Raw genomic sequence first — 72089 nt, 5'->3', positions numbered from 1 at the left:
TTTGGAATGAACTGACGAGGCCGGAACCGACAACTTTAAAAAAGGGTGCAAGACCGTCCGTGTTAGAGGCATTACAAATTCAATGCACTAATTCACCAAAATGCAGGTTTGTATTTAACAATGAATGTATTTCACTAGAAGTTCTAGCCACCCACAATTTGAAGGTTTCGTGAGCAGATGTGAGAGCTACCTCCTTTCGAAACAATAATGATTTGAGTCTGTTTAGCTTGTTGAAATCTGCCTTCAAAGTTGGACTGGAAGGCCACAACAACCTATCTATAATCCCATGCGTAGGGGGGAACAGGACGTTGTTGCAACAAGTAACGAGCTGGGAAACAGACGAGATGTAAAGGACTCCAGCTTGCATTCAGCAGCAGTCTTGATCACTAAGCATTAAATAACTCCTATTTGAAAGGACCGTAATAAGTGTAAGAATTGCGGGAACTGGTATTCCTTTTAAATCTGGCACTGAAGCATTAAATGCGCCGTGGATCTTAACATGTTTGCAAATGAGTGAATGTCAGACAGAAGAGTCACATTCCTCTCCAGTAAGGAAAACTTATTGGCACATTCACAATGACAGGAGAAGGGAAGTGACCATAACTCATGAATGAAGCTGCCTCCGAGGGGTTCATATCTACCAACAGGAAAATGCTTCATTGAAGCTGTAAACTGAAATGTCGAAATAGGTAAAGCGATAACGTGGGTCCTGGGCTCACTGTGCCACTGGAATCAAGCTATCCTGGCTGAAGAGGGGTGAAACCCCGAAACCGGTCCTAGGATGCTTGTTTCCGGACCAGGGAGGACCTGGCTTGGCAGTTCGTGCTGGACTGTTCCCATGAGGCACAGGGTCAAGACTGATTTGCATATGGCCAGGTCTAAACTGGGGTGGCATGGTGAGCAAAAGAATGATGGATTTAACCCAGATCTCTTGACTGGGGTGAATGTTTTGATTTGTTCTGCATTCCGTCCATCAATTGTGTGTCTTTTGCTTTCTTGCCCTAAGTGCGCCAGGTATGCCCAGACGTGGGTCCTTAGCTCACTGTGCCACTGGAATCAAGCTATCCTGGCTGATGAGAGGTGAAACCTTGAAACCGGTCCTAGGATGCTTGCTTCCGGTTCAGGGAGGACCTGGCTTGGCAGTTCGGGCTGGACTTTTCCCAGGAGGCACAGGGTCAAGACTGATTTGCATATGGCCAAGTCAAAACTGGAGTGGCATGGTGAGCAAAAGAATGATGGATTTAACCCAGATCTCTTGACTGGGGGTGAATGTTTTGATTTGTTCTGTCCATCAATTGTGTGTCTAACGCTGTGTATTAAACCATACAGTTGAAGGAGTTTCAGCTATAGAGAATGGAAGAATCTCTAAATGTAGCACTGTGTAGGTGGCATCTTTCATTGCCATTAGTTGTTGTTTGCATGTTATATGAAAGGGCAAGAATAAATTACTGCAATTCAAATAGCACCATGGTATGCACCCATTTTTAAGGGCTTAAAGCGTCCTGCTAAACTGCTTAATAGATCTAAGCTGACTTTGCCCATGATACAATGTTTACATTTCACGTTGCATATTATCAATAACACAATGCTATTTAAAGTATAAATACAAGAAGACAGCGTGTCAATACTATTATCAACAACAGCAAGCACTTTATCTAAATTATCTTGGTCAATTTGTCCTAAACGTGCAGCAGCTTCCATTTGCGACAATTTCCAAATTTCATTATAAATAGCATAAGCAAATCTTTTGGAACATGGAGATTTGGGACCTAAAACAAAATTTGACAAATCCATGTCTTCGAACAGGAGAGAAAGATGTTGTTTCACTGCCGACAGTGTGGAATGTTCTGACCAATGTTGACACAATTTTCCTAATGAATATGCGGTAACAATACCAGAATGCTGTGAGTAAGAATATCGTGAATCGGGTCGTCTTGATTTGAACCCAGGTGTGGAATTGAGAAAACAAGCATGACAACCATAAGTGTCTACTGGCCACAGTAACCACCTGTTAGGACCTGAAAGTGTAGAATTAACTGTACCATTCTGCACCATGCTATTGAGTTGTTTTTGGTATAGTTTGTCAAACTTTGCCAATTATCAAAGCGGGCAACAGAGGGAATTGTTGGGGCATTAATTTCTTTAATGTTTGCCAATCCGACACATGTAGTCTGCTGGACGGTGTCATTCAAGAAGATCCTTTGTTTGGGAATTAAGCAGTCTTGAAATAGGGTTTCCGTTCCCTGAACCTGCCAAGGTCTGATTCCCCAAATTGATTACAAATCAATTGTATCTTTCCAGTAAATGCAGCCTTGAAAGGCTTACTGATTAACAGACAAAGTTGTATATATTAGCTTGGTCTGTGTAAGCATATATTTTTTTGATGGGGTACAGACTAATTTGAAATATTATGACATGGGGTGTAAAGTTTCATATCCTGTGAACATGATGTGTTTTAGAACTCCCTTGTGGGGAGTCGGACAATAATCCCATTGTGTATAATCAAAAGGTGTACGTCGACTACTGACTCTATGTAGAAAATTATGTCCATAATGGTGATAACAGAACATAGCAGCATAGTTAGCAGAATTGAGCTATTGGTCCTCCGATTCAAAAACAGTATAGCATTCCAGCTCTGAAAGCATAGACTATACAGTTTCAACAACCCAATCATCTGATTGTAACCCAGGTACTATTGCATCACCCATAGAAACTATCAATACATATGGTATCTGCAGGATCTCCATGGGGCAGAATATATCGAAAGGAACTTTACCCCAAAAAATACCATCAGTCACTGGCACAGCTTTTCAGTTTATGCGAAAAGGAATGAGGGGCCAAAATCCTATTGACCAGTCCCATAGCAGAACGTTCTGGAAGGTAGTGGCCACTGATCAACAGGAAAATACTGTTGCTAATCCAATTCTTGTGGACAAGAAAACGAATGAAAGTATGACCCAAACATATATCCAAGGCAGGACTAGATATGTGTGTTTCAGTCATGAAATAAAAACACAAATCCGTGCTGGAGGTAGATGCAAAGCAGAAAAACTGTCTGAAGAAAACTCATCTTGATCCATGTAATACCCGGAGGTACTTAATTGAAAAACTGAAGGTCAGGGTTCAATAGCAGGACTGGGAAAGTCCAACAGAGGTGGATCCACCAATTGTGGATCAGTATAAATGACTTCAGCTGCAGAAGACTCAGTGGTAGAGATTGCACTCATTTCAGTCATGTTGTCGGTTGAGGACTCAGCCTAACCTCCCCCACCCCCGCAGCCAGGGAGTAACAGCATCGGTGGAGCTAACAGGCTGCAAAAGAATGTCTTGTTGGGTAGCATGCACACCCAGTGGCTAACTGTCTAGAATTGGCCACATGGTGTAGTTTGACATGTTCGATGGAGACAAGACTTTTGTCTATAGAACCAGGAAGGGGTGGCAAAATTACAGGTATTGCACCTTGGATACGAAAGACCGGCACTGGAGCATGGTAGGATGGACCAAGCTCCTTTTTATTCGCCACCTTCTCTCAAACAAGACCTCCAATTTTTTTAATCCAGTGGGAAAGTTCAGTCTTTACGTCTGCACTTGGAGTGAGAGACGTATGCAAGTGTTTGCTTCATTGAGTGTTACTGAACTTTTGTAGGTCCTGCAAGACAGCACAATGGTCATCTACGTCAAAGGTTGCAGCAGCCCACATAATGTCTGGACCATCAAGGTCTGGAACATACATCTTGATGCCAAAAAGTACTTTGTACGGGGTCCGCCCACTCATAGATCTTTTAGGGAGGTTTGTGAGAGCTCGTTGAACCCTGTAGAGGTTGGTGACCCAACTATGCCAGTATCTAATACTCCAGCAGTTAAGGACTGCTTTAAGTCATGGTTCATTCTTTCCACAACACAATTGCCCTCGGGCCTATATGGAGAAGAATAATGCATCTGTACACCCTGGGGTGTCATTGAATCCTAAAATGCTTTGGGGCGTGAAAGCCAGACCCTGGTCCGAGTGGAACACACAGTAAGCATATGTCCCGAAAAAGATATGCAAGTCTTTAAAAATTGTTTGAGAGTCTGCCCAGCGCTGTGGCCATACCCATTAATTGCTTATACAGTTCCAGCATCTGTTGGCATCCAAGTTTATTCAAAACCGTGTGCGCCGAATCCCACTGAGCAGCGTTGTGCAGCCTGAAGATTTGTCTTCATCAACACTGCTCGCCAGGATTCGACGCACACGGTTTTTAATGGATTTGGATGCCAACAGAGGTTGGAACTGTATAAGCAATTAATGACTACATGGGTGTGAACATAAGAGTATAAAAGTATTCTTGAGAAAAAAGATACTATAATTAGTCCTCTAAACAAGGTGCGAAAATGATTCACTAACTGACTGGTCATCAAACTAATACCAGTCAACACAGGTGCCATTACATCACAAGCCCTGAAGAAGTCTCATATTTTAGACAAAAAATGTTGGCTACATTGGAAGAAAAGCTTTTATAAAAAGAAAAAGAGAAGATGTGAATTAAAAGAACCTCTTAAAGAAAAAATGGATGGAGACTGTGCACTATGTTTAAGTAAATAATGTGTATCTGACACTTATTACCCACAGTAGATGGTGTGTGCTGATCATTCTTATATAACAATATGTATTACATGAGTTTGTGGCAACCTATTTTTGAAGTCTGCTATTTTAACCCAAAGCACTTTATGCTTGAGTGTGCTACCCTTTGAATCTCTGAATCCAATTTGTTGCCAATAATGTAGATTATCATTAAAGAACTGTGCACAGTAATACGAATCACACACAATACAAATCACATGCAATAAGAGTGGGGAATTCAGGATCCGTACATTCAAGTGCAGGAAGCAAAGCCTTCAGTTCAGCTAACTGCACAGTACAGTCTCCTAAAGACTGCGTGCAAGGTGTTTGAGGTTGGAGTTTGCCATCCAACATAACACCAAAAACGATGCTGCATACCGCCCAGTATTGCTGCTTAGACCCTATAGCAGGTTGAACTGAATATTAAGTGTAAATAGCATATTTATACTGCTCAAGAGGCAGAACAGTAGAGGGTAAAGGGTAAGCATGCTCATACTGTAGAAATTCTTGTGTCTGCAAAAAAGGGTAAAAGACAAAGTCCAAATCAACAGCTCTTAAGGATGTCGCCCATTGTATCCATCTAGGATGGAGTGCTTTAGTGTTCGGAATGTTAGCTTTGGTGACAGCCTCTAAGGCTGGCATGGGAGTAATGCCAATAATGCATTTACCTTGAGCAAGTGGCTGTTCTTTAAGGATAGCCATCTACATGGCTGTCAGTATTTTTTCATTTGAAGCAAAACGCATTTCCGCACTAGAATATGAATGGGCACAGTTTCACCTTCATTAAAGGTGATGTATGTAAATCTAATTGCACCAGGTAAATACGGATGAGGTTTGTGGTATTGACATGAGTATGCAAGTGGTTTGTTTCAAGTAAGTCAGATTGTAAAGATCTGAGGGTATGCGTGGGTTCTGATGTCCAACATGCAGGGGAAAAAGGAGGGTGTATCAATTCATAAAGTGGTTCAATGCTTATGCATAGTCAGGGATGTAAGCCCTGACAAAATTCAGAAATCCCAGCAGAGACTGCAATTGTTTCAACATGTTTTCAACAGCATCAAGGCAAACTCTATCAACATGTCCCTGATACTCCAAGGCCTGGGAATCAACCTGGCAGTGTTTGATGAACAAAAATACTATGCTCAATAAAAGAGAAGGCAAGTCCAAGTTTTAAAATGCACTATGTTAACTATCAATGACGCCAGACTTAACTTAACAAAGCATATGTAACATCAATTAACATTGTCTCCCTGTTAGGCTACATGCCTCACACTACATATCCATAGTAAATAATAATCAACTGATACAATTTTGCTACCCACAGCACATCCCACATCAAGTTAGTAAGTGAGTGTAGAACTGGAGAAAACCTTCATGGTCACAAAACATATAGGTGCCGATCACGATCCTGTAAAAACCGGGTACGAACCGTCGGACGGAGCATATTCTCCGTCCGACGCGTACCCGGTCGTCAAAATTTACAAACATGGAATTACGATTCGCACGGGAACACCATTTCCGTACGAATCGTAAAAAACCCCGACCGAACAAAATAAACCTACAAATGCGATCCGGGAAAGCGCCGACCTGACGTCGGGACGCTCGCAGCCTGCCATTCACGAACCAGGAATTACGATTCGCACCGACGTCATCCCGCACGGTGAATATTTTCCGGCTGCCAAAAACTGCCGGGAAATCAGGACGACGCGAACAAGGACTACCAGTACGCGACGGACAGACAGGACGACGCAAACAAGGAGGACCAGTACGCGACGGACAGACAGAACGACGCGAACAAGGAGTACCAGTACGCGACGGACAGACAGGACGACGCGAACAAGGAGGACCAGTACGCGAAGGACAGACAGGACGACGCGAACAAGGAGGACCCGTACGTGACGGACAGACATGGACCCGAACCTACGTGTCATCCCGTCCCTCATAGCAGTCGACCTCCTCTACAGGTTCGGACGCAGACGCCGCAGAAGGTCAGAACAACTAAGGGAGGGGGGTAAGTGGGGTGGGGTGGGGGTGGCAGGACCAGGGCAGGCCACAAACCCCCCACCAAAGTCACACAGCACACATGCCCTGGACATACCTGACTCCCATGCCCTGGTCACTACGAGGGGTGGGGGCGTGTCCAGCTAAGCCAGCGACCGCCACAACGGAAGTCCGTCACGACGCGAACCGGCAACACAACCAGACAGGTACGTCCCGTACCCACGCCTGAAGAGCGTGGGTACGAGTCGTACCACGCCCACACCCACGTCACCCCAACAATGGCGGGACGGCTCGTACCCACGTGGCAAAGGCCTGGGTACGGGCCGCACAAGCATCACATAGCGTGGGGACGGATATGTACGGACCCTACCCCCACCCCGTATGCATGGAGCGTACCCCCACCCCAACAGTGTAAGTACGACACGTACCCACACCCGCGTACGTATGGAGCGTACCCCCACCCCAACAGTGTAAGTACGACCCGTACCCCCACCCGCGTACGTATGGAGCGTACCCCCACCCCAACAGTGTAAGTACGACACGTACCCACACCCGCGTACGTATGGAGCGTACCCCCACCCCAACAGTGTAAGTACGACACGTACCCCCACCCGCGTACGTATAGAGCGTACCCCCACCCCAACAGTGTAAGTACGACACGTACCCCCACCCCCGTACATATGGAGCGTACCCCCACCCCAACAGTGTAAGTACGACCCGTACCCCCACCCGCGTACGTATGGAGCGTACCCCCACCCCAACAGTGTAAGTACGACACGTACCCCCACCCGCGTACGTATGGAGCGTACCCCCACCCCAACAGTGTAAGTAAGACACGTACCCTCACCTCGAATGCATGGAGCGTACCCCCACCCCAACAGTGTAAGTACGACCCGTACCCTCACCTCGAATGCATGGAGCGTACCCCCACCCCAACAGTGTAAGTACGACACGTACCCCCACCCGCGTACGTATGGAGCGTACCCCCACCCCAACAGTGTAAGTAAGACACGTACCCTCACCTCGAATGCATGGAGCGTACCCCCACCCCAACAGTGTAAGTACGACCCGTACCCTCACCTCGAATGCATGGAGCGTACCCCCACCCCAACAGTGTAAGTACGACACGTACCCCCACCCGCGTACGTATGGAGCGTACCCCCACCCCAACAGTGTAAGTAAGACACGTACCCTCACCTCGAATGCATGGAGCGTACCCCCACCCCAACAGTGTAAGTACGACCCGTACCCTCACCTCGAATGCATGGAGCGTACCCCCACCCCAACAGTGTAAGTACGACACGTACCCTCACCTCGAATGCATGGAGCGTACCCCCATCCCAACAGTGTAAGTACGACACGTACCCCCACCTCGAATGCATGGAGCGTACCCCCACCACAACAGTGTAAGTACGACACATACCCCCACCTCGAATGCATGGAGCGTACCCACATCCGTGCATGTCATGAGCGTACATATTGTGAAATTGGAGAGGTGGGTGCAGAGTCCTCCCAGCAGTGCCCAGAGACAGGAGGGGTGGGTGCCTAACACTCCCAGCAGTGCCCAGAGACAGGAGGGGTGGGGGCCTATCACTCCCAGCAGTGCCCAGACACAGGAGGGGTGGGTGCAGAGTCCTCCCAGCAGTGCCCAGTCACAAGAGTGGTGTGTGCAGAGTCCTCCCAGCAGTGCCCAGAGACAGGAGGGGTGTGTGCAGAGTCCTCCCAGCAGTGCCCAGAGACAGGAGGGGTGGGTGCAGAGTCCTCCCAGCAGTGCCCTGAGACAGGAGGGGTGGGTGCAGCGTCCTCCCAGCAGTGCCCTGAGACAGGAGGGGTGGGTGCAGAGTCCTCCCAGCAGTGCCCAGAGACAGGAGGGGTGTGTGCAGAGTCCTCCCAGCAGTGCCCAGAGGCAGGAGGGGTGGGTGCAGCGTCCTCCCAGCAGTGCCCTGAGACAGGAGGGATGGGTGCCTATCACTCCCAGCAGTGCCCAGTCACACGAGGGGTGGGTGCAGAGTCCTCCCAGCAGTGCCCAGTCACAAGAGTGGTGTGTGCAGAGTCCTCCCAGCAGTGCCCAGAGACAGGAGGGGTGTGTGCAGAGTCCTCCCAGCAGTGCCCAGAGACAGGAGGGGTGGGTGCAGAGTCCTCCCAGCTGTGCCCTGAGACAGGAGGGGTGGGTGCAGAATCCTCCCAGCAGTGCCCAGTCACAAGAGTGGTGTGTGCAGAGTCCTCCCAGCAGTGCCCAGAGACAGGAGGGGTGTGTGCAGAGTCCTCCCAGCAGTGCCCAGAGGCAGGAGGGGTGGGTGCAGCGTCCTCCCAGCAGTGCCCTGAGACAGGAGGGGTGGGTGCCTATCACTCCCAGCAGTGCCCAGTCACACGAGGGGTGGGTGCAGAGTCCTCCCAGCAGTGCCCAGTCACAAGAGTGGTGTGTACAGAGTCCTCCCAGCTGTGCCCAGAGACAGGAGGGGTGTGTGCAGAGTCCTCCCAGCAGTGCCCAGAGGCAGGAGGGGTGTGTGCAGAGTCCTCCAAGCACTGCCCAGAGACAGGAGGGGTGGGTGCAGAGTCCTCCCAGCAGTGCCCAGAGACAGGAGGGGTGGGTGCCCATCACTCCCAGCAGTGCCCATGGAACGCAAAGGGGGGAGTAGTCACAGATACCATGCCCACAAATGTCAGTCAGGTGCACAAAGACCCTGCAGTACATGTACCACATGTGTGCGAGGCTGGGAGTATACGCATGCATAGCGCAGAAAAGGAAACATGTACACATGAAGTCATGTCAATAGGCCACATACACAAGCACATTGACTACCAAGGATGCCACGAATGATGCAGGTGAAGACATCGCTCAGCATGCATGTGCAAAGGTGAAGGACTACGTCACACACCCAGCTAATGGACACACAGCTCTGTGCTAAAGTCAGGGGACACCCTGCAGGGAAGAAGTCAGGGTACACAGAGGAAGGAATACACCTTGGGACAATTGCAACATGCAGCAACTGCTTACATGAATGGAGAAAGGTAGCTAACACCGTGTGATGGCACACAGATCCCAGGGTCCCCCCTATGAGCAGCACACTACTACATTTCCCACACACCCAACACATGACCAACACCCACAACCATGTAGCAGCCCCACCAACAGCAATGCCAGCAATGCAGGAGTGTTCCAAGGGCAAAAAACAAATAGCTTTATTCAGCATGAGCAAAAAACGAGTATGACGTAAGTCCAATATTAACAAAGGCCATAGGGCAGTCCAGGAGTCCCAGCTGGATGGGGGACACAGTGGGATGCGTGTCCCCTAGCTTGCCTGCACAGTTACAATCCGTTGTCTTCCACAGGGGTGAGGGCATCATGTGGGGGGGAAGAAACAGGCACCGCAGGGACAGGAGGGTGAAGGGTAGGCGTCGTGGGTGCAGGGATGGAAGACTCCACCACAGGGGGTGGGGCAGGGCCAAAGGTGGAGGCCAGGATCTCACTGCACACCTTAGCAAGGTCCTCCAGGGACTCCCCTGCACCCGAAGGAACCACAGGCCCCAAGGAGGGGGGGGGGTCAGAGGGATGGGTCGCAGCGCCACTGGGGGAGGGTGTGGACAGGGGGGGGACTCAACCACCCTGACCGAGGACTTCCTTGACCGCTTGCGTGGTGGCGCCACTGTGGGGCTCAGGGACAGAGCGGCCATGAAGGAGTCTTTGGGGGAGATGTGGCCAGGAGAGCTGAGGGGAGGGGATTTGGAGGGAGGGGATTGGGTGGAATGCGGACTCCCACTCTGGCTGCGTGTCACACGTTTGTCCCCCGACCCAGTGGGTGTGCCTACTTCACCCTGTGTGTGCGTGTCAGGAGGTGTGCGGCGGACCTTCCCTGCTGGTGTGGTGCCTGTGTCTGTTGTGGTGGGTGCATGCTTACGTCTGGGTGTATGTGGGACAGGCATGGGAGTGGGAATTGTGGAAGGAGCAGGGGTAGGGGGTGGGACGTAGCGCTGCAGGAGACCCACTGCTGCAGTCAGTGTGGAGTCTATGGACCTCAGCAAGTTGCGTTGGTCAGCCTGCGATGAATAAATGCCCTCCAAGTATGCCTCCATGTTGTTGAGGACCTGGCTGTGGCCATGGAGGACATTAAGGATCGCAGTCTGACCAATCTGCAACTGCCGCTGGATGTCCACAGACTCAGCATTGGCGGCAGCAGTGGAGACAGGGGCAGGGGGTGCGGTGCCTGGCAGGAAGGAGACATGTGGTGACCGGGCACGTTGGGAAGGGACACGAGCACGTGGGAGGCGGCTGATGCCAATGGAGGGGGCGGTGCCAGATGTAGGGCTGCTGTCAGATGGTGGTGCAGCCACCGCCCACTCGGAGAGATCATCCTCGGACCCGTCAGCTTCATACTCTGTTGTGCCAGTCGACAGGTCCCCGGGTTCACTCTCCTCCGCCTCAGTCCCACTCGAAGTGCCAGCCCCGATGTCACCGCTGGCACTGGTGCTCGGTCCCTCCGCGCCGTCTGTGTCCATGTCTCCCTCCGTGTCCCCCGACGATGCTGTGGGCAGGGTGAAGAGACAGAAATTAATCATACACCTGTATACATATGTCACATGAGTCAAATCTACGTAGGTTACAGTGCATAGCCTGAAACAAAGGATGAGTTACAACTACAAAACAAGGTACATACGTAGGCCCTGCAAGACACAGTTGTGTGACACACCATGCCATGGAAAAACTATGGAGAGCATGACACAATAGCAAATGAGATGACATGGTATTCTGACTGAGGAGCAAGGCCCTGGGGACAATACAGCACTGCATCTGCACCACACAGCGTGGCAGGAAATTGGGATGAGCAGGGACCAAATCCAGGAACTAGAGGCACATGCAGCATAGGTAATACTGAGAACATGCCCACCCTGACTGGCACGCTGCACCTTGAGTGTATGTCCAGACAAACATCACACACTGGCCAGTCCGAGCAAGGAGATGACAGGTCTTGACATGTAGGCCATGGCCGCCCCACCCACCCCCTACATGAGACAAATCTGTGGAGACACAGGAAGCACTTACATCTCTTAGTCTGGGTGAAATACACATGGGATGCAACAATTCAAGATTGCACACCAAATACCCAAGGTGCGCCTGTCCTAATAATAATCTACAAATGGGCATCATCAGATGATTGCAACAAGACACACAGGCAATGGCCACCGTGAGTATGTACTTTGAAAATCAGGTCAGGCTGGACAGTGGACACTTGTAATACATCTCACGTCAAGAAACATGGTGCCAGGGGACAATGGCACAGAGCACAACCTATGCTGTAGACACAGAGATTGTCGACATTCTCGGATTACACACATGATACCTAGGAAAATATGCCCCTGGGGACAGTAGTGGCCACACAACTCCATGCTCCTGAATGGGAATGACTGCAACACACGCTAACATCCCTGCACTATGCCTAACGCACACTCATGCACATCATGTCACAGGCCACCACATGGGACATGCCTGCTGGAAGGCCTGGCACTCGAGAGATTAACTCCCATGTCTGGACTCAGCATTAGTGCCAACTGACATGGAACCCACAAGTCCAGAACTGGACAGGGCACAGGCAAGGTCAGAAAACCTGTTACACACCACCCCCACACATGATGCTGCAGGCATTGTACACTTGGAGAAGGTGTCAGGCTACATAACCTTGTGATGGAGTGACTACACACAGACCAGGGAACACATTGCAAGGAGGGGAAGGGAGGCAGGAGAGCACTGCAATACTGTGGGGAACAGGATCTGCACAGCACCATAAACCCTGGAAGTGTATCCATGGAACAGTGCCCTTACAAATGCTGGTGAAACACAACAAACACACTGAAAAGATGATAAAGACGTGTACAAGTCCTCCAGTAGTTTAATCAGGATACACCAAATTGGACCACGGTTATACAGCAACACAGCATCCCAGCAGTGGCACAGCTCCCCAACTGCCAAAGCTCCCCAAGTTCCAGAACCTCCCCCGCAGCTCATCCCTGGACACCTGGAATGTACACATGCATTCCAGACCCCAGAGGAGAAAGCAAGATAGGACAAGAAAAGGGAGGACAAAAGAGACATGGTAGCCCACAACACATCCCCTACCCTTAAAAATAAAGGATGAAAACTTATATGAGAAATAAAATGCAAGGAACAGAACATGTGGGAACAACATTATTCCTTAGCAACAAAAGGAATGAGAAATGGCAACAACAAAATAAACATTTCAAGATATACAATAAACTTATTGCCACACAGCCACATTCAAATGATAAAGAATACATTTCAAGACATAAGATAATCTTTATGCCAATTCGGCCTACATCTTAACCTCCTACAAGTGCCGGAACCAGAAGCACCTGTAGCAGCATTACCATAGATCTCCTTAGAACCCGATCCACATGCCTGGTCAAATTCAGGAGCATCAACACCAGGCTCCCACTTAACCAACCTTGACATGCTCCATACATCACCAGAGTCCAACACAACCACATTCCTCCTGACCTCCCTGATGACAAAAGGACCCATAAACCTAGGACGCCCCTTCTTCAGCAAACCAGGATTCCTGATCAAAACTTCGTCCCCAACACACCAGCGTCTAAGGGATGTGGAATTCCTTTGATCAAATCTGCGCTTATATTCACTTTGATAGACCCTTCTTTTCACATCTACCTGCTCATCCTTCCTCAAATCATTCACATCCAGCTTCAACCAAGCAGGACTCAGCTTGTCATGAGCCTTTCTCCCTCTCAATGAACGATTTTTCTCGCATTTCAGGCAGAACTGAGATCAGTATTCTTCAGTTTCTTGTGGGTTCGGTGGGGAAACCAGTGGTCCAGACACCTGTCCCCACACAGGTACAACTCGTCGCCAGTGAAAAGATGATAAAGACGTGTACAAGTCCTCCAGTAGTTTAATCAGGATACAACAAATTGGACCACGGTTATACAGCAACACAGCATCCCAGCAGTGGCACAGCTCCCCAACTGCCAAAGCTCCCCAAGTTCCAGAACCTCCCCCGCAGCTCATCCCTGGACACCTGGAATGTACACATGCATTCCAGACCCCAGAGGAGAAAGCAAGATAGGACAAGAAAAGGGAGGACAAAAGAGACATGGTAGCCCACAACACACACACATGTACCTACCCCCTTCCGGCTGCTGCATGTCCTGTAGACGCCTGTCCAAGTCAGGAAAGACCACCGCCAGCACACGTTTCTGGATGTGGGAGAGACGGCGGCGCCCGCGGTTCTTGTGGCTCTCAGGTGAGTCCCCCAGCAGGACCCGTGCGATCCTCCGCGTCCAGCACCAGATATCCTGCCAGCGTTTCCTCACCTGGGACAGGTGCCGCCTCCGACCATCCGCACTCCTCACGGCGCTGACGGCGTCCAGCCATATCTGCTCCTTGACAGACGCCTCTACCTGTGAGGATGAACCAGTGACACTACATCAATACACCTTGCACATGTCACGGGGACACAGATTAGAACACATTTGCTGTTTACAACAAGGCATAGTGTGCATCCAACGCATTGCAACTTTGTCATAGGGACATGATCCTGTGGGGGAAGGCCAAAAGCAGTACGTGCCATTGAAAGGACACAGGTGGAATGAGGGCAACTACACAATCAATGAGCCAGGCTCACACTGTGCATCACACCCACCCCTCCTGTCTCAGGGCACTGCTGGGAGTGATAGGCCCCCACCCCTCCTGTCTCAGGGCACTGCTGGTAGTGATAGGCCCCCACCCCTCCTGTCTCAGGGCACTGCTGGGAGGACTCTGCCCCCACCCCTCCTGTCTCAGGGCACTGCTGGGAGGACTCTGCACCCACCCCTCCTGTCTCAGGGCACTGCTGGGAGTGATAGACCCCCACCCCTCCTGTGACTGGGCACTGCTGGGAGTGATAGGCACCCACCCCTCCTGTCTCAGGGCACTGCTGGGAGTGATAGGCCCCACCCTCCTGTCTCAGGGCACTGCTGGGAGGACTCTGCCCCCACCCCTCCTGTCTCAGGGCACTGCTGGGAGGACTCTGCCCCCACCCCTCCTGTCTCAGGGCACTGCTGGGAGTGATAGGCCCCCACCCCTCCTGTCTCAGGGCACTGCTGGGAGGACTCTGCACCCACCCCTCCTGTCTCAGGGCACTGCTGGGAGTGATAGGCCCCCACCCCTCCTGTCTCAGGGCACTGCTGGGAGGACTCTGCCCCCACCCCTCCTGTCTCAGGGCACTGCTGGGAGGACTCTGCACCCACCCCTCCTGTCTCAGGGCACTGCTGGGAGTGATAGGCCCCCACCTCTCCTGTCTCAGGGCACTGCTGGGAGGACTCTGCCCCCACCCCTCCTGTCTCAGGGCACTGCTGGGAGGACTCTGCACCCACCCCTCCTGTCTCAGGGCACTGCTGGGAGTGATAGGCCCCCACCCCTCCTGTCTCAGGGCACTGCTGGGAGGACTCTGCACCCACCCCTCCTGTCTCAGGGCACTGCTGGGAGACATCAGGCATTCCCCCCCCTGGGACCCCCCCTACAGTACATAGCATGTGTGTCACACCTGGACACAATGGCAGAAGTCACAGTCACAAAAAAGGGACACAGTCTGTGGCAGTGGACACTGCACTCACCTGATAACCTGGTCGCCCATACAGCATGGGGTACCGTGGGAGGATCACTTCCACCAAAGCCATGTTCTCCTCCAGTGTGAATGGCTGTGACCTCTCCACAGCCCTTGACATGGTTCCAGGGAATCAGTAGCAGCAGCTGGGTCGTGGAATACAGAGATGTGCAGGCAAGTGCTCCCTCATGGGACCTGGCTGCCTTATATCTGCCTTGCTGGCCCATCTCATGCACAGGAGTACAGAGTGATTGGTCACTCACATTTGCATCCTATGTTTCCTCCAATCCCTTCAAACCTAGCAGTCTGTGGGTTCTCTATCGGTTTCATTCTCCTGCATGATGTCAGCTCCACAAACACATTGCAACAAAGTAGATTAATTCCAACTGACTTCTGCTGTGCACCTTCCAGAACAAATTCAAAATTTGAACTTGGTCTCCATGACAACCAGCATGCATGTAGGCCTTAATACTTGTCCCTCATGTGTCCCCTATGTAATTTGGAGCTTCACACACAGGTACGGTGCGTTCCGGGCCCTAGGGCACCCCAAATGCATTGCAACGGCCCGTACACGCGTGCCTACGTTCACTATCACTATGGGTGTCCTCGCGTATGCGTACTCGTAGTGGTACGGGCCGTACACACGCCTGTACGCTCCCTATCACTATGGGTGTCCTCGCGTATGTGTACTCGTAGTGGTACGGGCCGTACACACGCCTGTACGCTCCCTATCACTATGGGTGTCCTCGCGTATGCGTACACATAGTGATAGTGAGCGTACAGGCGTGTGTACGGCCCGTACCACTACGAGTACGCATACGCGAGGACACCCATAGTGATAGGGAGCGTACAGGCGTGTGTACGGCCCGTACCACTACGAGTACGCATACGCGAGGACACCCATAGTGATAGGGAGCGTACAGGCGTGTGTACGGCCCGTACCACTACGAGTACGCATACGCGAGGACACCCATAGTGATAGGGAGCGTACAGGCGTGCGTATGGCCCTACCACTATGGGTGTTCTTGCGTATGCGTACTCGTAGTGGTACGGTCGTACAAATGCCTGTACGCTCGCCATCACGATGGGTACACATACGGCAGCACTCCCATAGTGATATGGGAACGTACACAGGCCCTCTTAGCAGCAGTACGGCGGTTTTCACACATCACAGTAGTGACAGGCGGCACACAGGTAGGAATAGGGCAGACATACTTGTCCATGGATGGACATACTTGTCCATGGATGGACATACTTGTCCATGAATGGACATACTTGTCCATGAATGGACATCAAGGCATCGTCTGTGCATTACTACATGTGTGGGGCACAGGTGTGACAGGCTGTGATGTGGAACATTACTCCTGAGTCGAGAAGGCACCAGATGTATTATGAGATGTGTACAGATGTACTGTGTGACGGTGCAATGTGTGCCAGGCATGCCCTTGACTTCTTTGACATGTGTGCATGTCGTACTGCACACTTGGGGTGAGCGTCACTGGCATGGCACGGACACCAACACACGGAGGTGTCCCCTGATGCCCGGTACAGGGGTTACCACACCTGACTTGTCACTACCCACGGTGCACAATGTGACTATGTCATGTATGTGTGGGGGCTTCCCATCAGGTTGATGTTGGAGCACCCTCAAAAGCTGCAGCTGTTGCAGCAACCAACATGAGTCTGTGTGTAGATTGACATTGCACACTGTTCCGCACACCATGCCACATGTGGTATCGGATGTGAGGTGCACATGTATGCATGGGACACGGAGTAGCGTGACAAGGACATGTCTGCATCCTCACAATGAATGTGTGGTGAGTCATGACATGTGCACCTTCATGGCAAGGTGTGTGGGCTGTCCTAGTGTAATGTCATGTGACCTGTGGCTCTAGTGTTCCGCTACCAGTCTCTGCAATCGGCATCCTACTTCTGCTGATGTGTGGGCGTATGTCACTCCTGTCTTGCGTCTGGCTGTTCACTTGCACTGGGACACAGCTATTCCCATGGCATGGCATGGGGAGGTTCTCAATCTCCGTGTGTAGCTGGGTCTTGGTAGGAGTGTCACCTGGCAGCCATACGTGTCCTGGGCATGTAGCACATACCTGACTCCCTATGTAGCATATGTGTATTGACAGATTAACATGTGCTCAGTACATATGAATTGTTGTCGTAGTGCACTCACTCTTCCTTGTCACTTCCTAATTACTGCAGAGCGCCGCCTCTTGCCCGACCAATTCCGGACTTGGCTGCCATGCGGGAGAATGACAGCATCCGGTGCTACCGCTTCCCCCAACCGTTGATTCTGGAGTTGACGGCGAGACTGGCACCACACCTGCAACCGCAGCACAGGTATCCTACGGCACTGACACCCCAGCTGAAGGTAATGGCTGCCCTACATTTTCCTGCCACGGGTACCTTTCAATATACCATAGCTCATGTTGGTGGCATGTCCAAGAGCATGTTCTGCCGTGTGCTGCATGATTTCTTAGAGGCCATGTTGATTCACCAGGATGACTTCATCAAGTTCCCAACACCTGAACAGTTGACTGCGGTCAAGCGTGGATTCTATGCCCTGGGAGGGATGCCCCATGTCATTGGGTCCATAGATGGGACACATGTAGCTTTGGTACCACCACACGCACGGGAGGTAGCGTACCGCAATCGGAAGCACTACCACTCCATCAATGCCCTTGTGGTGTGTCAGTCCAACATGGTGATTTCACATGTCTGTGCTCGTTTTCCAGGATCAGCACACGATGCCTACATCATGAGGCGTAGCAGGATGCCTGAAATGATGATGCAGCTGCGCAACGAAAGAGCATGTGTTGTTGGTGGGTACAGTCTGTCTGTCCTGTATTTTGCATAGCCTACCAGCACGACCGCTTCACCACTTCTAACGATGTCCATGTGCTTCCCATGTAGGGGACGCTGGCTATCCCAACATGCCATGGCTGCTCACACCTCTCCGCAACCCCATCACGCCGGCCCAGCTCCGCTACAACACCGCCCATGGCCGGACAAGGCGAGTGATAGAGAGGACGTTTGGCCTGCTGAAGAGCCGATTTCGGTGCCTCCACAAGACCGGCGGCGCGCTCCCATATGCCCCTGCGAAGGTCTGCAAAATCTTCATGGTCTGCTGCATGCTGCACAACATGGCAGTTGAGAAAGCTGTGCCACTCATCCTGGATCAACATGACGAGGACCATCCACCCGTGGAGGACGAAGGGCTTGGCAATGGGGCTAGTGATGTGGAGGATGTGGAGCCGCAAGAGGACATCCGGACTCGGCTCATACGCGACTTCTTTGCTTAGTGGTGAGTACCAGTGTCTGAGTGTGCACGCATTGGTCCCTGTGTGGCATGTGTTGTGATGTGTGTCTCCACCTGCATGTATGGCACGTGAGTCAGAGGTGTGTGTGGGTGTGTCACTGGAGTGATGGTGGCAGTGATGGTTGTATTTCCCCAGTCATAATTGTGACCTAGCATGTTGTCATCCTTACATGTGTCGAGTAAATGCACATGCAAGTGGCTGTGCTTTTTGTGGCTGACTTCTTGTGTGTCTCTCTTCCCCAGGTACTTGCGCATGCCGTCTGCTGGTTGCATTGTTGTGGCACTGCTATTCCTCATGGACACGTCATCGTGGGCTGACTCAGCGTTACAGGCACGGACACGTTTGGAAGTCTCCATAGGGTAAGGGATGCATCAGGGGTGTATTGGGTGTGGCAGTTGTTCACGATGTATGCACACTGCCCCTGTCGATGTTTGGTTCCTCTGCAGCCATGTAGCATCACCATGGGACACGACATGCAGCTGTGTACACCTGAATAGATGGTCTGCCTGGTTGACAGTCATCAGTGATGGGATAGTGGATTGTGATGATGGCATCAATGTGTGTGACACTGCCCTCGGACACATACGGTTAGCATTGGCTTGACATGGTGTGGGACTTCCACATCAGCGGATCAATGGTGTATGGCAGTCTCTCCGTGAGCAGCTGTGGGTGTTTAGCTGTTAGCCGACAATTGTGTGCCAGTTCCATGGCTAACACGCATTTGTGCTGCAGAAGGGGGGTGCCAGTGTTGGACCCACATGTTACTCCACAAGATGTGTTCATGTGTACTTCAAGTTGCCTCTGCAATCCCGAAAACATGACTAATAAAGGTGTCCCTATGCCTCCAAGGTGCCTCTTCTCAGTCAATGCTGGTGTGTTGCCACGGTGCATCCAGCATGTCTGGCATGGATTTCCCTGATAGTGGCTATGTGTCGATGTGTCGAGTAGCAAGATGCAAGCTGTGTGTGTGGGCTGAGACTGTGTATTGGGCATGATGTCCATGACTGTGTGGGTATTGTGACATGTGCCATCCCCATGCATCCAACGTTGGCCAGGCCCCCATTCTCTGCATCCACCGGACTCAGGCTTGCAGGACATGGTTCTGCCACCTGTCTACACATACCTGGGTGTCCCCCAGGACACTCCACATGATCCCTGACCTCTGCGCATGACTGTTGCTGTACTCAATGTGTCTGTCAGCACGGTTGTGCGGCCACCCCCTCAGCTGGTTGGGCCCATCACGGGTGTGTATGGTGCTCCATGTCTGTCTTGCCTAATACACTGTGACCTGTGTGTCCTGTGCCAGACTCAGGCCCCAGGGTGTGGATGGTTGAAGTCAAAAGAGAACTCAGGCATGTTTAGACTTTACAACACACATGTAAGGTAATAATGCAACCAGCAGGCATCTTCTCTTCATAGTGTGATTTTTTATTTTTGGGTGGGGGGGGGATAAAGTGAGGGGCTTTCCGGGAGTTTGAAATCCAAAGTTCAGTAGGGGAGTTGGTGTCCTTGCCATTGGAAATCCTCATAGTCCATGCCACAGTCTTTGTCAACATTGGTCAGACAGTGACCAGCAGGGCCATGTGGCAGAGAATGTCTCTTGATGCTGTGATGCTGTTGCTCCAGTGGGCCAGGTGCCAGGCCAGGTGTCCTGGGAGATGGTGATGTAGCGCCGACCCTCACGGTCCTTTCCGTGGACGACCCGGCCTCCTGCGGGGACCCTCAGCAGCAGGCCGTGACGATGTTTGGGATGCTCCGTCGGATGTCTCCTCCTCCTCCTGATCCCTCCCTGTGGGTTGTGATGTTCTACGCCGTCTGGCACAGGGAGGGTTGCCCATGTTGTCGGCCATCCGACGGAGTGTATCGTGAATCCCCTGGAACACCGTCACTTGCTCAGCCTGTCTGTCCTCCATCCTCCGTTGGTGTTGCAGTAGACAGGCATGTTGCTGGGCCTGCTGGGTCTTGATCCCCTCGAGGATGGACACAACCTGGGCCATGCCCGTGGTGTCCTGCCGGTATGTGTCCATGATGTTACGGACATGGGCAAATACCGGTTCCCCAGCCAACTGGTCAGGCTCGCGCCTCCGCCGTCCTCCACTCCCACCACCCCTGCCCACTTGCACCTGGCCTGCCCTTGTGGGCACATCGGGTCTCCGGGACCCCTGAGGGGTGGCATGGGCGTTGTCGCCTGCCTCCTCCTGGGTGCCCGGGACACCGTGTCCCTCTTGGCCAGCCTGGCTGCATTGTGGTGGTGGGGCAGGGCTCCTGGGTGTCTCCTGGGATGTGGCAGGAGTGGGGGTGGTGGTTGGCACAGTTGTACCTGACGCAGGTGCTGCAGGTGGTTGGACACCAGAGGGGCCAGGTCGGTCGGGGTCGTCCACAGAGTGGTGAGAGTCGTCGCTGCCGGTGGGATCGGGCTCCCGCAGATCCGGGTCCTGTGAGTCTTCCCCCCCAGTGTTGGGGGGTGAACCACGACGTTGACCTGTGTGTGAGAGAGACAATGTTAATTTTGGTCCATGCAACATCCATGTTTCATCAGTTTCAAAGTTGGCACTTTTCCTCTTGGAATTAGGATCTGTCTTGCATTCCACTCACAGTGCACTTGTGCATGGGTGTGTCCCTTGGGCACCACTTTGGCCCCTTTAACTATGTGTGGCACAGTCTTACTTGCTGCGTCAAGTGTGACTGCAGTCAGCAGTGGAGTGGGCAGGTGTGGCGAGCCATGCATTGGCGCCTTCCGTGTAGCACTGTACATGTGCACATGGAGTGGATCCACACACTTATATAATGCAGGTAGCTGTCGTTGTGCTCGTGAACAGGTTGTGACATGGCCCTGTGTTTTGCCATGGTGAAGAGGGGGGGTTCTGGCACTGGCCACCCTTGGCTACATGCACGCAGTCTACCTGCTGACGAGCAGACATTCCCACACACCACACGGCTGATTTGCTCTCCCTGTGTCTCCCTCCCTCTCTGTCCCCCTCTCCCTCCCGCCGTGTGTCAGCCTCCTCCCTCTGTCCGTGTCCCTGTGTCTGCCTCCCTCTCTGTCCCCCTCTCCCTCCCTCTCTGTCCCCCTCTCCCTCCCTCTCTGTCCCCCTCTCCCTCCCTCTGTGTGTCAGCCTCCTCCCTCTGTCCGTCTTCCTGTGTCTCCCTCCCTCTCTGTCCCCCTCTCCCTCCCTCTGTGTGTCAGCCTCCTCCCTCTGTCCGTGTCCCTGTGTCTCCCTCCCTCTCTGTCCCCCTCTCCCTCCCTCCGTGTGTCAGCCTCCTCCCTCTGTCCGTGTCCCTGTGTCTCCCTCCCTCTCTGTCCCCCTCTCCCTCCCTCTCTGTTCCCCTCTCCCTCCCTCTCTGTCCCCCTCTCCCTCCCTCCGTGTGTCAGCCTCCTCCCTCTGTCCGTCTTCCTGTGTCTCCCTCCCTCTCTGTCCCCCTCTCCCTCCCTCTCTGTCCCCCTCTCCCTCCCTCTCTGTCCCCCTCTCCCTCCCTCTGTGTGTCAGCCTCCTCCCTCTGTCCGTCTTCCTGTGTCTCCCTCCCTCTCTGTCCCCCTCTCCCTCCCTCTGTGTGTCAGCCTCCTCCCTCTGTCCGTGTCCCTGTGTCTCCCTCCCTCTCTGTCCCCCTCTCCCTCCCTCCGTGTGTCAGCCTCCTCCCTCTGTCCGTGTCCCTGTGTCTCCCTCCCTCTCTGTCCCCCTCTCCCTCCCTCTCTGTCCCCCTCTCCCTCCCTCTGTGTGTCAGCCTCCTCCCTCTGTCCGTCTTCGTGTGTCTCCCTCCCTCTCTGTCCCCCTCTCCCTCCCTCCGTGTGTCAGACTCCTCCCTCTGTCCGTGTCCCTGTGTCTCCCTCCCTCTCTGTCCCCCTCTCCCTCCCTCTGTGTGTCAGCCTCCTCCCTCTGTCCGTGTCCCTGTGTCTCCCTCTCTCTCTGTCCCCCTCTCCCTCCCTCCGTGTGTCAGCCTCCTCCCTCTGTCCGTGTCCCTGTGTCTCCCTCCCTCTCTGTTCCCCTCTCCCTCCCTCTCTGTCCCCCTCTCCCTCCCTCTGTGTGTCAGCCTCCTCCCTCTGTCCGTCTTCCTGTGTCTCCCTCCCTCTCTGTCCCCCTCTCCCTCCCTCCGTGTGTCAGCCTCCTCCCTCTGTCCGTGTCCCTGTGTCTCCCTCCCTCTCTGTCCCCCTCTCCCTCCCTCCGTGTGTCAGCCTCCTCCCTCTGTCCGTGTCCCTGTGTCTCCCTCCCTCTCTGTCTCCCTCTCCCTCCCTCCGTGTGTCAGCCTCCTCCCTCTGTCCGTGTCCCTGTGTCTCCCACCCTCTCTGTCCCCCTCTCCCTCCCTCTGTGTCCCCCTCTCCCTCCCTCTGTGTGTCACCCTCTGTCACCTCAGGCCAGCTTCCTGGGCACACACTGTTAGCAGATCTTTGAATGGCCCTTGGCTTGTTGATGTGAGTTTGTTTCTGATCTCCAGGCACCCATTGGGTGTAGTGTCTGTCTCTGCGCTGCTGCTGTGGTGGTGTGTGCTGCCACTCTTTCACAATGTTGGCTGTTCATTAGCTGCTGTCATGTGCAAAACAGTGCCTTCACCCCCATGTGTTGATGCAAGGCGTCCGCCATTTGCTGGCGGGTCTTTCCTGTGTGGGGACACAGTGTTTGTATGGCTGTGACCTAGGCCATATGGGCAGAGGGCATTGTTGTCTGCTTCTGAGTTGCACTATGTGAATTTTGGGGCCCACCCTCCCGCCATCCGGGTTACCTTGTCATGTGTTGGTGTCTTCTGTGGCCTGTGACTTGACATTGTACAGCTGGGTGCATGGGGCATGGTGGCGGCAGTGGCATGTGCGTGTTCATGGAGTGTGGTTGAGTCATGCGATAGCTTGGGGTGGTTGCGTGCCTGTTAGTGATTTTGGTTGTGGATGACGTTCCCCCCATGTGAGGTGTGTTGTTTGTGTACTCACCCGGGTCTCGGAGTCCTCCTAATCCTTCGACTGACTCCACCGGCTGTATGGCCATCACCCTCTCCTCCCAGGGCTGGTAGTGTACGGGTCTGCGGGAGGGCCCTCCTCCAGTGGCGTTGGCCTGGTTGTGTTCCTCCAGCATCTTGGCTCGGACCCTCCTCCGCAGATCGTACCACCTGGCTTGGCATTCCTGCCTGGTCCTTCTGGTGTCCGCAACAGCATTCACAGCATCGACGATGGTCTGCCACATGGCTGTTTTTGCTGCAATGCTGGTCTGTCTGACCAATGTTCCAAAGAGCTGTGGCTCGACTCTGAGGATTTCATCAACAAGGACCTCCAACTCTCGGTTACTGAACTTTGGATTCTTGTTAGTGGGCATGGTGAGGGGTGTGGGTGTGGATGGTGGGGGGGGTGTGTGGATGGTTGTGGGTGTGTGGGTGTGGTTGTGCAGGTGTGTGTGTGAATGTGATGAGGGGGTGTTTGTGAAGGTGGTTGTGTGAAGGTGTGCAAGTGTAACGTGTGGTGAAGCTTGTAGTATGGTTCTGTGGTGTCTGGCAGCAGTGAGTCTGTTGCAAAGGCTCATGGTTTGTGTGTGTGGGCCCTTTTTATTGGTCCATTGGTGGGTGTGGCTGTGTTTGAAGTTTGGGTGGGTGTGTTATAAGGAGTGGTGGTGTTTTGGGCCTTTGTTTTTGGCAGTTGCAGGTCAGTGAATGTGTGTTTTTAGTGTTTCTTGGCCATGTTTAGTGGCTTTGTGGCATTTGAATAGTGTATTCTTGTGTTGTTTTGTTTTGTCCTGGTTGTGTACGTGCGTTTTGAGCGTGTGTACGGTGTGTACATGGGCCATTTGGTTGTACGGTGCTGTCTTTGTGTGTGGCTTGGTACGACTCGTACATGCGGTTGTGATGTTGGGGCCTGGGGTGCTCTCCGTACTTAGGAGGTTGTGTTGGGGGTGCGACTGGAACGTACTGGGGTGTACATAGACGGTGGTACGACACGTACAGGGGTGGGGGTAGGACTGGAACGTACTGGGGTGTACATTGACGGTGGTACGACACGTACAGGGGTGGGGGTACGACTCGAACGTACTGGGGTGTACATAGACGGTGGTACGACACGTACAGGGGTGGGGGTACGACTCGTACGTACTGGGGTGTGCATACATGGGGGTCGGACACGTACAGGGGTGGGGGTACGACTCGAACGTACTGGGGTGTACATAGACGGTGGTACGACACGTACAGGGGTGGGGGTACGACTCGAACGTACTGGGGTGTACATACATGGGGGTCGGACACGTACAGGGGTGGGGGTACGAATCGAACGTACTGGGGTGTACATAGACGGTGGTACGACACGTACAGGGGTGGGGGTAGGACTCGAACGTACTGGGGTGTACATTGACGGTGGTACGACACGTACAGGGGTGGGGGTGCGACTCGAACGTACTGGGGTGTACATAGACGGTGGTACGACACGTAAAGGGGTGGGGGTACGACTCGAACGTACTGGGGTGTACATAGACGGTGGTACGACACGTACAGGGGTGGGGGTACGACTCGAACGTACTGGGGTGTACATTGACGGTGGTACGACACGTACAGGGGTGGGGGTACGACTCATACGTACTGGGGTGTACATACATGGGGGTCGGACACGTACAGGGGTGGGGGTACGACTCGAACGTACTGGGGTGTACATAGATGGTGGTACGACACGTACAGGGGTGGGGGTACGACTCGAACGTACTGGGGTGTACATACATGGGGGTCGGACACGTACAGGGGTGGGGGTACGAATCGAACGTACTGGGGTGTACATAGACGGTGGTACGACACGTACAGGGGTGGGGGTACGACTCGAACGTACTGGGGTGTACATACATGGGGTCGGACACGTACAGGGGTGGGGGTACGAATCAAACGTACTGGGGTGTACATAGACGGTGGTACGACACGTACAGGGGTGGGGGTAGGACTCGAACGTACTGGGGTGTACATTGACGGTGGTACGACACGTACAGGGGTGGGGGTGCGACTGGAACGTACTGGGGTGTACATTGACGGTGGTACGACACGTACAGGGGTGGGGGTACGACTCGAACGTACTGGGGTGTACATAGACGGTGGTACGACACGTACAGGGGTGGGGGTATGACTCGAACGTACTGGGGTGTACATTGACGGTGGTACGACACGTACAGGGGTGGGGGTACGACTCGAACGTACTGGGGTGTACATAGACGGTGGTACGACACGTACAGGGGTGGGGGTACGACTCGAACGTACTGGGGTGTACATTGACAGTGGTACGACACGTACAGGGGTGGGGGTACGACTCAAATGTACTGGGGTGTACATAGACGGTGGTACGACACGTACAGGGGTGGGGGTACGACTCGGACGTACAGGGGTGTGCATACACGGGTGGGGGTGTACATACACGGGGGTACGTCTCGGACGTACGGGGGCGGGGGGGAGTGTTGGGCGCGTATGCGGGCACATGTCTCCATGGTTGCTATGGGAGTTCGGTGCGGACGGTGTTTTTTCCATACGGTTGTAACATCGGACGCACGGGATGGATCGTGATTCCTCGCTCGGACTTCACCTTTCACATTTGTACGGTACATCGTCCGAGGACGTGTCGGACACATTTTCCGACCCGAAGACGTGTGGGAAATCATTCCCGATGCGGTTCGTATGGACTTTTTACCATGCGAATCGTGATTGCCAGTTCGTACGGCACTTGTACGATTCGTACGGTAAAAAGACCGGATACGAGTCGCACGGGGAATTTTTTTACCGGATCGTAATTGGCACCATAATGCTGACACTCCTAATGTAATGCTAACTAACCTAAGGTGTTTCAAATGTTTAACAAAATTAAAGAATACTATTAATAACCAAAATGTAAGGGGCTTATTTACAAGCCCCTTGTGCCGCTGTTGCGTCACGTTGCATGACGCACCGTTGGGGAAATCATGCTGCGTGATATTTACAAGCACACGTAAACCCACCCTGAGTGGCATTACGTGCGCTTGTAAATATCGCCCCTTTTCATGAAACACTTTGGGTGTTAGGGGCGTGACATGGGTGTTGCTGTGGGTGCTCCCACGCAACACCCACGTCCACTGATGCATTTCCAGATTTACGAGCAATCGTAAACCTGAAACTGCGTCAGAATGCTACACCACCCCAGGGGTGGCGTAGCGAGGCGTATCGAAGAGAGATTTTTTATTTCTCCCCGTTTTTTCCTCTTTCAATGCGTGCTGCATCCTACAGCACGCAATGGAAGAGGAAATCATCTCAATTTATTGTTTTTGTGCAGGAAGGTACATGGTACAAGTAATGTAATGTAAACTAGATTTGTATAGCGCACTATCACCCAACGGGTATCCTGGCCGGTGCATGGCAGTAGTTTGTGCGCCAGCGCAGGGAAGCGCACAAAGATGCGACATAGTGTTGTAATAATGTTGCATCCCTGTGCTTTGAAACTAATGCAGCGCAGCCCAGCGCAGTAAAATGACTTGCGACACCGCGCGCTGGTTAGTTTCTCGTAAATAGGGCCCTGAGTGTTTTCCACAAATCATACAACTGTTCTGAGCCTAACCTTCATCCTACTTTACCCATTTACCACACACCCCACAATCTTATAATGCAACCATGTACCCCAAGTAAATATTTGCACTCCCATACATGATATGTTATGCCTTTAAATCTGCCACATAACATGATGGGCTAGACGCACACCTACATGCCAGGCATTGCACTCATATCCTCAAACTAGGTATAGGCATACATAATGTATGGAATGGAGTATATGCGAACCCCATAATATAAAGGTATTTCAACATTTAATCACAAAATTAATGAAGTTAAATGTAACCACTCATAGAAGGCCCTCGTAACAACATTACCACTTCCTCTAACACATATGATAAAAGGTAGGAACTGCATCTCCCACATAGGAAATTATAACACCTGAGAATGGATAAGAATAGTTAATCTAAGCAATATATTTTATTACGCAAGTATGAACAGGAAACATGAATCTTCATCTAATGGGTATAACATGTTTTTGTTTTTAAAATAAAAAATAAACAATCAAAGTAAAGTGCAGGTTTAGGTAATAAAAATGGTGTCATAGCACACTCTTACATTTCTATGTAGTAATCTTGCACCAACACCACTGTAGTCTCCTCTTCATGGGGCACTATATCAGGCAGGATCAAATGGATGTGCAACCACCAAATGATTGGACTGGAGTGGGAGTTCTCTGAATTTGTTTAGGTCTGGCCAGTTGGTTCCGTGGAGGGATGTGAATGGTGAGGTTTTGGGGTATGGGAATGTTTACGGGTAAGGGGTAGTTTTAGGACAGGTGAATGATAGAGGAAGGTGGAGGGATTGTGTCTATAGGAGAAATTGGGTTTGGATGTGGAACAGGGTCAGAGCTTTGAATAGGAGCAGATGGTGGAATGAGGTCAGGACTTTGGGGGAAGAGTGTGAAATGGAATCAGGGGTTGCAATGTGGTCAGATGGAGGAATAGAGGCAGATGTGCCAGAAGCACTGTGTCAGCTGAGGAACTAGGGGCATATTATCAAGCACGGCGTTAAAATTATCGCCGCATTAGCGGCAGGAAACTGCGGCTAAAGCGACGATAATGGGCTTGACAATATGCCGCAGAGAATTCCAATAGAAGCACATGTTGACACCAGAACATGGGCTTCTGTGGGAATTCTCAAGGCCATATTATCAAGCCCATTATTGCCGCTTTAGCGGGAGTTTTCTGCCACCAAAGCGGCGATAATTTTAACGCCGTGTCTTGATAATATGCCCCTAGGTGTGAGAGAACCAGCCGGTAAAGTAAGACATGGCAGAGTGCATGTCATCCAGAATGGCGATCACTTGTGTAAGTTGCTGACTGACAATCTGGATGGCATGAATTAGAACCGCCATTGCCTTTTTTGACACAATGTGCTGATGTTATGGGTGCTGAGGAAGAGGTGCCTGGGGAAAAGGAGACTCCATCCCATTTGTTGACTGGATGCTGGCTTGTACCCGTGGGATAGGGGTTAGAGTTCAGCTGGTGGTGGCTTCCACAGGAACAGATGTTAAAGGCTGTGTTGGTTCAGATGCTACCACAAGAGGCTGGGCTGAGTTGGAGGCCCTAGATTGTGCTGGTCTTGTGGCCTCCTAGCCAGCCCCATCTCCCTCAATGTTGCTGGGTCCCTCAGTGTTGGTGGCTCAACCTTTCGACTCTCAGTGGCTCTCCTGCAAACCCCTAAATCTGGCCTGTGTCGAGGGGCATAGCTTCAGGAGAGCGTTTGGGGTGTTACACCATGTAAATAAAATGTCTTCTCTAATAGATAGTTGGGTACGGGTGCTTAAAGTTGGGTCTGGTGGATATTCAGCCTGTCTTATTACATGCACATTTTATTATATAGCATTTGTAATATGGTGGATGGAATACTCGTTACTTTTGTGACAAACTACCCATCTGCAAAACTCCAAAACATGCACTGTATCTGTTAAAGAACAAATTTTAAGTAAAGTTACATTTACGTATATCCACAGTTGTAATCCAACATCAAACACTATGTTATAGTTAGTTGCAGGGAACACTCTGGGCCTCATATAGAGGGTATTTAGACAAAATATTGAGTTGTTAATATCGACTGACATAATTATCGAGTTGTAAATATCGTGACACAGAAATATCAACAGCAAAAATATCGTGGACTAGAATATCGACTGTAAGGTAAGTATTATCGATTTCCAAAATATAGAAGGTATTAATATCGTTTGCAAAAAAATAGCTGTTTAAAATATATTGATTTTTTAAATAGTGTTTTGTATTTTAGTATATATTTTAAATGTATGTGATGTATTTTTTTGTATAAGTATTGGTTATGTTTTTTGATATATGTGTTACATTTTTAGTAGTTATTAATTTTATTTTCATTATATTTCCCATTTTTTAGTTCCGAAGCGGGCTGTGGGTTTATAGGGGAATAAGGTGGAAATTTATATAATTATAACAAATGAATGATTCTTTTTTATTTATTAATATTTATTTAACTGCTATGTTATAGTGTTCATTGTGCTTTTAATTTTGGGGGGGTAAATTGTATTTGTGGGTTGTGAGGTTTAGAGGTTAAAAGGTGGGAAGTCATGTATTTTTTTATTAATTATTAATTAATTGTTAATTAAAAATAATTAATTGATTGAGAATGAATGTGTCATTTTTATAGGTGTAGCTTGTGGAGTTTATACGGGTAAAGGGTGGGAATAATGTATTTTTAATTAATTAATCATTAATTGATAATTAACAATAATGTATTGATAATTACATTTGTTAATTGTTCAATAAAAACAATTTGCATGTGGGTTTTGGGTTTACAGGGCTAAAAGGTGGGAAGTAATTGTTTTAAAATTAATTAATAATTAGTTGGTTATTAATATTAACTAATTAATTGATAGTTCAAATGTAAATTGTGCAATTTATTTTAGGTGTGATTTGTGGGGTTTATAGGGGCAAAGGGTGGGAAGTCATTTATTTTTAATTAATTAATAATTAGTTGATAATTATTATTTAATTAATTAATTGATAATTCATTATGGTAATTGTTTAATTACCTTTTTTGTGTATGGGTTTTGGGTTCATGGGGGAAAGGAGGGTGAGTAAATTAATTTTATTCACTTTATAATCAGTTGTTAAATTCTATGTGTAATTAATATTTTTAAAGTTTTATTTTAGGTGCTGGTTGTGAGATTATAGAGGTAAAGGGTGAGAAGTTAATTAATTGCTATGAGTTTTAATTTGTTTTTTATTAATAATATTAGTTAAATTGATAATTAATTATGTTAATTGTGCAAATAGATTTGTTTTTAGATTGCAGATGTGGGTTGTGAATTTTGTGGTATTACAGGGTATGAAGTAAATACACTAAATTTATGGAATAATTAATGTTTTTGTTAATAAATCATTTGTAAATAAACATATTTATTTGTATAAAAATTATTATTTTATTTTATTTCATATAATATTTGCATGCATGTATGTATTCAATCATGTCTCCTACCAAGCTGGCCACTGAAGGGCTCTGTTTGCCTAGCCACATAATAGCCACCTGTCTTTTAGCCAATAGCAGTGCCAACGGCAGAAACTAACAATGCATTTCACCCCATTTGGGACAGCACAGGATTCCCAGGAGGCACTGCTTGGGCTTGGGGTCCTATGTCAACCCTGTTGTCTGCTGTAACCGTGCCACCACCTCTAGCCAATAGATATGCACCTCCCCACACTGCCACACTATATGTAAGAACCTAAACCCTCCTACACCCACAGCGGGGCATGTAGTCAAACATTCCACAAATATCTTATTGAGTTCAATGGGTGTAAGATATGTGTGGTGCAAAAAGTTAAAATGTGATGGGTTACACCTGGCATTACCCGAAACCGCTTTAACTAATGCACAAGTCTGTTTCCATTCCCTGTCCGTGAGTAGCGCCCCCAGCTCCTCCCCTATGCCTTTCTGCTTGCTAACTGTTCTGTGTCTGTCTGACCTAATAGCCCTGCACAATGAGGAGATTATGTGTGACAGGCACCGCACCACTTATTTAGCAACGTCTGCAAAGTCTCAGAGCCTGACGGCACCTGTGGAAACTCTCTCCATATTTCTCTTGCCGTTTGTGTAATTTTAGCATTTTGTTAGTATTGGCATGGCCCAGAGAGAAGGTACGTGATGAATCCCTTCCCCAGCTACAAATCTCCAAGACTTCTGCAGTCCTCCTCTTGCCATCGGGTGATAGATATGATGATCCCATGTCCTTGAAGGTTTTCAACACCCAGACATTAAAAAATACCTAGAAAAGGGTGGTCATCTCAGAACTCTTGTTATAATCCACTCCCAGGCCTGGGCTGTGTGGTGCACTAGGTAAGGAAACTCATCCCCCAGTCTAGCCCTCATATCAACAAACTCCACCAGGGGTACGCCCCAAAGCATCCCTTTCAGCAATCTCTTTTCACTATTTTCAGAGTCCGCCAGCCATTTTGCCCCCATATTGAATATGGACAGCGTAATTATACACTCCATATATGGTAATACAAACCCGGTCCAATTTTAATGTGTCCAGAGCCACCCATGGCCGCATACCTGCCCAGACCAACCGTACTAGCAGACTGTTTAAACACTTAGGGGCTGATCCCTTTCGGAAAGCATTCCGACTGAATCTGTTCCGGAATGCTTTCCGGACGACTTGGATCGGGGAAGTCCGACCAAGCGATTTGGATGCATCTGGATAGGGAGACAGCCATTACAACGCGGTTTTTACCATGCGCAGCTTTTACATCGCATGCGTTACAACGCATGCGATGTTACAACGCAATGCCATTACAACGCAAGTCTTTACATCGACTTGCGCTAGATGGCGTGCTAACATTACAAATAGTGTAGTTTACTATCCCAACACCTTCCCTACTGTTACGTGGACTGTAGTTGGAATAGTAAATTACACTTTTCTAATGTTAGCACGCCATCTAGTGCAAGTCGATGTAAAGACTTGCGTTGTAATGGCATAGCGTTGTAACATCGCATGCGTTGTAACGCATGCGATGTAACTGCACGTGTTGTAATGACACGCGTTGTAATGTCATACATCCATCTGGATACGATTTGGTCAGACTCCCAGTGACTTCAATGGGAGCCTGTGTTCTGAATGAAGATAAAGCCTCCCATTGAAGAGAGGGTTGGCTGTGTAAAATCGTGCACCCTGTGGCGGGCAAAATCTCCAAATTGAATGTATTATGTTCTGATGAAAACATGGTGAAAGACACATATTATCCATACTATTTATGTATCTGAATAATAAATCTAAGATTTGGTATTCAAAGAACCTGCATTTGAAGAATTATTTTTGGATGCCTTCTCCATTACAAATACTTTGTTGTTTAGACTTCTGATGATAGTGGGCAGCTATTATCTTTGGATACACTCTTACACTGGACAAATTATTCCTATTGCTTGCCCAGCTTAATTGATTATTCTAATCATGTTTGTTTCTACTACAGTAAAAAAAAGAATAAAAACAAAATCTTAAAATTCAATGATATGTTATTTCCAAAACCAGAACTGAAACACTGTAGTCCTAGTGACTGTTCAAATTCTACAATCACAAATTATTTCTTTTATATTGCATCAGATCAAGAGAAACAGCACGTGTTATGTGAATCTGAAAAGAATGGCTAGAGCTTAATGAGTAACTTGATAGATGTTGTCTATACATATTGGATATGTGATTTTTTTTTCCAAATGTTAAATCACATCTGTTTGACTGTGTTCCATATATGAGTTGTGTTAATGAGAATATGGGAGATTATGCATACCTAGAGAATGTAGTTAGGTGTGAGAGACATCATTTGCCACACTTGTGTGAATAGGTTGTCATTAATGTAGAGATTTGCATTAAGGATTAGGAGTGTGAGAGTGCGGAGAAGTTGTATTAGGTATTTTGTGATAAGTAGTGTTGATACTTACCACACTACACTCCGCCTGAAATTTTCATGATGCCTTGAGTGTAGAGTATTCACAACACCTTCTCCTCCCAGGGAATGAGGTTGAGGACCCCCAGAGAGCCACCACCTGCGCCTCTTGGTGTGCCCTGGAAGTGAGGGCACGTACCCTTCCCTTCACCATTCTGGTGCCGATCACGATCCGGTAAAAAATTCCCCCGTGCGACTCGTATCGGGTCTTTTTACCGTACGAATCGTACAAGTGCCGTACGAACTGGCAATCACGATTCGCATGGTAAAAAGTCCATACGAACCGCACTGGGAATCATTCCCCACACGTCCTCGGGTCGGAAAATGTGTCCGACACGTCCTCGGACGATTTACCTTACAAACGTGAAAATCCAAGTCCGACCGAGGAATCACGATCCATCCCGTGCGTCCGAGCGTACAACCGTATGGAAAAAACACCGTCCGCACCGAACACCTATAGCAACCATGGAGACATGTGCCCGCATACGCGCCCAACACTCCCCCCAGCCCCCGTACGTCCGACACGTACCCCCCGTGTATGTATACCCCCACCCGTCTAGGTACACCCCAGTACGTTCGAGTCGTACCCCCACCCCAGTACGTGTCGTACCACCGTCAATGTACACCCCCCACCCCTGGACGTGTCGTACCCCCCGTGTACCCACACACCAGTACGTTCCAGTCGAACCCCCACCCCTGGACGTGTCGTACCACCGTGAACCTACACCCCAGTACGTTCCAGTCGTACCCCCACCCCAGTACGTGTCGTCCCACCGTCAATGTACACCCCCCCACCCCAGTACGTGTCGTACCACCGTCAATGTACACCCCCCACCCCTGGACGTGTCGTACCCCCCGTGTACCCACACCCCAGTACGTTCCAGTCGTACCCCCACCCCTGGACGTGTCGTACCACCGTGAACCTACACCCCAGTACGTTCCAGTCGTACCCCCACCCCAGTACGTGTCGTCCCACCGTCAATGTACACCCCCCCACCCCAGTACGTGTCGTACCACCGTCAATGTACACCCCCCACCCCTGGACGTGTCGTACCCCCCGTGTACCCACACCCCAGTACGTTCCAGTCGTACCCCCACCCCTGGACGTGTCGTACCACCGTGAACCTACACCCCAGTACGTTCCAGTCGTACCCCCACCCCAGTACGTGTCGTACCACCGTCAATGTACACCCCCCCACCCCAGTACGTGTCGTACCACCGTCAATGTACACCCCCCACCCCTGGACGTGTCGTACCCCCCGTGTACCCACACCCCAGTACGTTCCAGTCGTACCCCCACCCCTGGACGTGTCGTACCACCGTGAACCTACACCCCAGTACGTTCCAGTCGTACCCCCACCCCAGTACGTGTCGTACCACCGTCAATGTACACCCCCCCACCCCAGTACGTGTCGTACCACCGTCAATGTACACCCCCCACCCCTGGACGTGTCGTACCCCCCGTGTACCCACACCCCAGTACGTTCCAGTCGTACCCCCACCCCTGGACGTGTCGTACCACCGTGAACCTACACCCCAGTACGTTCCAGTCGTACCCCCACCCCAGTACGTGTCGTACCACCGTCAATGTACACCCCCCCACCCCAGTACGTGTCGTACCACCGTCAATGTACACCCCCCCACCCCAGTACGTGTCGTACCACCGTCAATGTACACCCCCCCACCCCAGTACGTGTCGTACCACCGTCAATGTACACCCCCCACCCCTGGACGTGTCGTACCACCGTGAACCTACACCCCAGTACGTTCCAGTCGTACCCCCACCCCAGTACGTGTCGTACCACCGTCAATGTACACCCCCCCACCCCAGTACGTGTCGTACCACCGTCAATGTACACCCCCCACCCCTGGACGTGTCGTACCCCCCGTGTACCCACACCCCAGTACGTTCCAGTCGTACCCCCACCCCTGGACGTGTCGTACCACCGTGAACCTACACCCCAGTACGTTCCAGTCGTACCCCCACCCCAGTACGTGTCGTACCACCGTCAATGTACACCCCCCCACCCCAGTACGTGTCGTACCACCGTCAATGTACACCCCCCACCCCTGGACGTGTCGTACCCCCCGTGTACCCACACCCCAGTACGTTCCAGTCGTACCCCCACCCCAGTACGTTCCTGGCGCACCCCCAACACAACCTCCTAAGTACGGAGCGCACCCCATGCCCCAACATCACAACCGCATGTACGAGTCTTACAAAGCCACACACAAGGACAAAATCGTACAACCAAATGGCCCATGTACACACCGTACACACGCTCAAAACGCACGTACACAACCAGGACAAAATAAAACAACACAAGAATACACCATTCGAAAGGCACACAGCCACTAAACATGGCCAACAACCACTTAAATAACACAATCACTGACCTGCAACTGCCAAAAACAAACAGAGGCCCAATACACCACCACTCCTTATAACACACCCACCCAAAATTCAAAAACTGCCACACCCACCCATGGACCAATAAAAAGGGCCCACACACACAAACCATGAGCCTTTGCAACAGACTCACTGCTGCCAGACACCACAGAACCAGACTACAAGCTACACCACACCTTACACTTGCACACCTTCACACGACCACCCTCACAAACACCCTCTCATCACATTCACACACACACACAACCATCCACACCCCCCCCCAACATCCACACCCCCCCTCACACCCACACCATCCCCACCCACACCCCTCACCATGCCCACTACCAAGAATCCAAAGTTCAGTCACCGAGAGTTGGAGGTCCTTGTTGATCAAATCCTCAGAGTCGAGCCACAGATCTTTGGAACATTGGTCAGAAGCACCAGCCAGGCAGCCAAAACAGCCATGTGGCAGACCATCGTCGATGCTGTGAATGCTGTTGCGGACACCAGGAGGACCAAGCAGGATTGCCAGAACAGGTGGTACGATCTGCGGAGGAGGGTCAGAGCCAAGAGGCAGGAGGAACACGACCAGGCCAACGCCACCGGAGGAGGGCCCTCCCGCAGAGCCGTACAGTACCATCCCTGGGAGGAGAGGGTGATGGCCATTCTGCCGGTGGAGGCAGTTGAAAGGAGTAGAAGGACTCCGAGACCCGGGTGAGTACACAAACAACGCACCTCACATGGGGGGAACTGCAACCACAACCAAAATTAATAACAGGCACGCAACCACCACAAGCCATCGCATTACTCAACCACACTCCATGAGCAGGCACATGCCACTGCTGCCACCATGCCCCATGCACCCAGCTGGACAATGTCAAGTCACAGGCCACAGAAGACAACAACACATGACACGGTAACCCGGATGGCGGGAGGCTGGGCACCAAGAATCACATAGTGCGACTCCAAAGCAGACAACAATGCCCTCTGCCCATATGGCCTAGGTCACAGCCAGACAAACACTGTGTCCCAACACAGGAATGACTTGCCAGCAAATGGCGGACGCCTTGCATCAACACATGGGGGTGAAGGCACTGTTTTGCACATGACAGCAGCCAATGAACAGCCAACAGTGTGAAAGAGTGGCAGCACACACCACCACAGCAGCAGCGCACAGACACACAGCAGACAAAATGGGTGCCCGGAGATCAGAAACAAACTCACATCAACAGGCCAAGGGCCACGCAAAGATCTGCTAACAGTGTGTGCCCAGGAAGCTGGGCCAAGGTGACAGAGGGTGACACACGGAGGGAGGGAGAGGGGGACACAGAGGGAGGGAGAGGGGGACAGAGAGGGAGGGAGAGGGGGACAGAGAGAGAGGGAGACACAGGAAGATGGACACAGGGAGGAGGCTGACACACAGAGGGAGGGAGAGGGGGACAGAGAGGGAGGGAGAGGGGGACAGAGAAGGAGGGAGACACAGGGAGAGCAAATCAGTCCTTTGGTGTGTGGGAATGTCTGCTCGTCAGCAGGTGGACTGCGTGCATGTAGACAAGGGTGGCCAGTGCCAGAACCCCCCCTCTTCATCATGGCAAAACGCAGGGCCATGTTACAACCTGTACACGAGCACAAGGACAGCCACCTGCATCATATGAGTGTGTGGATCCACTCCATGTGCACATGTACAGTGCTACAAGGAAGGCGCAAATGCATAGCTCGGCACACATGCACACTCCACTGCTGACTGCAGTCACACTTGACGCAGCAAGTAAGACTGTGCCACACATAGTTAAAGGGGCCAAATTGGTGCCCAAGGGACACACACATGCACAAGTGCACTGTGAGTGGAATGCAAGACAGATCCTAATTCCAAGAGGAAATGTGCCAACTTTCTAACGGATGAAACATGGATGTTGCATGGATCAAAATTAACATTGTCTCTCTCACACACAGGTCAACGTCGTGCTGCACCCCCCAACACTGGGGGGGAACACTCACAGGACCCGGATCTGCAGGAGACCGATCCCACCGGCAGCGACCACTCTCACCACTCTGCGGACGACCCCGACCGACCTGGCCCCTCTGGTGTCCAACCACCTGCAGCACCTGCGTCAGGTACAACCGTGCCAACCACCACCCCCACTCCTGCCACATCCCAGGAGACACCCAGGATCCCTGCCCCAACACCACAATGCAGCCAGGCTCGCCAGGAGGGACACGGTGTCCCGGGCACCCAGGAGGAGGCAGGCGACAACGCCAATGCCACCCCTCAGGGGTCCCGGAGACCCGATGTGCCCACAAGTGCAGGCCAGACGCAAGTGGGCAGGGGTGGTGGGAGTGGAGGACGGCGGAGGCGCAAGCCTGACCAGTTGGCTGGGGATCCGGTATTTTCCCATGTCCGTAACATCCTGGACTCATACCGGCAGGACACCACGGGCATGGCCCAGGTTGTGTCCGTCCTCGAGGGGATCAAGGTCCAGCAGGCCCAGCAACATGCGGAGCTAATAGCCTGTCTACAGCTACACCAACGGAGGATGGAGGACAGACAGGCTCAGCAAGTGACGGCGTCCCAGGGGATTCACGCTGAACTCCGTCGGATGGCCGACACCATGGCCGACCCTCCCTGTGCCAGAAGGCGGAGAACATCACCACCCACAGGGAGGGATCATGAGGAGGAGGAGGAAACATCCGACGGAGCATCCCAGACGTCGTCACGGCCTGCTGCTGAGGTTCCCCGCAGGAAGCCGGGTCGTCCGCGGAAAGGACCGTGAGGGTGGCTGCTACATCACCATCTCCCAGGACACCTGGCCTGGCACCTGGCCCACTGGAGCAACAGCATCACAGCATCAAGAGACATTCTCTGCCACATGGCCCTGCTGGTCACTGGCTGACCAATGTTGACAAAGACTGTGGCATGGACTCTGAGGATTTCCAATGGCAAGGACACCAACTCCCCTACTGAACTTTGGATTCCCTAATCCCGGAAAGGCCCTCACTTGGCCCCCCCCCCCCCAATAATAAATCACACTATTAAGAGTAGATGCCTGCTGGTAGCATTATTACCTAACATGTGTCTTGTACAGTCTAAACATGCCTGAGTCATCTGTTCACTTCAACCATCCACACCCTGGGGCCTGAGTCTGGCACAGGACACATGGGTCACAGTTTTCTAGGCAAGACAGACATGGAGCACCATACACACCCGTGATGGTCAGAACCAGCTGAGGGGGTGGCCGAACAACCGTGCTGACAGACACATTGAGTACAGCAACAGTCATGCGCAGAGGTCAGGGATCCTGGCCCGTGTCCTGGGGGGCACCCAGGTACGTGTAGACAGGTGGCAGAACCATGTCCTGCAAGCCTGAGTCCGGTGGATGCAGAGAATGGGGTCATGGACAACGTTGGATGCATGGGGATGGCACATGTCACAATACCCACACAGTCATGGACATCATGCCCATTACACAGTCTCAGCACACACACACAGCTTGCATCTTGCCACTCGACACATTGACACATAGCCACAATCAGGGAATACCATGCCAGACATGCAGGATGCACCGTGCCAACACACCAGCATTGACTGAGAAGAGGCACCTTGGAGGCATAGGGACACCTTTAATAGTCATGTGTTTGGGATTGCAGAGGCAACTTGAAGTACACATGAACACATCATGTGGAGTAACATGTGGCTCCAACACTGGCACCCCCCTTCTGCAGCACAAATGCGTGATAGCCATGGAACTGGCACACAAGTGTCGGATAACAGCTAAATACCCACAGCTGCTCACGGAGAGACTGCCATACACCATACATCCGCTGATGTGGAAGTCCCACGCCATGTCAAGACAATGTTAACCGTATGTGTCCGAGGGCAGTGTCACACACATTGATGCCTTCATCACAATCCACTATCCCATCACTGATGACTGACAACCAGGCAGCCCATCTATTCAGGTGTACCCAGCTGCATGTCGTGTCCCATGGGGATGCCACATGTCTGCAGAGGACCCAAACCCCGACCGGGGCAGTGTGCACACATCGTGAACAACTGCCACACCCAATACACCCCAGATGCATCCCTTACCCCATGGAGACTTCCAAACGTGTCCGTGCCTGTAACGCTGAGTCAGCCCACGATGCCATGTCCATGATGAATAGCAGTGCCACAACAATGCAACCAGAAGACGGCATGCGCAGGTACCTGGGGAAGAGAGACACACAAGAAGTCAGCCACAAAAAGCACAGCCACTTGCATGTGCATTTACTCGACACATGTATGTATGACAACATGCTAGGTCACAATTATGCCTGGGGAAATACTACCATCACTGCCACCATCACTCCAGTGACACACCCACACACACCTCTGACCCACGTGCCATACATGCAGGTGGAGACACACATCACAACGCATGCCACACGGGGATCAATGCGTGCACACTCAGACCCTGGTACTCACCACTAAGCAAAGAAGTCGCGTATGAGCCGAGTCCGGATGTCCTCTTGCGGCTCCACATCCTCCACATCACTAGCCCCATTGCCAAGCCCTTCGTCCTCCACGGGTGGATGGTCCTCGTCATCTTGATCCAGGATGAGGGGCACAGCTCTTTCAACTGCCATGTTGTGCAGCATGCAGCAGACCATGAAGATCTTGCAGACCTTCGCCGGGGCATATGGGAGTGCGCCTCCGGTCTTGTGGAGGCACCTGAATCGGCTCTTCAGCATGCCAAACGTCCTCTCTATCACTCGCCTTGTCCGGCCATGGGCAGTGTTGTAGCGGAGCTGGGCCGGCGTGATGGGGTTGCGGAGAGGTGTCAGCAGCCAAGGCATGTTGGGATAGCCAGCGTCCCCTAAATGGAAAGCACATGGATATCGTTAGAACTGGCGAAGCGGTAGTGCTGCTCGGCCAAACAGAATACAGGACAGACAGACTGTACCCACCAACAACACATGCCCGTTCGTTGCGCAGCTGCATCATCATATCAGGCATCCCGCTACGCCTCATGATGTAGGCATCGTGTGCTGATCCTGGAAAACGAGCACAGACATGTGAAATCACCATGTTGGAGAGACACACCACAAGGGCATTGATGGAGTGGTAGTGCTTCCGATTGCGGTACGCCACCTCCCGTGCGTGTGGTGGTACCAAACCTACATGTGTCCCATCTATGGACCCAATGACATGGGGCATCCCTCCCAGGGCATAGAAACCACGCTTGACCTCAGTCATCTGTTCAGGGGTTGGGAACTTGATGAAGTCATCCAGGTGAATCAACATGGCCTCCAAGAAATCATGCAGCACACCGCTGAACATGCTCTGGGACATGCCACCAACATGAGCTATGGTATATTGGAAGGTACCCGTGGCAAGGAAATGTAGGGCAGCCATTACCTTCAGCTGGGGTGTCAGTGCCGTAGGATACCTGTGCTGCGGTTGCAGGTGTGGTGCCAGTCTCGCCGTCAGCTCCAGAATCAACGGTTGGGTGAAGCGGTAGAGCCGGATCGTGTCATTCTCCTGCATGGTGGCCAAGTCGGGAATTCTTCGGGCAACAGGAGGCGCTCTGCAGTAATTTGGAAGTGACAAGGAAGAGTGAGTGCACTACGAGAACAACTCATGTCTACTGAGCACATGTAAATCTGGCAATACACACATGCCACATAGGGAGTCAGGCATGTGCTACATGCCCAGGACACGTATGGATGCAAGGTGACACTCCTTCCAAGACCCAGCTACACACGGTGATTGAGAACCTCCCCATGCCACGCCATGAAAATAGCTGTGTCCCAGTGCAAGTGCACTGCCCGACGCAAGACAGGAGTGACATACACCCACACATCAGCAGAAGTGTGATGCTGATTGCAGAGACTGGCAGCGGAACACTTGAGCCACAGGTCACATGACATTACACTAGTCCAGCCCACACACCTTGCCATGAAGGTGCACATGTCATGACTCCCCACACATTCCTTGTGAGTTTGCTGACATGGCCTTGTCACGCTACTCCGTGTCCCTTGCATACATGTGCACCTCACATCCGGTAACACATGTGGCATGGTGTTGGGAACAGTGTGCAATGACAATCTACACACAGCCACATGTTGGTTGCTGCAACGGCTGCAGCTTTTGAGGGTGCTACAACATCAACCCGATGTAAATCCCGGACACATATATGGCATAGTCACATTGTGCACTGTGGGTAGTGATGAGTCATGTGTCATGACCCCTGTACCGGGCATCATGGGACACTTCCGTGTGTTGGTGTCCGTGCCATGCCAGTGACGCTCACCCCAAGTGCGCAGTCCCACATGCACACATGTCAAAGGAGTCAAGGGCATGCCTGGCACACATTGCACCCTCACACAGTACACATGTACACATCTCATCATACATCTGGTGCCTTCTCCACTCAGGAGGCATGTTCCACATCACAGCCTGTGACACCTGTGCCCCACACATGTGGTAATGCACAGACGATGCCTTGGTGTCCATTCCTGGACAAGTATGTCCATCCATGGACAAGTATGTCCGCCCTATTCCGACATGTGTGTCGCCTATCACCACAGTGAAGTGTAAAATCCGCCGTACTGCTGCTGAGAGGGCCTGTGCATGTTCCCAAATCACTGTGGGAGTGCTGCCGTATGTGTACCCATCGTGATGGCGAGCGTAGATGCGAGTGTACGGTCCGTACCACTACGAGTACGCATACGCGTGCAGACCCATAGTGATAGAGAGCGTAGATGCGAGTGTACGGCCCTATCACTATGGGTCTGCACGCGTATGCGTACCCGTAGTGGTACGGACCGTACACTCGCATCTACGCTCACTATCACTATGGCTCTGCACGCGTATGCGTACCCGTAGTGGTACGGACCGTACACTCGCATCTACGCTCACTATCACTATGGCTCTGCACGCGTATGCGTACCCGTAGTGATAGTGAGCGTAGATGCGAGTGTACGGTCCGTACCACTACGGGTACGCATACGCGTGCAGAGCCATAGTGATAGTGAGCGTAGATGCGAGTGTACGGTCCGTACCACTACGAGTACGCATACGCGTGCAGACCCATAGTGATAGAGAGCGTAGATGCGAGTGTACGGCCCTATCACTATGGGTCTGCACGCGTATGCGTACCCGTAGTGGTACGGACCGTACACTCGCATCTACGCTCACTATCACTATGGCTCTGCACGCGTATGCGTACCCGTAGTGGTACGGACCGTACACTCGCATCTACGCTCACTATCACTATGGCTCTGCACGCGTATGCGTACCCGTAGTGATAGTGAGCGTAGATGCGAGTGTACGGTCCGTACCACTACGGGTACGCATACGCGTGCAGAGCCATAGTGATAGTGAGCGTAGATGCGAGTGTACGGTCCGTACCACTACGGGTACGCATACGCGTGCAGAGCCATAGTGATAGTGAGCGTAGATGCGAGTGTACGGTCCGTACCACTACGGGTACGCATACGCGTGCAGACCAAAAGTGATGGAGAGCGTAGGCATGCATGTACGGGCCGTTGCCATGCATTTGGGGTGCCCTAGGGCCCCCACACGCACCGTACCTGTGTGTGATGCTCCAAATTACATAGGGGACAAGTATTAAGGCCTACATGCATGCTGGTTGTCATGGAGACCAAGTTCAAAATTCGAAATTGTTCTGGAAGGTGCACAGCAGAAGTCAGTTGGGATTTGTCTACTTTGTTGCAATGTGTTTGTGGGGCTGACATCATGCAGGAGAATGAAACCGATAGAGAACCCACAGACTGCTAGGTTTGAAGGGATTGGTGGAAACATAGGATGCAAATGTGAGTGACCAATCTCTCTGTACTCCTGTGCATGAGACTGGGCAGAAGGGCACATATAAGGCAGCCAGGTCCCATGAGGGAGCACTTGCCTGCACATCTTTGCATTCGTCGACCCAGCTGCTGCTACTGATTCCCTGGAACCATGTCAAGGGCTGTGGAGAGGACACAGCCATTCACCCTGGAGGAGAACATGGCTCTGCTGGATGTGATCCTCCCACAGTACTCCATGCTGTATGGGCGACCAGGTTATCAGGTGAGTGCATAGGCCACTGCCACAGACTGTCCCTATGTGGTGACTGTGACTTCTGCCATTGCGTCCAGGTGTAACACACATGCCATGTACTGTCGGGGGGGTCCCAGGGGGGGGGGGGTGCCTGATGTCTCCCAGCAGTGCCCTGAGACAGGAGGGGTGGGTGCAGAGTCCTCCCAGCATTGCCCTGAGACAGGAGGGGTGGGTGTGGAGTCCTCACAGCAGTGCCCTGAGCCAGGAGGGGTGGGTGTGGAGTCCTCACAGCAGTGCCCTGAGACAGGTGGGGTGGGTGCCCATCACTCCCAGCAGTGCCCTGAGCCAGGAGGGGTGGGTGTGATGCACAGTGTGAGCCTAGATCATTGATTGTGACATTGCCATCATTCCACCTGTGTACCCACTGTGGCACGTAGTGCTTTTCCCCTCACCAGGGGATGATGTCCCTATGACAAAGGTGCAATGCGTTGGCTGCATGACATGCCTTGTTGTTACCAGCTAATTTGTACCCATATGTCTCTCTGTGACATGTGGCTGGTGTATTGATGTGGTGTCACTTGTTCCTCCTCACAGGTAGGCGCCACTGCCAAGGAGCAGATCTGGCTGACCGCCGTCAGTGCCGTGAGGGGTGTGGATGGTCGGAGGCGGCGCATGGCCCAGGTGAGGAAACGCTGGCAGGATATCCGGTGCTGGACGCGGAGGATTGCACGGCTCCTGCTGGGGGACTCACCTGAGAGCCACAAGAACCGCGGCCGCCGCCGTCTGAGCCACCTCCACAGGCGTGTGCTGCCGGTGGTCTTTCCAGACCTTGAGAGGCGCTTACAGGCGATGCAGCAGCCGGAAGGGGGTAGGTACATGTGTGTTTGTTGTGTGTCACCGGCATTTGTAAGGGCACAGTAGCATGAATCCACTGGCAGGGTTTAAAGGTGCTGTGCAGATCCTGTTTGCCCCAGTATAGCGCTGTGCCCCTGCCACCCTTCCCCTCCTTGCAATGTGTTCCCTGGTCTGTGTGTAGTCACTCCTTCACAGGGTAATGTAGGCTGGCGCTTTGTCCACGGGAACAATGTCTGTAGCATCATGTGTGTTGGGGTGGTGTGTAACAGGTTGTGGGACCTTGCCTGTGCACTGTCAAGTTCACTGCATGTGGGTTCCATGTCAGTTGGCACTGATGCTGACTCCAGACATGGGAGTTGGTCTCTCATGTGTCATGCCTTACAGCGCGCATGTCCTATGTAGTGGCCTGTGACATGATGTGCATGACTGTGCGATACACATAGTGCAGGGATGGTGACGTGTGTTGCTGTCATTACCATTCAGTAGCATGTAGTTGCGTGCCCACTACTGTCCCCTGGGGCACCTTTTCCTCAGTGGTGTATGTGTCATCATGAACGTGGCCACTGTCAGTGTCTACAGCGTAAGTTGTGCTCTGTGCCATTGTCCCCTGTCACCATGTATATAGACGTGCTAATTTGTACAGGTGTCCACTGTGCAGCCTGACCTGATTGTCCTTCTTCATACTCACAGTTGCCAGTGCCTGTGTGTCTTGTTATACTCATCTGAGGATGGGCACTGGTACCTCATTATTTGTACAGGCGCACCTTGGCTGTTTGGCGTCCAATCTTGCTTTTTGCCTGCCCCTGTGTGTATCACCCAGACCATGAGATGTTGGTGCCACCTGTGTCTCCACAATTTGCCTCGTGTAGGGTCTTGTTGGGGCGGGCAATGCCTATGTGTTAAATCCTGATTACCACTTGCTGGGTCTGGGCAGTGTGTGATGTGCCTGGACACACACGCAATGTGCAGTGACCGAGTCATGTTGTGCATGTTTTCAGCATTACCTATGCAGCATGTGTCTCAAGTTCATGGATATGGTCCCTGGTCATCGGTATTTTAGCCAACGCTGTGTGGTGCAGATGCAGTGCTGGATTGTCCCCAGGACCTGGGTGCTATGTCAGACTCCTGTTCCTGTGTTTAGCTATTGTCTCATGCTCTCCATGGTATTTCAGTGGCATGGTGGCTCAACCAACTGTGTGTTTCATGCCCTACATCGGTACCCTGTTCAGTAGATGTTAGGGATCTTCCTTTTCAGGCCATGCAATGTTACCTATGTAGATTGGACTCATGTGACAGATGTGTACAGGTGTCTGAATAATTTCTGTCTCTCCACCCTGCCCACAGCATCGTCGGGGGACACAGAGGGAGACATGGACACAGACCAGGCGGAGGGACCGAGCACCAGTGCCAGCCGTGACATCGGGTCTGGCACATCGAGTGGGACAGAGGCGGAGGAGAGTGTGGCCGAGGACCTGTCGACTGGCACATCAGACTACGAGGCTGACAGGTCCGGGGACGATGTCGCCGAGTGGGCGGAGGCTGCACCAGCAGCTGACAGCGGAACAACACCTCGCACCGCCCCCTCAGTTTTCACCAGCCGCCTCCCACTTGCTCGTGTCCCTTCCCAGCGTGCCCGGTCACAGCATGTCTCCTTCCTGCCAGGCACCGCGCCCCCTGCCCCTGTCTCCACTGCTGCCGCCAATGCAGAGTCTGTGGACATCCAGCGGCAACTGCAGGTTGGTCAGGCTGCGATCCTTAATGTCCTCCATGCCCACGGCAAAACCCTCACCAACATCGAGGCTTTCTTGGAGGGCATTCATTCATCGCAGGCTGACCAACGCAACTTGCTGAGGTCCATCGACTCCACACTGACTGCAGCAGTGGGTCTCCTGCAGCGCGACCTCCCCCCACCTACCCCTGCCCCATCCACACTTCCCACTCCCATGCCTGTCCCACGTACACCCAGACGTCGGCATGCACCCACATCAACGGACACGGGCACCACACCAGCAGGGAAGGTCCACCGCACTCCTCCTGACACGCACACACAGGGTGAGGTAGGCACACCCACTGGGTCGGGGGGCAAACGTGTGACACGCAGCCATAGTGGGAGTCCGCATTCCACCCAGTCCACTCCCTCCAAATCCCCTCCCCTCAGCTCTCCTGGCCACATCTCCCCCAAGGACTCCTTCATGGCCGCTCTGTCCCTGAGCCCCACAGTTACACCACCACGCAAGCGGTCACGGAGGTCCCCGGTCAGGGTGGTTGAGTCTCCCCCCCTGTCTCCACCCTCCCCCGGTGGCGCTGCGACCCATCCCTCTGACCCCCCCCCTCCTTGGGGCCTGAGGTCCCTTCGGGTGCAGGGGACTCCCTGGAGGACCTTGCAAAGGTGTGTAGTGCCATCCTGGCCTCCGCCTTTGGCACTGACCCACCCCCTGTGGTGGAGTCCTCCATCCCTGCACCCACAACGCCGCCCCTTTGCCCTGATGTCCCTGCGGTGCCTGTTGCTCCCCCCCCCCCTGATGCCCTCACCAGTGTGGAAGACGATGCCATTTGACTGTGCAGGCAAGGTAGGGGACACGCATCCAACTGTGTCCCCCATCCAGCTGAGAATCATTGACTGCCCTATGGGCTTTGTGAAGATTGAACTGCCTGCGATCCACGGACATTGTGCTCCTGCTGAATAAAGCTTAATTTTGTTTTCATTATCACACTACTGCTATGCTGGTATTGGTGTTGGTGGGGCTGCTACATGGTTTTGGGTGGTGTGTAAGGGTTTGGGTGTGTGGGATATGTAGTAGTGTACTGCTCATTGGTGGGACCCTGTGATCTGTGTGCCATCACAAGGTGTTGGCCAACTTTCTTTGTTCATGTAGGCAGTTACTGCATGGTGCACTTGTCCAAGGGTGTATTCCTTCCTCTGTGTACCCAGCTTTCTTCCCTGCAGGGTGTTCCCAATGTTTAGCGCAGAGCTGTGTCTACATGAGCTGTGTGTGTGACGGAGCCCTTCTACTTTGGCCATGCATGCAGGGCCATGTCTCCACCTGCGACAATCGTGGCATCCTTGGTGATCACTGTACTTGTGTGTGGAGTCTGTTGACATGAGTTCATGGGGACATGTTCCCTTGTAGCCAGTATGCATGTGGATAATTCTGGCCTCACACACATGTGTTACACCCCTCCAGTCTCAGGGCACTGCTGGGAGGACTCCACACCCACCCCTCCTGTGTCTGGGCACTGCTGGGAGGACTCTGCACCCACCCCTCCTGTGTCTGGGCACTGCTGGGAGGACTCCACACCCACCCCTCCTGTGTCTGGGCACTGCTGGGAGGACTCTGCACCCACCCCTCCTGTGTCTGGGCACTGCTGGGAGGACTCTGCACCCACCCCTCCTGTGTCTGGGCACTGCTGGGAGGACTCTGCACCCACCCCTCCTGTGTCAGGGCACTGCTGGGAGGACTCCACACCCACCCCTCCTGTCTCAGGGCACTGCTGGGAGGACTCCACACCCACCCCTCCTGTGTCTGGGCACTGCTGGGAGGACTCTGCACCCACCCCTCCTGTGTCTGGGCACTGCTGGGAGGACTCCACACCCACCCCTCCTGTGTCTGGGCACTGCTGGGAGGACTCTGCACCCACCCCTCCTGTGTCTGGGCACTGCTGGGAGGACTCTGCACCCACCCCTCCTGTGTCAGGGCACTGCTGGGAGGACTCCACACCCACCCCTCCTGTCTCAGGGCACTGCTGGGAGGACTCCACACCCACCCCTCCTGTGTCTGGGCACTGCTGGGAGGACTCTGCACCCACCACTCCTGTCTCAGGGCACTGCTGGGTGGACTCTGCACACACACCTCCGATTTCTGGATGTGTGCGCTTGGCACATACACGGTGGGGGTACGCACAATGCATTCGAGGTGAGGGTACGAGTCTACTGACACTGGTGTGGTGGGGGTACGCTCCGTACGTCCGCGGGTGGGGGTACGGGTCGTTCTTACACTGTTGGCATGGGGGGTACGCTCCTTGCATTCGCGGGTGGGGGTACGGGTCGTACTTACACTGTTGGGCTGGGGGGTACGCTCCTTGCATTCGTGGGTGGGGGTTCGAGTCGTACTTACACTGTTGGCATGGGGGGTACGCTCCATGCATACGCGGGTGGGGGTACGGGTCGTACTTACACTGTTGGGCTGGGGGGTACGCTCCTTGCATTCGTGGGTGGGGGTTCGAGTCGTACTTACACTGTTGGCATGGGGGGTACGCTCCGTACGTCCGCGGGTGGGGGTACGGGTCGTTCTTACACTGTTGGCATGGGGGGTACGCTCCTTGCATACGCGGGTGGGGGTACGGGTCGTACTTGCACTGTTGGGGTGGGGGGTACGCTCCTTGCATTCGTGGGTGGGGGTTCGAGTCGTACTTACACTGTTGGCATGGGGGGTACGCTCCGTACGTCCGCGGGTGGGGGTACGGGTCGTTCTTACACTGTTGGCATGGGGGGTACGCTCCTTGCATACGCGGGTGGGGGTACGGGTCGTACTTGCACTGTTGGGGTGGGGGGTACGCTCCTTGCATACGGGGTGGGGGTAGGGTCCGTACATATCCGTCCCCACACTATGTGATGTTTGTGCGGCCCGTACCCAGGCCTTTGCCACGTGGGTGCGATCCGTCCCGCCATTGTTGGGGTGACGTGTGTGGGCGTGGTCCGACTCGTACCCACGCTCTTCAGGCGTGGGTACGGGACGTACCTGTCTGGTTGTGTTGCCGGTTCGCGTGGTGACGGACTTCCGTTGTGGCGGTCGCTGGCTTTTCAGGACACGCCCCCACCCCCTCGTGGTGACCAGGGCATGGGAGTCAGGTATGTCCAGGCCATGTGTAGTGTGTCACTCATGTGGTTGTTTTGTGGCCTGCCCTGGTCGTGCCACCCCCACCCCACCCCACTTTCCCCCCTCCCTTAGTTATTCTGACCTTCTGCGGCGTCTGCGTCGTAACCTGTAGAGGAGGTGGACTGCTATGAGGGCAGGGATGACTCGTAGGTTCGGGTCCATGTCTGTCCGTCACGTACTGGTCCTCCTTGTTCGTGGCGTCGTCTGTCCGTCGCGTACTGGTGGTCCTTGTTCGCGTCGTCCTGATTTCCCGGCAGTTTTTGGCTGCCGCAAAATATTGACCGTGCGGGGTGACGTCGGTGCGAATCGTGATTCCTGGGTCGTGAATGGCTGGCTGCGTGCGTCCCGACGTCAGGTCGGCGCTTTCCCGGATCGCATTGGTAGGTGTTTTTTGTTCGGTCGGGCTTTTTTACGATTCGTACGGTAATGGTGTACCCGTGCGAATCGTAATTCCTTGTTTGTAAAATTTGACGACCGGGTACGCGTCGGGCGGAGATTATGCTCCGTCCGACGGTTCGTACCCGGTTTTTGCCGGATCGTGATCGGCACCTCTGTGTCACATTTACCTTCACTGGCTCATGGTAGTTGTCTGGATCAGTGTTCCAAACAAATGTCGCTCAGCCTTAATTATCTCATTTGCTGTGACAGGTAACTTATTTTCAGAGAAACTGGGTTGTCTTCTTCAAATCATTTTTCAAAAAAAGACACAGGTCTACTACTGGTGGTTCGTGCTGTGAATGGTAAATGTTTGTGTGGTTAGAAGTGTGTCTTTTGAAGTGGGAGTTGCAGGTGTTGTTTCTTAATAGATTTTGATCAGGTGTGTGTGTGTTTACTGACGTGTCCATCAATCTAAAGTGATGTGACTGCCATTACAAATCCTGTCTGCCATTGCTGTTCTCCATCATGAGAGTGTCTCCTTACCACTCTGATGGACACCTGTGGAGGACACCTTCCACTGTCACCTGCAACCCTCCGCCACATTCATCTCGGACATCGATGAGGACCCGCTCAGCTCGCGTGGCTTATCTCACTGCAATGCAAGTCACCGTCCCGTGGCGGTGTGCCTGTCCGGCCGCAGTGTATCCAGGGCCACTAACTCTGTGCAGTTCAAGTCAGGGACCCTGTCCGGTGACTTGGGGTCCTCAACGTCATGGGGCAACAGCCATTACAACGCGTTTTTTACCACGCGCAGCTTTTACATCGCATGCGTTACAACGCATGCGATGTTACAACGCAATGCCATTACAACGCAAGTCTTTACATCGACTTGCGCTAGATGGCGTGCTAACATTACAAATAGTGTAGTTTACTATCCCAACACCTTCCCTACTGTTACGTGGACTGGAGTTGGAATAGTAAATTACACTTTTCTAATGTTAGCACGCCATCTAGTGCAAGTCGATGTAAAGACTTGCGTTGTAATGGGATAGCGTTGTAACATCGCATACGTTGTAACGCATGCGATGTAACTGCACGCGTTGTAATGACACGTGTTGTAATGTCATACATCCACGTCATGTGTCTGTGGCCCTGCAATGTCCGCTGCCTCTGGACTCAAATGCTGTCCACCAGGGCTCACACATCAAATCGAGTTCTGACCGGCCTGGACGTCGCATCACTGCAGGAGGCACACGCCACTACCGCCAGGACCACCTCCAAACACCAACTGCCAGAGTCGAAACAGCCGTACTGGCAGACTAATGGATTTGCTCACGCCTGTCGTGGATGCCATCATCTGCCAGATACCTTGCTCAGCACTCCAGGTGCCACTAACTCAGTACACCATGACTCATGGACCATTTCTGAATGCGTTGAGTGCTGTGGTGAGCTCACGCAGCAATGTCACCTTAGGCAGAGTGGGAGACCTGAGACGATGATGAGAAAGCTGATGCATGTGTAACACACCTCACTGCAGCTGCATCAGGAATAACCAGAGGGATACAATCCTCGACATTTTTTTCACATGAGCACGCTCATCTCTAGTGCCCCAGATGCAGTGCTCTGCAACTCATGGACACTTCTGTTTGCATATTGGGTGACCTCTGTACGTGCTGCAACTACCTCCATGATGCTCCGCAGTTGTCTCTGTAATGCTGGGGTTTTCTGTTTCCGTTTTGATGGTGTTCACTGTTCAAGTTGTTGCCAGCACCAACCACCCCGTGCGGGCTGGCTTACACTCACCCCACACCCATCCAGCACAGGTGTCACTGTAAATGTGACTCTGCCAATAAAGGGGCCGGGCGCACGTGCCCGTAGCCAGTTCCACAAATTATCTGTGTGTGTCCGTGTAGTCATGATGTATGCATGAGGGCCCCGGGGCCTCCAAAATTACATTGTGCTGTGTACAGCAGGCGCAACCATGTCAACGCTGGCAGCGGGTAAGACCTTGGCCATGTAGCTTTGTCGTCAGCCACTCAATGCGTAAGAGGAGTAGACTGGGCCGTCATACGGCGGTCCAGCATGGGGGTGTGAATGATGATTCCTGGGCTCTGGGCGTGGTTCATTGCAGGAAATGTGCACATGCATGTGTATCTGTCGTGGTGTGGGTCTCTTTTGTGGGGTGTAAGTGGTCCCTTATGGGACTTGAACACCCACGTATGTGATCTAGTTCGGCTTCCATGAGCTCTGACCGCACCCGCACCAGTTCGGCCACCTCCTTTTGGCATTCTGACACCTGGCATTGAAATGCGATGTGTGCCGAGGTGAAGTGTTGGGAGCCAGCCGTGCTGGCGGGTGCTTCCTGCTGTGTGGTCTGTCCAGGGGCTGGGCTCTCCTCTGTGTGGCTTGACTGCCCTGCTCCTGGGGGTGGGTTGCCTAAGATGTCTATTGTAGGAGAGTAGGATCTGCTTCACATGTTTACTCCAACTTCTTGCTGGTGTTTCACAGTTTTTCGACTTTAGTCTGGCTGGGACCCTGCTATTCAGGGCCCCAGACTAGGTGCTTCCTCTCTAAAATGATTCCATGTACTTTAGATACAGTTCAGATTGGATCTGAGGTATCCTTATAAGTCCCTAGTATATGGTATACTATGTACCCAGGGCATAGGTACCCCAGAGACCTACCAGGGGCTGAAGCATGTATTATGCCACCCCTGGAAAGCCACCCAAAATGACACCACAGGTCTACTACTGCAGCCTGGGTAAGGTGGTGCATGCACCCCTTACTATGGTATAGGTTACCTATATCAATATATATATACACACATATAAACCCATAAGTCCCTCCTATGGCTGGCCTTATCAATCCTGAAGGCAGAGTGCTTGATTCTTATGTGAGAGGGTGCCCCTGCATGAGCAGAGCCCCTCTGCAGCCTTCGGAATCTCTTCTCCGGGGTTGTCTGTGATGCAGCCAGACCATATACTCTTAAGTGCATTATAACCAAATGGTAAATGCTAACTTTGGACTGGCTGCATGGAAACATGTCTTGTTTGGTGTCAAACACCTTGGAATCATACCCCCACACCAGTAACTGGTGTGGGAGTATGATCCCACCCTTCTAGAGGGAGGGACATGACAGCACTGGTATACCCGGTAGAAACTTAATAGAGCCCTGGTATCACCAAATGGGTGCTGCAGCCACAGACACGGGTTTGGCCTCCTGCTGCTGACCAAAACTCCAGCAGGGGAGGCCTGGACAATAGGTTTCCTGTCATAGGGAGGTGTAACCACCTCCCAGACCGGCTTATGTGTATTGGGGCTGGATGGGAGCACTCTCTGTGTGCTTTGAGGTCCTGCCCTGGGGGCACATTTGGTGTCCCTGTGCATAGTCCAGCTCAAACCGGTTTGGGGGCTTCCAGCCCCTGCTCTGGCGCAAAACTGGACAAAGGAAATGGGTGTAGCCATCCCTCTTTCCAAACCCTCCCATAGGTGGTTCCCCAGAGTATGTCCAACCCCCTACCTTAGTATAAGTATGGGACCCCAGTCCTTAGGACTTTAGATTACCCTGGACAAAACTCTGACGCTGAATCCTGGACCTTTGACGCTCTGCTCAAGACCAGAGGACTGAAGAAATCTCCCTTGGGGTCAAGGAGTGACTCCCCTGCTCGGCAGGCACCAACGAAGCAATTTGCAGGTCTGCATTATTGAAGCTCCTGCTGGACTCTGAAGTATTTGTAGCCCAGGACGAGGATTTCCAGACATCACAGAGGCCGACACGAGTCCCCAGCAAAGCTGAGACCCGCAGCCCTTGTGAGTAGCGTGGAACCGGAACTCCTGGTCATGTGTACTTTTGCAAGTGTATTAACTTCTCGACGTCTCTTGAAGTCATGCTTGGGCTGACTTGCAGCCCCTACCTCGAGCACTGAATCCACTGAAGATTGTTGGCCTGGTCATTCCGAGTGACCTGTGGGCCACCATTTTGTGTTTCGTCTCAAGGTCCCTTCGCGATCCCTGGTCCGTTGACTGGTGGGTCCCTGAGGGGGTAACTTTGCATTTCCTCAGGCTTTCCTGGTTGCTCCAGACGTGCCCTGACTCCCAAACAAGTGGTGAGTCCCACAGACCTTGCTGGTCTGCACCGAAGCATCTTTCTCGTTTCTGTGTGGGTTGCTGTTGCCAAGGCTTGTTGTGTCCAATCCGGGCACCGATGCTGCAGCACTCGACATCCTTTGTGGGACAGCTCAAATCCAGCTCCTGGTTGTCCTTGACACCTCCTGGTCCTCGTGGCTGAAGAGTCAAGCTTCACCTCTTTCACCTGAAATCACCCGACATCGGTGGGCATCTGCTCATCGCCTTCCTGGTCACTGGCTAGTGACCCAGACTCTGTCCCCTCTGCTTTCAGGTTCTTCTCATCTTCGATCCAGGCTTGGATCTCTTCGGACACTTCGCATCTTCACGGACGCAGCACTTCTTCGCCAGCTCCCATTGAAATCGACGACGCGACCCGACACCAAAAGACACCTATGGACCCGACTTCCCTGGGTGAGGTAACACGAGTACTCCAGGGCTCCCGCGGGTGCTATCCCTAGAACTTCCTAAGTCCAAAAGTGTTTGGTCCTGACTCATTTCTAAGTGTCCCTAATCTTTAAAAATCTAACCGCGACTTTCCCCATAGAAGCTAACTGGAGCTTGCGACTGTGTTCACACACTGTGTCACTACCTTGGGTGGTTCCTTGGGGCCCCAGCGATTCTACAGGCTCTAGGCCTTGTGTCTAGTTAAGTCGTGGTTCTTATACCACTCTTTTAGTATATGGTTTGGCTCGCCCCTAGGGCCTGACGTGTATTTGTGCTATTTTACTGTGATTATTGAAGTGTAACTTATGTGTTTTGACCTCTAGTCTCATAAAGAGACTAGGAGGGTGTGTTTAGTAATAAATACATATATTTTATATATATACTTGGTGTGGATATCTTTCATTTAGTGACTCAAGAGATTATAGACTGGTAAAACAAGCTGCTTTACATTCCTTCAAGACTTAGCCTGAAGGCTGCTCTCCATAGCTACCACTAGGATAGCTTTCAATAAAGGTTGTCTTTAACCCATAACCAATAAGAGGTTGTTTGGACTGATACAGGATGCCCACTATAACTAGTGGACCGCATATAACAGGCCAACTTCTCACATCCATGGTCTGTTGTAGGGCGTCGGTATCGAAGGTGTGGTGGTCCTCTCCAGCATCACTGATGAGTTGCCTGTTTTGCTCTGCTGGAGGTGTTGTTTGTCCATCTGCAATGTGAAGGGGAGATGCATGTTGACATTGTGTTGACATGTATGTTGGCGCATTGTTCTGTTTACATGCAGACTGTATGACTATGTACATTGTGACTGTTTGGGAGGTTCTGTATATTTGTTGCAGGACAGTGGACATTTGGACTACATGACGGATGTGTGGTTGTACACGTGCATTTCCATCGCACAGTTTCCTGCTATGTTAGATGTGATTGGCCTGTTTCTGCGCATGAGCGGACCCAGTTGTGTCCTCTGTTCTGCAGTGTCGGTGTTGCACTTTGTGCCACATTGTCGTCGAATGTGCTGTCATTGCTATGTGTGTGTGCTGCAGTGTGCCACGGGGATCAGGGACATGATCCAGGGGCATTGTGGGTGTGCAGTGTGCTACACATCTTTGTGCATGTGTGCCATTGTGCCCATTTCATTCGTCCCCCCAGGCCCTGGTCGTTGCTCACCCTGTTGCCGTTGGGTCAGGTCCTATCGAGCTGTGTCCGGACTCCCAACTCCTTGCGCCGTCTCCACCCTGATGACTGTGGCCTCTGTTTCCTCCGGCTCCTCCTGTGGCACAGGACTCCCACCTCCTGTTGCCGTTGCTGACTTCCTGTTGGCAGCAGGTTTGTGCTTGGTTTGGCTTTTCACATCATTTCAGCGCCTCTTGTCCTCCTCCATAGACCTCCTCGACACTCCAACTGCATTCACGTTTGTCATTTTGACGTTCAGTGGGTGGTAGTGTTCTGTCACCTCTGTGACGCTGATCTGGTTTTCCTGCGGACTGCACCCCGTCTGCCTCTTCCTCTTCTCCTTGGCCTTCCCCGACCACGAGGTTTCTTGCTAGTGGTCTGTGGGGCTTGTGGTGTTCGCGTTGGCCTCTGTACTCGGTCCAGGTGCATCCATGGTGCTATGCATCTCCCTTTTTTTTTTGCTTTTATGGTGCATTTTCCCGCATGACACGTGGGAATTGCAGGCCTGTCGCTGGTTTTCGCTGATTATTGTATGGGGTAGAGGTAGGTGTTGAATTCTGAGGAAGATGAGGGCTTTGTAAGTATTTTTCCAACTACAAAAAATAACATTCATACTGTAAAACCTAACGAATAATGATCACCATATCACAACATAATACAAAAATAATATATATAAATAAGAAATAAGAAAACAATTAAAATAGATATAAAACACAGTTAAACATAAAAAAAGACTACAAAATAGTTAGTAAATACATAAGCCATCGAATAAATAAACACACAATTACAAAGAAAAGAATACAATAATGATATACCTCACCAATACCTCAATAAATAAAAAACAGGATTAAACAAAAGAAATTTGCAATTTTAAATATTTAATACATAAAACCTAAATTAATACAAACAACTCAACCTCATATAATCCACAAAAATACCTTAACAAAAACAAAGAAAACATTTTCTAATTAATAATTATTACTAGAATACAATTAATTAAAATACAATTATTTAAAAATAATTACTAATTACATGTTGATAAACAAAATATACAAAAACTAAAATAAGTACATAACCAGAAACATTTTCCATCAAAACCCACAAAAAGCCTTTATACATAAATTTAGCATTTTAATTAATATAATGGAAACTATTCTTCCTAGTTAATATTGTATTGTATTGTAATTGCATTTATATAGCACTTACTACCCCTGACGAGGCTTCTAAGCACGTTTTCGGCATGTTGCACACCACTCTATAACCCATAAAGGATTAGTGGTGAATTAATATTGTGAAATATGGAAGTGATTTGAGCGGTGGATATATTAGCCTTATTTCCATTGAGAATAATCATGAAGGGATAGAAGAGAAACATTTTTGCATTTATATAGCGCTTGCTATCCCTGATGAGGTGTTGAAGCGCTTTTCGTCGAGTAGCACACTACTCTGGAACCCAAACAGGATTAGTGGGGAATTAGTATAGTGAAATATGAAGTAATTTGAGCGGTGGATATGTTAGTCTGTTATTTGGATTGAAAAGGAATAGTAGAGGAAAAGAAGAGGGAAGGGTCTAGAATTTTATTCATAGCTGTAGAAGGGGGTTTGGGATGAGTAAAAGGGAGTTGGACTTATGCACATTAACAGGTAAGTGCACAACTTACATTCCCAGTCTTCGGGGGGTTTGGACAACACAGGGAAAGGTTCAAGTGGGCACCAACTCTGCAACACCAACAGCACAGGGGCAGCCAAGTGCAGAGGTCAAAGGTGGTGCCCAAAACCCAATGTTGGTCTATGGAGACGGGGGTGGTTGGAGATGCAAGATTTGCAAGTAAATACTTGCAGTTTCAGGGCACAGGCCCGGGGGTTTGAGCAAGCACACGGGGGGGCACAAGGCAGCACCAGTTGTATACCACAAGCAACATGAGTGAGGCTGAGTGCGGGGTGCAAAGGCTGCGTCATGCACCCAATGCAAGTGGATGGAGAAACTCGGTTTCACAAAGAGACTGCAGGCTGGGAACAGGAAGCTGGACGAAGGTGACCAATGACTGGGCAGGTAAGTTAGGATGTCTGTGAATGCCGGGGCACCATCAAATGGGCTCTCCAAGGTCGGGGCCTGAGGATGCAGGGGTGCCTTTGGATGTCAGAAAATCTTCACCGGAGCCGGTCGCAGTCAGGGGGACCCTTTGTGTAGAGGCTGCAGGCGTCTTTATGGAGTCTAGGAGAGGTCAGCCACCGATAGTTTTGAGGCAAGATCGATGGGGAGACTTCAGAAGGTGGCAGACCACTCAGACTCTGGCCATGGGCATCGGGTGCAGAGTGGGCAGGACTCGCAGATCCGGAAGGCAAGGGAGTCCTCGGTGTTAGTTTCTTTGTGGACAGGACCGCTGTCCTCTGGAGTTCTTGGTCTTTAGGGAAGGTAGGTAGTCCTCCCAGGGTTGTGGAGGTTGCTGGGCCTGCAGAACGAGTCACTTCTTTGAGCAGGTTTCTTCCAGGGCTGCAGACAGGCCGGTAGGGTTGGGACGAAGTCAGTTGTCCTCAGGAGTCTTCACTGCTGCATATCTCTGTGGTCCTTCTTTAGGTCTGCAGGAATCTGAAAATCAAGGTTCAGGGTTACCCCCTAAATGCTCAATTTAGGGTGTTACAGGTACTGGCAGGTAGTAGCCAATGGGCTACTTACCTTTACAATAACTACACCCCTTGTATTTCCCTCCCTTTGGAGAGGGCGCATCCCCTAATCCTATCGGCCAAACTCCTTCCATCCAACATCGAGCATTTCCTAAGGAGGGGGTCACTTCAGCTCGGGACACCTTAGGGGTGGTCCTGGCAGAGAGGGGACACACCTCTCCAGATGACTACTTTTCCCGACGACCTTGCCGCCAAAGGTTGGGCTTGGTCACAGAGACAGGCATCTCCACTAGCTGGAGAGACCCTGGCTAACATAACAAAGGGCAGGAAGCCTTTGAGGCTCACCGCCCTGAATGCTGTTCCTGCTTGGGGGTAGGTTAGAAGCACCTACACCCTAACCCTAAGCAGGCTTTGTTTCTGACACAGGAGAGCACAAGGCTCCCACCTCAGGGGGTCAGGAACAGGTCTGAAAGCGGCAGGTTGGTGCAGACCAGTCAGCTGGACACCAGAGAGTTGGACGTTTTTCAGGGGCCATCTCTAAGATGCCCTCTGAGTGCATTTGACAATAAATCCAACACTGGCATCAGTGTGGGTTTATTATGCTGAGAAGTTTGATATCAAACTTCCTTCCATTCAGCAAAACCATCATGGAGCTGTGGAGTTCGTAATGACAAACTCCCAGCCCATGTGCTCAATGTGGCTTCACTGCACTTACAATGTCTGAGCATGGACTTAGACACTGAAGGGGCATATTGCTCATGCAGCTATGCCCACACCTGTGGGATAGTGCACCCTGCCTTAGGGCTGTGAGGCCTGCTAGAGGAGTGATTTACCTATGCCACAGGCAGTGGTTTGTAGACATGGCACACAGGGATGTGTGCCATGTCAACTCTTTAGTTTTAGCTGCACCAAAACACACAGTCTGCAATGGCAGTGGGCATATTTTTAGTGAGGGGTGTCTGAGGGGGGTACTATACATGCTGCAGCCCTTTGAGACCCTTTCTGCTCACAAGGCTCTTGGTACCAGTTGTACCTTTTACAAGAGACTTCTATGTGTGCGAGAGGAGTGCCAATTGTGGGAACAAAGGTACAGTTTGGGGAAAGAACACAGGCACTGGGAACCTGACTAGCAGGGACCCAGTGCATATTGTGAAAGTGCATCAGTAATCAGGCAAAAAGTGGGTGCTACACATGCAATAAGGGGCACTTTCCTACACATTAAGATTGGTGACCTCTTAAAAAAAAAGCCGAATAAAATCATTCTAACATATAAAAATAGACTATAGCCTAAGAACATCAGAGATGTTGGTTAAACAAAAAGAATAAGTGACTTATCTTCGGTAACACCTTATCTGCTAGAGATAGGATCTAGCCGCAGATTCCCCACCCCGAACCATCCCCAGGTGCCATACCGGATACGGAAATGTCTCCACAGCAACACCTCCGCACGTCGGCAGAGGACACCAAGTGACCCCGCAGCGACGACGCCCACAATGTGACGTCAACAGAGACCACAAAGCCCTCACAAGCCCTTCCCTGACGTGTCGATGTCATAATGTTTGTTAAAATAGTAATTAAAAAAAATTCACCTTAAGACAATTACCATTTTCAAAACTGTATTACATTTTTATATTTAAAAATTAATCAAATATAAAAATTACATCATTTCCAAAAACTGTTTAAAACACTTCCCGTCTTACTGCCCTACAAACCCAACAACATTCTACAAAAACATTATGAACATCTAAAACTGGATGCACAAAAAAAGTTTACAAAGTATAAAAATGTAAGTATGTAAAATTTAACCTTTCTTAAAATTAAGTATCATTTTTTTACATTTTTAAAAACATTTTTAAATCTAAAAAATAATCATTAAAAATATCCCAAAAATAGAAAACAAATATATTTAAAACACATGCAAACCTACTCCTTTAAAAACCTATAAACAAGTGCTAAAGCATCAATTAAAATAACTAAATCAACAAAAATATTTACTACAAATGTAAAAACAACAATAAAAAATTAAACTAAAATAAATACAATATACATTATACAAATACAAGTATTACTAATACCAATATTAAAAACATAGAAATAAAACAGATTCTTACCTGTGAAATTGTGCCCCACAATAATTTTGACCAAACGATATTTCTGCAACAATATAAAATATCAACAATATTTTTTCCACCTTAAGGTTGAACAGCATTTCAAATGGTATCTGTGGGCTAAGCACATATCTCCTTTCACTGCATGACCACTCTACCCTTGTATAGTCAAACCCAAATTAAATTTTTGGGTATCTAATAAGCAGTACAACAGTGCTCTAACGAGCAGTACCACAGGACTAAAGGCCTTAAGAACCTGGCCAATAACCAATGGCTGAGCCAAGACCACAGTGAGCAGTCGTTTCCAGCTACAGCCTGGTTAAATGATGATCCAAGTGTAAGGAATGTGAGGAAGACATAGTCTGGGAGTAACAAAGATTATACTATGTAGGCCAGACATAAAATCACATTTTATCTTTCTCATCTACTCTCTCACTCTTTCTTCCTCATTACCCCACCCTTTTCTCATTTTCTTCCCTTTCTCTCATTCTTACTGAAGAATATTGTCATGGCTTCTCCCAATATTGCTCCTACATCTTAGCCTCCGAATTTATCATGCTAACTATTGACAATGACCTTGCCAACTACTAGGGTTCAGTTGAATGGAATACTCTCCAATATTTGGCGATCACCTGCGGCACGCCACAAGGATGCATGCTAGTGCTGCTTCTTTTTGCGACAGCGATGGAATCTTTGTCGGCAAGACTCAGACAGTGCCATGCGAATAGGGGCATTGGCTTTACCGTCAGGGGACTGGTGGTTTCGATGTACGCAGACAATATTACCTTATACGTCAAAGATCTGGGGGAGAATTTGGCTCCCTTGATGCGTGATGTGGTAAGATTTGGCAGTTACTTAGGCATAGAAATCAACTGGTCCAAATCCATTTTATTTCCACTCACGAACTGGACACTACCATTCTAAATGGAATGCCCCCACAAATGGGAGTCAGTTCTAGTCTGGTACTTGGGCATTTGTTTAAGCCAAGATCTCGAAGAATTATGGTGAGCTAACTACAGCATTCCACTTGGTCCAATCTGCCACTGTCACTAGTGGGACGCATTGCAATAGCAAAGATGATAATGATAATCCTCCCCAAGTACCTATACCTGTTCCGTAACATTCTTTAACCGTCTCAAGTCCAATCTAAATTTATATGGGCAAACAAACACCCGTGTGTATCTTAGGATCTCCTCACTTTGTTCCTTCCCCAGGACGGACTGGGAGTGCCTGACATGTTACTATATGCACTGTGTGCCCAAGCTCAATGTCTCCACTACTAGCTTCACCCCACTCCATTCCAGCCTCATACAGCCATAGAATTAGATTGTGCAACCCCATGGCCTTTGACTACAGCAATCTATGCACCCTATAAAATACCAAAGGTGAAAATTGACACAGTGGCATGTTTGCACTGGCCATGGGAGGGATTGCGCTGGCGAGCTGGATTAGGATGTCTGCAAGTCCCTTCCATCTCCCTTACTGGCAACCCCCTGCTTCCATCTCTCCATGAAAGGGGTGCTGAGATGGGAACACGCGTGCGACAGCTAATGACATTCTCAGACCTATACACTGAGGATCATTTAATTCCCCGGTTCAAAGCCACATCCTCCCCTACCCCAACCTTCCTAGACACTATCCTGCATTATCTACTCAGGGCAGCTTGTCACGCTATTTATGACAACTTCTTTGGCCCCCCACCATCACCTCTGCCAGCACTGGAACTTGTCCATGTTTCCCCATCCCCAACTAATTACCCACCTATATAACAGTATGCAAACTGTCTACCCGTTCACCACTCCACCTGTACGTAGGGCGTGGGATGTAGACATTGACCCCACCCCAACGGATAAGCAATGGAAGTTGTGCTGCAGTCAGCTGTCATTCCCCTCTCCAAATTATAAACTACGTCTGATACACTTTAAATTTCTCCACCCCTTATACCACACCCCACTCCAGCTATTCAGAATGGGGCTGGTCCCTGACCCCACTGCCTCTACTGCGGCTCCCGTCAGGCTTCCTGTATCCATCTGGCATGGTAGTATCCGAGAGTAACTTCTTTCTGGGAAAAGGTTACACAACTATACGTGCTATAACTGGGCACCTACCACCCTACAACCCCCTGGTGGGGATCCTTGGGTTCATCGCAGACACGACTGTATCTAACCACAGACTCACTGACATGCTGCTGGTATTAGCTAAACGAAGGGTGACCATACACTGGGGTGGGAACCTGCTCCCACATGCAAGGCTTGGTTGTGTGACGTCACATATTGTCAGGAGCAATTATCTGATTTCTGGGATTTAATGCCAATACGTTCCCATCCCAAAGACACATGAGAGCCCTTTCTATCCTTTCTTCGCCTAAATGATGCCTCTTCGTCATTGGCAGATGAGTCTGATCGGGGGCACACTCGGATCAAGATAGCACTTAACCATCGACCCCAGCTTCCCAAGAGTGAAATAGCACGGTACTCTTGCTAAGATGAATGGTTATACGTGCAGACTTGATGGACATGTGACCAGCATGTTGGTTAAACTATGTGCAGGATATTAAGCTGTTAACTGCTACATGCACGTCACTAGCCTCTCCTCCTTCTTTTTTCTGAATGATGTGTAAATTGCATCTGTACTGCTCAAACTTTTCTTGTGTAAACGTGACTGTGATTCCTGTGGTTGTATTGTTCTCTATTGCTAAATGCCAATAAAAAGATTACAAAGACAATAACAATTACACTTTTGCCAATATCTATATAGTAAGCTCCTGACTAAAAAAAGCATTGGCAAAGCCAATAGCTCTGATAATTTTGTAAGTGAAAGTGTTGTTTTATTTATTAATGTGTTTTTTGATAAATTATAAAGAATATGGTGGCTGAGATCTCTGCCTATAAAAGACAGGAAAGGCAGAGGTCTCCACCTGTAGGTTTGTGATTTGCAGTTTGTGGTACAACTGTGTGCTGCTTTACATACTGCGAATTGCTGCCTGTGAAATGCCCCAAATGTGCACACTGCTGGGAAACATATTATAGCATACACAGCATATGTAACATCCTTCCAGTTCTGTGCGCACACAGCCGTTCAGCGTGGTGGTGGTCCTGTGTGGAGATCACCACGCTCATTGCTTTAGACGGACCTCTTTGCATCTCTGATTCAAATGTAAAGGTATTAAATGCCATCACTCACAGTGAGGGAAGTCAATGACTAAAGTGGACTGGCTTATTGCACCATGCTGTATAATGTGGTGGGCAGAAACAGAATGCCGGTGACAGTTAACAGACGAATGGCTGAAAAACAATGACAAAAAGCCCCAATATCTATGTATATTATTTATATTTTTGTAAAAAAACAATAGTCTGGCAAAACAGCTAAAACTCTCAAAGGCCAGACCTAAAAAGATAAACCTGAGCTATTTGTTATTCATCCACCATGGTCGTGCACTATATTATAATCATAATATGCATATTATGTTATGGAAATCTGTAGAGCACACTATAACCCGGGAGAGTATCATGGCACTAAGAAGGTATGAGTTTAGCTCACCAAGGGCAGGCAGGGGAGCTATTCGAAAAGCCAGGTCTTCAGCTTCTTGTGGAACTCAAGGAGAGAGGAGTAGGCTCTGATATGTAGTGGTAGGTCATTCCACCCTTTAGGAGCGAGATAACAGAATGCCTGACCTCCGGATCTAGTTCTGCATATCCATTGGATGTGTGCAAGCATGAGCCCAACTGAGCGAAGTAGTCCACAAAATTTGTGAAAGGTGATGCAGCTGTTAAGGTAGGTGTAGTGGTCCACCCCCATGTGTGTAGGAGGTACAAGTAGACGCTGTAGACGTGGCCAGGTAGGAGTAGATGAAGTTTATTGAGATCTTAGTGTAGAGGTAGTAAATCCAGAACAGGCTCCACAATAGGCCCCAACATAGGCCCCAGCATTAACCCCACCAGGAGCAGCCTCCTAGCTGCTCAGCCCATCTTCCCAACTGTCTCAGTCCCACACAGTATCCAAGCATTCCACCCACACTAACATTCTACGCGGAACACTGACACTGGCTGAGCAGCTAGGTACAGAATGAAGGGAACATAATAACATGACCTGAGGATACTACACATCCTCTTCCTTTACACTGAAAATTAATAAAACCTAAAATAAACCCAAACTACTAATAAGCAAACAAATAAATACAGAAATGTACACAAGATATGAATAGTCCATAAACCCAGGAATGCATGTAGAAATACATCACGAGAGGGAAAACAGACACACTACGGAGAAAGGAAAGATGCAAGCATAGATCAACACACTAACACCATCCCCTTCCCTTAATACTGAACAAAGAAAAATTGTAGAAGTGAAATAAGAGCTCACATACGACAAATGAATATGATACCCAGAGTAGAATCCTACGGGTATAAATGTCTATGGGTAGAACAACACCCAAGGAAGTACTTCTCACGTGAGAAGACCCTGATGAAAACTCAAAATGCCACCCCTCATGTAAGGGACACTATGGGACTAAAACCCACGTGTTTGGGACTAACACCCAAATTTAAATATTACGTCACATGGGACTGAAACCCACTGACACGTGCATAATGTAAAACCGACATGCAGCACGGTGTGGCATCAAAAGATGACTACACACACACAAGACAGTGAAAACGTAAATGAAAGGACTGATACCCAACATACACGTAAAGGTGGGACTAAGACCCCCTTTAAACTTAGTAAATAGGACTGGTACCCATTACTAATGACATAGGTGGGAAACTAACCCCCTATAAATAGGTAGGACTCTTACCCCCTATAACAGAGTAAATGGGACTAACACCCAAACTCAAAGTGACAAAGGTGGGACTAAAACCCCCTGTAAAAATGGGGCTAAAACCCATTCCCATATAAATTACTGTGAACGTGGGGTGATGGGACTAAAAACCCACTCCCATCCCTAAGGCAGGGATAAAACTATCTAAAGAGGAAATGGGACTAAAACCCACTCCTATCCCTTAGGCAGGCAGGGATAAAACTTTTTATATAAGGGTCATGGGACTAAAAACCCACCCCTATCCTTTAGACAAGGATATAATTTTTGTAACCAGAAACTGCGTAAATTAGAGACATGGGACTAGTACCCACTCCCATGCCAACAAAACAAGATCTTTAACATAGCGATAAACAACGTTGGCATAATTCAATCAGAAGACATTGTAGAAAGAAATTAACATTTTTGCGATAAATTAATTTTCTTGTGAAACATTTTTGCGTTAAATTCTTTCACTTGGAAAAAAAAAACAATTTTTTGCGTGAAATCATTAAATCATAACCTACAACTCGAATTTCTAAAGTCAATGGTGTGCCTGTCACCGCGACAGGCATTCCAAAAAAACAAATTAGCACTAATAAATGTAAATAATAGCTGTGTCCAGTGCCTGAACTAGAGAGAATTTTTAAACCATACTTGTTTACTCCCTCTTCCACACGAACATGCTCGACAGATGAAAATTTCTCTTTGCGGCATTCATGTCATTATTTTTTTAATAGAAGACGCTGAACGTGGTTGACAAAATGTAAAAATGCCGGACGTATGAAACTGCACACTTCACGAACTGACTTACTGCTCAAACATCGAGACAGCAGAGGACTTGTGGGACAGCACGACCCAACAAGAGAGACTGAAAAATGAACAGCAAGCGAAAGAGATCCGCACGTCACAAAACTGCCGTGGTCTTTGATGTAGAGGAAAAACTTTAAACGTGGTTGGCAACTAATGCATCGATGTAAATGACAGAAGATCGGTATTGGTGTATCCGCCAACTCTAAAATGGCTGCACGCAGTGGAGACGCATGCCGAATGGCTCACGGCACGCTCCAGCTGCAAGAACGTCATGGGCAACAATGCAGAGCTTGGCACGTCACATCACGAAGAGTTCTCGATCGGCTCCACGCGACACCAAAAACACGGTAAGGTGCGCGAGCCTCGTTTGAATGTTTAAAAAAAATGAGCGCAACTGCAATCTCACCATCCAAGCAGAATACGTGACAACTTTTCACTATTAAGAAAAAAAAAATGTCATTTCCTCACACAGATGGCTTGAGATCACATTTTCTTCCCGTACATCGCCCGCTTCCATAAATTTTGACAGATAGCATTTTCACATCCACTTCCATGACACAGTTCCAGTCAATGAACAAAAACTGCATTAACAGCAGATTTAGGCACACGAAAATTTAGTCAACAAGTCCAAATAGAGCACCCTTTAAGAGCCCATGGAAAACTACAGTCTAAAGCTTCTGGACAGTCACAAATTTTAAACTGGTTTCCTTTCGACAAAAAGAATATTTTAACCACAAAATGGTTGGCAAAGTCACATACAGCCACAGATTACCTTGTAACTAGTTGCTCAAAGTTCCTTGGTAGTGGCACAATAGACGTTTTTGTGGCATAATTTCTTCTCCAAATGTAAACTGGCTTGTAACTGTATTTTCCTGATGATAAGTTGAAGACACAACATGCCTGGGCTGGGCTGTCCGATGTAGTGGACACTGGTGGGGCAAACAGGCATGCTTGACATATTTCTTTTTCTTCAACATGTTTATTTTCTCTTCTTTAAATTTCTTGACGCTTGTTTCTTTTTTTTCATTTTTCTTGACCTTAGTTCTTTTCTACACGTTCTCTTTGTCCACTCTTCATTTTTGCTTGACTTCATGTTGCTTTAAGCGTGAGATTTTCTCCAGATCGTGTGCCAGAAGTTGAGTTGACGCAGCTGTAGTTCCTTGAGTTCCTAGTTCCTTGAGTTGCTTTAGCTTGATAGTAGGAACTCCTCTCTTGTAGACTTGACATTGAAGGTAACAGAGGTAGCAGAAGCAGGTTCTTAGTTTAAATTCGTCGCCAAAAATATGTAGTAATCAAGTCCACACTGGTAGGTATGATTCAGATGATTTATTCAGGTTGGTTACAGGATCAGTAGTACAGCCAGTGTAAAGCCAGAGTTAAGCCAGTGAAGAGCCAGAGAAGAGCCCTTAAAGAGCCCCACCAGGAGCAGCCAGCCAGGCGCTCAGCCCATCTCCAACTGTGTGTTTCACAGATCAACATTCCACATGACATCATCACCCAGTGTTCCACTGATGGAGAGGTAAATAGGAATAAACACACTGTACCAAGATATAACAGTAGGCAGGGACAGAGTGGTGAAGTGCTTTGAAGGTGTGAGTGAGGTGTTTGAGCTGAGCACACTTGTATATCGCACTTGTATATCGTGATCCAGTGGAGCTCCTTGAGATGTCGGGATATGAGTGCTGTGTGTGAGGTTTAGGGTAATTCTTGCTGCCTCAATGGTCTGAAGTCTTCTCGTGAGATGCATGCTGATTCCCATAGTCCAACTTGCTAGTAACAAGGGCATGTGTGATGGTTATGCAGCTGTTGTTCGAGAGGCATCTGAATATTTTTCTCAGCATCTTCAGAGTGTGGAAGGAGGATGCTGTGATGGCGTTGACTTGCGAGGTCATCTCCTGTTTGCTGTTCATGATGATCCAGAGATTCCTGGCATGAGTGGTAGGGGTGTGTGAGGGTCTTAGTTCAGATGACCACCATGGACCGTATTATACCTTGTGTCCCAGGAGTGCAAAGGGCATGTGCGCCTGCTTTGTGTGCCCCTGGGCACAATGGTATTGCAGAAGGGGCCTCTTGTGCATCCCCTTTTACAATACTAATAGCGCTGGTGCATATGTAGTGCCAGCGCTATTATGGGAGTGGGTTCCCTCATTCACATGATGGCCTGACACCATGCAAATGAGAGAATCATTTTGCCTCTGCGTTGTATTAGGGACGTGAATGCAGAGGCAATCATGCCTTTAGGAGGCGCACTGAAAGTGTGTCACAAAAAGGTGGCGCACTTTCAGTGTGCCTCCTAATGCCAGGCCTCACACAGGGCACAAAGGGGGCCTCATGGACCCCACAGGCACCACCTGCATGTGGGTGCGGTCACTCAATTTGCCCACCTCCAACTGAGTCTCTCTCTTCTCTTCAAAGTGCAGGCGCCATGCTGCCTGCACTGTAAAATAGAGAGTGGCTTTGAAGCAGCCACTCCATATTTCACTTGAATGAGGTGCCCTGAGGGCAGCACAAGTTTGCAACTGCCCAGGGTCAGAACATTCTTTATAATATGGCGCACTGTCCCTGTCTGCGCCCGGTGCACCTTTTGAAAGGTGCACAGTGGCGCAAACAGGGAAAGTGTGCCATATGCATAATACCGCCCCAGGTGGAGTCCCACAGTGAGGTTTTCTTGCTCAAGATCATGACTTAGGGCCTGATTATGAGTTTGTCAGAAAGTGTACCGCCGTCGAAATAGCATTGGGTTCCCTGTCTACCTAGTTTGCCGTCTGCCCCCTGTATTACGATGTTGGCAGGTTGCTGAACGAAAGACCGCTGGAGTCCCACCAACTCTACCAGCCATTCGCTGACTGTAGGATGGGGAAAAGCAGCTTTCAGAGGGCGGTACAGACAAGGTTCCCACCATCTGGATTACAAAATGCCTTTCCGTCAAGCTAACTGGAGCATGGAGACAACCTGCGTCACGTCAGTGAAATCGAAGGAAATAGGGTGCAAGCTCGGCCATTTCCGTGTATTCCCTTCAGTCTCCAACATAGACATCTTCGTCCAGGGCCCCCCTTCACAGCAGCAACTTGACCCAGAAGAAAGTGACCCCATCGGCATGGATATCCAGGTAAGTCTGTTTCGCACTTTTCTCCCATTTACTGGACTGGACACATATGGTCCAGACTCCAGCAATGGAAAAGTACTCACACAAGGTGTTTTTTCACATGTGTCATGCATATGTGTACATTTTACACTTATATAGGCAAAATGTACACACCTGCATCGACACATATGAAAAAATATTTTTGAATTGCTGACAGCGTCCTGCGTCAGTTCCCTGCCATCAGAAGCACCGCTGCTGGGCCAGCGGTGACATTCTAAATACGGCGGCCGAGAGACCGTTGACTCGATGGAGTACTTGGGCCCACTGCTTCCACCAACCTCGTAATCATGACCTTTGTGTAATCGTTGTTGAATTTGAGACAGTTGGGCTTCATCCAATCTGCAACTTGAGTCATGCAAGCGGTGAACTTGTTCCTGGTGTTGAAAGTCTTGTCTGAGATGGAGAGTATGAGTTGAGTGTTGTGGGCGTAGGAGAGGACCTTGATGTCATGGCCACAGATAACGCTGGCCAGAGGAAGCATATAAGCATTGAAGAGAATCGGTTTGAGAGGAGTCTTGCGGTACTCCACATATGAGGTTATGGGCATCTGAAGAGTAAGAGACCAGACTGACAGCTCGTGTCTGTTCAGTAAGAAATTAACAGATTCAATGGAGAGGGGATTCATTGGATTCCAATCTTGTGTAGGGGTAGGTTGGGAGATTGCGTTAGAAGCTAGGATTGGTTCCAGAGGATGAGGGCCACTGTGTCTCCTCAGTCTACTATCATGTGCACATCATCTGTGGCAGCAGTGAGGGCTGTTTCTGAGCTGTGGTTGGGTCTGTAGCTTGACTGTGTGATGTTGAGGAGCTGGTGGGTGTTGGGATGGTCAGTGAGGCATCTGTTGATGAGTTTCTCTAGTACTTTGACTAGATGCGACAGCAGGGAAATTGGTCTGTAGTTGGCAAGTATATATGGGTCCGCAGAGGGTTTCTTGAGTAAGAGGACTGTGATGTGTTTGCATAGGACAGGAAATGTAGCTGAAGATTTGGAGGTGTTAATGATGGGTATGAGTGTGTTGGACTTGGCCCTTCTGGCAGGTTCACCCCTGGACTTTTTGGCTTTTTATTGGTGACTTGGTGTGGTAATTTTTTTGGTTTCTGCGCACTTTCCCTGTGTCCCAGGGTAAAGTGCGTGCGTGCTCTGAGTGCATGTGGTGAGATAGGCCTGCCCTCCCATAGGAATGCATGGGGAGTGTATGTGTCCCTAGTAGTTCCTGATGCGTGGGGTGTGCAGGCCCGAGTTTGGTATGTGCGGACTCGTGGGAGTGAATGCTGCGCGATGATGTGTGCGGCGTGCATGTACCTAGTGTGGAAGTGCCACTTCTAGAAGTGGGCACTTCTGTGTGCAGTGTGTCTGTCGCGTGATTGGCTGGTCATGTCAGGTGACGGGCTAGGGATTCCCCAGAGTCAGGATGAGTCACCCAGTGGTGAATGGGGAGGTCAGCAGCTAGATGGGTGGGAGGAGTACACCTGGGTCCTGAATAGGACAGGGTTTTCCACACACAATGCTGGCCCCGCCCCCTGTGGTGCGACTGACGACCCTAGCCCTGCCAGTGAATAGAGTGAGGGGCTGAGCACATCAAGGGTGCTCCCCAACCAGCTGCGACTGGTTTTCCCCCTCACCCTGAACCCAGAACAAAGGGTTTGCCTGTATAAAAATGGGGCTGTGTCCCCACAGAAACTGTTCTTTGCCAGGATCCTGCCTGAGGGGGGCTGCTGCTGCTGCTGGACCAGAGGACCGCCACTTGGACTACCTCCCTGCCTGGAGGCCCAGTGAGCTGGCTCTGGGTCCATCCTTGCCCCCCACCCCTGCCCTGCTGCATGCAGGGGAGAAACTGCCTGGACTTTTGCTGTTGTGTGCCTTAAAGCGCTGGGAGCGCTCTATTTTCCTCTAAGTGCCTGGAAGCGCTTCTCCCTGCCCTGCAGCGCTAGGAGATCTCGGGTTGGCCTCTAGCGCAAGGAGCGCTTTATTTCAACAAGCCGGTGCCCACCCGGCGTTGGCCCCGTGTTCGCTGACATTCACGTCCCCTGGCAGGTGCCCACCCTGCCAGGGACATTGGCGTTCGTTGGCGGGTGTCCACCCCGCCGCATATTACGTATTTCGAGGGAGCCTACCCCTCTCATTTGCAAAATCACTGCCGCGACCCGGCGACCAGGAAGTCAGGCAGCCGTGGGGACGACGTGGGCGTGCCCTTGAATCAGGAAGCGACGGGAGCCCACCCCACGCTCCTGCGACGGCGACCCGGAAGAGAAGCAGGAGTCCGGACGGAGGGCGGGAGCCTACCCCGTCTCCGTCGGCGAAGGAGAGCCTGCCGAAAATAAGAAGTCCCGGAGCGAGCAGGAGCCTACCCTGCGCCCTGGGAGAAGCACCGAGACCGGAGACGACGCGGGAGTCCCCGGAGAGCGCCCGGTAAGTACCAAGGGCTGGGGGACTCCGCGCCGGTGTGAGGGTCTCCGCCGGTAGACGGCATCTCTGTGTGCCTGCTCGCACCGAGGCACTACGAGTGCCGGGCGGCCCCGGAAGGCAGTGGGCCGCCCCCACGACATTGGGGGCATTGTTGTTTCGAGCACTAGGCGCCCCGACCACGGGGGCAGTGTTTTCAGAGCCTAGAAGGCTCCAACGACGGGGAACATTATTGTTTAGAGCCTGCGAGGCTCAGGGGGCATTTCGTGCTGTAGAGCCCAGAGGGGCTCAGGGGGCCACACGTGTTACACATTAGAGCCCAGGAGAGGCTCCAACCCCCCCGCCATATTTGTTTAACAAGGCACAGTGGTGCCACAGCATCTCTCCAGTTGCCCAGCACTTAGTGGGCAACTGCAACGTTTAGGTTGTGGCCTCGGTGTTCTGGCTTGCGCAGCCTGCGCCGGCGCGCCCTGACTTTTCTGGACGCAGGGCGTCCTTGCCCCTACTAGGCCAGTTGGCCCAGGGACTGCCACAGTAGTGGCTAATGTGAGTTTTGGCACCATTGTACCTTTTCTGCACCTCTGAATGTGTTTATGCGTCATGTGCTGTGCTTTACACCTCTGAATGTTATGCATCATGTGTTTATGTGCTTAGACCCCTACAGGTATTGTGATACTTAGGTGGCTGTTTTCTCCCTAGTACAGGTGGTGCTAGTGAGGTCCTGATTCCCGGCGCAATATTTTCCTAAGGTGGTTAGGGTTGCGTAGGTGGTACTTACCTGATACCAGTAGTTACTGGTTGTGTGCTACATATGTTATTTTGTACTACGGTATTATTCCTATGTTCTAAAAAGTGCAAATTCCTGACAGTGGTCCAGGTGGCCCTGTCCCCTGTATATATAATCCCTTGTA

Source organism: Triturus cristatus, chromosome 1_1, assembly GCF_964204655.1.
Source record: "Triturus cristatus chromosome 1_1, aTriCri1.1, whole genome shotgun sequence".
NCBI lineage: Eukaryota > Metazoa > Chordata > Amphibia > Caudata > Salamandridae > Triturus > Triturus cristatus.
This window is presented reverse-complemented; position numbering follows the sequence as displayed.